The sequence below is a fragment of the Homarus americanus genome, unplaced genomic scaffold (assembly GCF_018991925.1).
Source record: "Homarus americanus isolate GMGI-L3 unplaced genomic scaffold, GMGI_Hamer_2.0 scaffold48016, whole genome shotgun sequence".
In the NCBI taxonomy this organism is placed as follows: Eukaryota; Metazoa; Arthropoda; class Malacostraca; order Decapoda; family Nephropidae; genus Homarus; species Homarus americanus.
This window is the reverse complement of record NW_024755055.1, coordinates 3,165,148-3,220,242: the sequence shown is the minus strand read 5'-3', so window position 1 is coordinate 3,220,242 and position 55,095 is coordinate 3,165,148. Positions and strand designations below refer to the sequence as shown.

Genomic DNA, 55,095 nt, shown 5'->3' with positions numbered 1-55,095 from the left:
AATGTGGCCTGCTGTACCTCCTACTGTTGAGCGGTGTAATGTGGCCTGCTGTACCTCACTACTGTAGGGCAGTTGTGTGTGGCCTGCTGTGCCTCACTACTGTTGGGCGGTGTAATGTGGCCCGCACGCACCTCACTGTAGGCGGTGTAATGTAGCCTGCTGTACCTCCCTACTGTTGGGCGGTTTAATGTGGCCTGCTGCCTAACTACTGTTGGGCAGTGTAATGTGTGGCCCTGCTGTACCTCACTGTAGGCGGTGTAATGTCGGCCTGCTGTACCTCACTACTGTTGGGTGGTGTAATGTGGCCTGCTGTACCTCACTGTAGGCGGTGTGTGTGGCCTGCTGTGTGCCTCCCACTACTGTTGGGCGGTGTGGTGTGACCTGCTGTACCTCACTGTAGAGCGGTGTAATGTGGCCTGCTGTACCTCACACTGTAGGCAGTGTAATGTGACCTACTGTACCTCACTGGGCAGTGTAATGTGGCCTGCTGTACCTCACTACTGTTGGGCAGTGTAATGTGGCCTGCTGTATACCTCACTGTAGGCAGTTATGTGTGGCCTGTACCTCACTGTAGGCAGTGTAATGTAAGCCTGCTGTGTACCTCACACTGTGGGCAGTGTAATGCTGTGCTGTACCTCACTGTGAGCGGTGTAATGTGGCCTGCTGTGTACCTCACTGTAGGCGGTGTAATGTGGCCTGCTGTACCTCACTGTAGGCGGTGTAATGTCGGCCTGCTGTGCCTCACTACTGTTGGGCGTGTGTGTGGCCTGCTGTACCTCACTACTGTAGGGCGGTGTAATGTGGCATAACAGCACACACTCACTACTGTAGGCGGTGTGTGTGACCTGCTGGCCACCTCACTACTGTTGGGCAGTGTAATGTGGCCTGCTGTACCCACCTCCCCACTACTGTGGGGCAGTGTAATGTGGCCTGCTGTACCTCACTACTGTTGGGCGGTGTAATGTGGCTGCTGTACCTCACTGTAGGCGGTGTAATGTGGCCTGCTGTGCCTCACTACTGTTGGGCGGTGTAATGTGTGCTGTACCTCACTACTGTTGGGCAGTGTAATGTGGCCTGCTGTGGCCACCCCTCACTGTAGGCGGTGTAATGTGGCCTGCTGTACCTCACTACTGTTGGGCAGTGTAATGTGGCCTGCTGTACCTAACTACTGTTGGGCAGGTGTAATGTGGCCTGTGTACCTCACTGTAGGCAGTGTAATGTGGCCTGCTGTACCTCACTACTGTTGGGTGGTGTGTGTGTGGCCTGCTGTACCTCACTGTAGGCGGTGTGTGTGTGTGCTGTGCCTCCTACTGTTGGGCAGTGTGATGTGGCCTGCTGTACCTCACTGTAGGCAGTTAATGTGGCCTGCTGTACCTCACTGTAGGCGGTATAATGTGGCCTGCTGTACCTCACTGTAGGCGGTGTGTGGCCTGCTGTACCTCACTACTGTTGGGCAGTGTGATGTGGCCTGCTGTACCTCACTGTAGGCGGTGTGTGTGTGGCCTGCTGTACCCTCACTACTGGTGGGCGGTGTGTGTAGCCTGCTGTACCTCACACTGGGCGGTGTAATGTGGCCTGCTGTACCTCACTGTAGGCGGTGTAATGTGGCCTGCTGTGCCTCCTGTGGGCGGTGTAATGTGGCCTGCTGTACCTCACACTGTGAGCGGTGTAATGTGGCCTGCTGGCCTCACTGTAGGCAGTGTAATGTGGCCTGTGCCTCACACTACTGTTGGGCAGTGTAATGTGGCCTGCTGTGCCTCACTACTGTTGGGCAGTGTAATGTGGCCTGCTGTATGCCTCACTGTAGGCAGTGTAATGTGGCCTACTGTACGCTCCTCCTATGGGCTGGTATCAATGTGGCCTGCTGTACCTCCCCACTACTGTTGGGCGATTATTGATGTGGCCTGCTGTGCACCTCACTGTTGGGCAGTGTAATGTGGCCTGCTGTGCCACCTCACTACTGTAGGGCCGGTGTGTGTGTAAGCCTGCTGTACCTCACTGTAGGCGGTGTAATGTGGCCTGCTGTACCTCACATGAGCGGTGTAATGTGGCCTGCTGTGCCTCTCACTACTGTTGGGCGTGTGATGTGGCCTGCTGTACCTCACTGTTGGGCGGTGTAATGTGGCCTGCTGTGCCTCACTACTGTGGGGCAGTGTAATGTGGCCTGCTGTGTACCTCCCCTGTAGAGCGGTGTAATGTGGCCTGCCATGCCTCACTACTGTTGGGCGGTGTGATGTGGCCTGCTGTGCCTCACTACTGTGGGGCAGTTATGTGTGTGGCCTGCTGTACCTCACTGTAGGCAGTGTAATGTGGCCTGCTGTACCTCCACCACATGGAGTCGGTGTAATGTGGCCTGCTGTACCTCCCCACTACTGTTGGGCGGTGTAATGTGGCCTGCTTTACCTCACTGCAGGCGGTGTAATGTGGCCTGCTGTACCTCACTGTAGGCGGTGTAATGTGGCCTGCTGTGCCTCACTACTGTGGGGCAGTGTGTGTGGCCTGCTGTGCCTCACTACTGTGGGGGCGGTGTGTGTGGCCCTGCTGTACCTCACTACTGTAGGGCAGTGTGTGTGGCCTGCTGTACCTCACTACTGTTGGGCGGTGTAATGTGGCCTGCTGTGCCTCACTACTGTGGGGAGCGGTGTAATGTAGCCTGCTGTGCCTCACTACTGTGGGGCAGTGTAATGTGGCCTGCTGTACCTCACTGTGGGGCGGTGTGTGTGGCCTGCTGTGCACCTCCCTGATAGGGCGGTGTAATGTGGCCCTGCTGTACCTCCCACTACTGTGGGGAGCGGGGGTGTAATGTGGCCTGCTGTACCTCACTACTGTAGGCGGTGTAATGTGGCCTGCTGTACCTCACTACTGTTGGGCGGTGTGTGTGGCCTGCTGTACCTCACACTACTGTAGGGCGGTGTAATGTGGCCTACTGTACCTCACTACTGTGGGGCGGTGTAATGTGGCCCTGCTGTACCTCACTGTAGAGAGCCGTGTAGTATGGCCTGCTGTACCTCACTACTGTTGGGCGGTGTAATGTGGCCTGCTGTACCCTAACTACTGTTGGGCGGTGTAATGTGGCCTGCTGTACCTCACTGTAGGCGGTGTAATGTGGCCTGCTGTGCCTCACTGCTGTTGGGTGGTGTAATGTGGCCTGCTGTACCTCACTGTAGGCAGTGTAATGTGGCCTGCTGTACCTCACACTACTGTTGGGCGGTGTGATGTGGCCTGCTGGCACCTCACTGTAGGCGGTGTAATGTGGCCTGCTGTACCTCACTGTGGGCGGTGTAATGTGGCCTGCTGTACCTCACTGTGGGCGGTGTAATGTGGCCTGCTGTACCTCACTACTGTTGGGCGGTGTGATGTGGCCTGCTGTGCCTCCTGTGGGCAGTGTAATGTCGGCCTGCTGTACCTCACTACTGTTGGGCAGTGTAATGTGGCCTGCTGTGCCTATGGGGCGGTGTAATGTGTCTCTGTTGTACCTCACTGGGCAGTGTAATGTGGCCTGCTGTACCTCACTGTAGGCAGTGTAATGTGGCCTGCTGTACCTCACTGTGGGCAGTGTGTGTGGCCCTGCTGTACCTCACTGTAGGCGGTGTAATTTGGCCTGCTGTACCCCTCACAACAGGCGGTGTGTGTGGCCTGCTGTGCCACCCACTGCTGTTGGGCGATTGTAATGTGGCCTGCTGTGCCTCACACTACTGTTGGGCGGTGTGTGGCCTGCTGTGCCTCACTGCTGGGCGTGTGTGTGGCCTGCTGTGCCTCACTACTGTAGGGCAGTGTAATGCTGACCTGCTGTACCTCACTACTGTTGGGCGGTGTGATGGCCTGCTGTGTACCTCACTGTTGGGCAGTGTAATGTGGCCCTGCTGTACCTCACTACTGTAGGGCGATTGTAATGGCAGCCTGCTGTACCTCACTGTAGGCGGTGTAATGTGGCCTGCATGCCTCACTGTGAGCGTTGTAATGTGGCCTGCTGTACCTCACACTGTTGGGCGGTGTGTGATGTGTGCTGTACCTGCTGTTGGGCGGTGTAATGTGGCCCTGCTGTACCTGCCTCACTACTGTGGGGCAGTGTGTGTAGCCTGCTGTACCTCACTGGCCAGGCAGTGTGTGTGGCCTGCTGTACCTCACTACTGTTGGGCGGTGTGATGTGGCCTGCTGTGCCTCACTACTGTTGGGCAGTGTGATGTGGCCTGCTGTGCCTCACTACTGTAGGGCGGTGTAATGTGGCCTGCTGTACCTCCACTAGGCAGGGTATAATGTGGCCTGCTGTACCTCACTGTAGGCAGTGTAATGTGGCCTGCTGTACCTCACTGTAGGCGGTGTGATGTCAGCCTGCTGTGCCTCACTACTGTAGGAGCGGTGTAATGTGGCCTGCTGTACCTCACACTGCAGGCAGTGTAATGTGGCCTGCTGTACCTCACTACTGTTGGGCGGTGTGATGCTGGCCTGCTGTACCTCACTACTGTTGGGCGGTGTGTGGCCTGCTGTACCTCCTGTAGGCGGTGTGTGTGGCCCTGCTGTACCTCCTGTAGGCAGTGTAATGTGTGGCCTGCTGTACCTCACACTACTGTTGGGCAGTGTAATGCTGGCCACACTGTACCTGCTGTAGGCAGTGTAATGTGGCCTGCTGTACCTCACCTGTTGGGCAGTGTAATGTGGCCTGCTGTGTACCTCACTACTGTTGGGCAGTGTAATGTAGCCTGCTGTACCTCACTACTGTTGGGCGGTGTAATGTGGCCTGCTGTACCTCTCCACATTGCAGCCGGTGTAATGGCTACCACATGCCTCACTACTGTTGGGCGGTGTAATGTGTGGCCTGCTGTACCTCACTACTGTTGGGCGGTGTGATGTGGCCTGCTGTACTGCTACTGTAGGGCAGGTGTAATGTGTGGCCTGCTGTACCTCACTGTAGGCAGTGTAATGTGGCCTGCTGTACCTCACACTACTGTTGGGCGGTGTGTGTGGCCTGCACCTCACAGTAGGCAGTGTATCAGCCTGCTGGCCTCCCGCCTGTTGGGCGGTGTAATGTGTTTGCTGTACCTCACTGAGCGGTGTGTGTGGCCTGCTGTACACACCTCACACTACTGTTGGGCAGTGTGTGTAGCCTGCTGTACCTCACTGTAAAGGGCAGTGTGTGTAGCCTCTGTGCCTCCCTTGGGGCTGGTGTAATGTGGCTGCTGCTGCCTCACTACTGTTGGGGCGGGGTGTGTGTGGCCTGCTGTACCTAACTGTACTGTGGGGCGGTGTAATGTGGCCTGCAGCCGCCTCACTGTAGGCGGTGTAATGTGGCCTGCTGTACCTCACTGTGCATGGGGCGGTGTGTGTGGCCTGTGTACCTCCTGTAGGCGGTGTGTGCAGCCTGCTGTACCTCCCACTACTGGGGCGGTGTACAGTATATGTGGCCCTGCTGTACCTCACTACTGTAGGGCGGTGTACAGTATATGTGGCCTGCTCTATCTCACTGTACGTACTGTATGGGTCTGTGACCGCAAGAAGCGTTAAGTCTCAAAGTCTACAGAATTTCCCTCAACGTGATTATGACTGTGCAGTATACATGTGTAAATTCTTGGAGTATTTCTTTTAGTTATTGTAGCTAGAAACTCTAACACTTGGAGATACAACTGAACAATCTCAGGGTGGAACACATAGTCCCGTATACCTGTACTGCTTTGGCCAATGTGGAATACAGATTTTTTTAAAGTTATTGTACATAGAAAAATTTTTTAATGTCCTTAAAAAATGTATTAAAAGTTCCGATGGCTTTTATATAGAAAATTACTTGTACAGCAATTATAACATTTCCACACAGATTGATAACATTGTTCAACTTAATAAAATCTTGGAAACAGTTTATATCTTGTTATTTTGATGAAATGTGAATTATTATGAGATTGAAGATGAAACCAATGAAGGTGGTTGACACGTTGAGGCTCAAGTTATTAAGTGGCTCAACCTTCTGTATGTAAACAAAAAACAAATAGTTTACCTTGTGTGTTAAAGGCGGAGGTGGCAGTGTTGACGTCACCAGTTTAATTCCTTTTTCTTCCATCATCAAACTCTCTTATGTTTCTTCACTTCGTCTTCCTTGCATCTTGAGGTGAGGTGATGACATAAGGTAAAAACATTACTCCTCTGTGTTGCCCACAGCACAACACCGACACTACCCTGTAAATGTGTGTGTTAGTAGAACTGGACCCTAATATTTTACTGTAATAAGCCTCAGTGTGTCTCAGTACCTGAAGTTGGCACCGTTATAAGTTTCCAGCACTGGCGGGGCAGGTGTTAGTACAGTACAGTATGGCAGGCAGAGAACATCTAGTATCCTCCCCTGACACATCAAGGCTCACGGGTCAACAAATCACAAATGTGTGGTTTATGGACCAGCAATACTCAAATTCAATAATATATCACTAAATATTTAATTATCTGCAACACAATTCACTGTTACTTTACTCAGTTAAGATTCTAAACAAGTAAACTTGCACTTACCTGAAGCCTTTCTTGTTGCGTCGTGTCACTCTGTAAAACAAAACAATGTCAGACGCAGAATAACTATAGTCCCCGAGCAAACTGTTTTATAACCTCGGAAAATTTAGTTGTGATAAGCTGGTAAAAAAAAAGCAACTATCAAACCCACTTTATATTACTGTACTTTCTTACGACTAAACTCAACGAAACGGAACTACATTGGGTGAGACATGAGCTCTGCATAAGGTTAGGTTAGGTTAACAATTATTAGACTGTTGGCTCCCCGTTCTTGTATACATGAACACCTACACAAACCCTCACACACCTACACATACCAATACCATCTCACAGGTATATAATTAACCTCTGACCCCGTGACCACCTGTGAATTAAGGCACTAGGTATGCTAATTAACCCAATCACCATAAGGCATAGGTAATTGTTCACTATCACTATACCTGTACAGATCTAATTAATGCAGAGAAGTTGGTCCTTAACTGGGTATTAAAAATTAGTGGGAAAGTTAAATTAAGAGGAAAATTTAACTTGGGAACCTAAGAGAATCCATTTTTGTGTTGTAACTTAAGTGAATCAGTTAGATACGATCTCACATCACCAGTTAGGAGGAAAATTTAACTGATAACAACGAAATATTTTACAAGGTTTCAGTGTTTCATATTTTTTACACACACACACACACACACACACACACACACACACACACACACACACACACTCTCTCTCTCTTTATCCCACATCAAAATCCCGTGAAAGATCAGATCAGTTGCAATAATAAAAAACAATTTGCAATCATAGAGCGTTGCAAATCAATGACAACTTCAATGCCAGTTTGTTACTGAGGTGTATAATTAATTCTGGATAGATTAAATTTTTGGCAATGTGCACAGGTGAGATTATTTAATTAACCAGGGTGCTGATACCTGTTTAATGGGGAGGGACGAAGGGTGTGGTTGTGGTGGGGGTGTGGTGTGACGTTTATTTCAGGGAGAGAAGGAAGGAAGAGTGGGTATGGTGGAGGGAGGGAGCAAGGGAAGAGGGTGAGATAGAGGGAGAGAAGGAAGGAGGGTATGAGTGAAGGAAGGAGGGTATGGTTGAAGGAGTGAAGGAAGGGAAGTGGGTGTGGTGGAGGGAGGGAGGAAGCGAGCAACGGAAGAGGGTGAGATAGAGGGAGAGAAGGAAGGAGGGTACGGTTGAAGGAGTGAAGGAAGGGAAGTGGGTGTGGTGGAGGGAGGGAGAGAAATAGACAGGCAGATAGAGACCAACCCCACACACACACACTGAACTAATAATCACATTTAATCCTCCATATTCACTAACTATCTGCTCTAAAGTAATTAAGTCACACTAAACCACTAATTAACACACATGCAATTAGTGGAACCCGAGGAAGACGCGAGCAAGATGGCAATATTACCTTCAACGTGGGAATATAGTGTGTGTGTGTGTGTGTGTGTGTGTGTGTGTGTGTGTATGTGTGTGTGTGTGTGTACAGTATATATGCTTTTGTATCTGGACGAAAATTTGGGATGGATGGATGGATGCAGTAGCAGTAATAATATAATAATACTACTACTAATAATAATACAGTAATAATAATAATACAGTAATAATAATAATAATAATAGTAATAGTAATAATATAGTAATAATAACAATAATACAGTAATAATAATCAATAGTATAATTTTTATAAACTAAAACTAAAGGTCACCAACTAAACTGAAGTCAAACCAACAGCGTAATATTGAATTCACACATCGGCCTAAATTTACTGAATAAAATCTCTTATCTATAAGATATTATATAATTTAACTAAATTATAAGTAGAAATATAGAAACTATATGTCGGAGATGAGATGATGAAAGGAAAATGTGATAAAATTGTCGACATAATTGAGGTAAATAATGATGGTTTGCTGTTTAAAGATGGCGGCTGAGTTTATGTGGAGACTGGTAACCTGAGATAATAAAACCAACAAATAACGACTTACTTCACTAATTTACCTCAACCAGTATTACCTTGTGTGAATATAGGTCAGGTTAAGGCAGACATGGAGGGTGAGTGAACAAGAGTAAAGTAATAACGACCACTTGACGTACCTTATCACCACGCTGACACACACGTAATATTGGTTTTATCTTCTCTTCTTCCACTTTTTCTTCCATCACATATTTCTTAAAAACTTCCTGGACGACCTATTTATACTTTTCAGTTGGTCTCACGAACTTAACTGAGGTTATTGTGGATATTTGAGGTGGTTTTGCGGGAGGCCGGGGAGTGAGGCACCTCCTTCAACCATCCCGCCATTATCCCTCATCCGCCTCCTTCACAGAAAACGAGAATAATTCCTTAGAATACTATACTGTATACTAAATTCACTAAATAATACTACATTAACTTAAAAATAAGGTAATTAAGCTTGTATCTTCTGGTAGTTGTGTATACTGTGTTAATTAGTGAGTCAATTATATTAGCGACATAATACGCGCTTTATCTTATACCATCACAGGGTAAACACGTTAATTATTATGCCATGGCTAAACATTTATTCAGTATAATTACACATATAGTGCAGGAATACAAATAATAGTAGATAGATAAATACATGGACAGATACTGTATAGATAAACAATTAGATTTGAATTTGCCCCACACGGGGACTAGTTTATTGGGCACCTTACATCCTGTGCAAGGTGAAGCGTTTACAGCGCCCAACTGGGAAGCATGCGGAGTTCATGCTTGCCTTCATAACTCATGCATTAAGGGCGTAAAAGCCTGATGGGCCATGGGTTTTGTTAGCAAGTTACATAAAGTGACAGAATGAGTGTGGGGGTAAAATTCCCGGTACATTTCATCTGTTTATGGAAAAACGTGGCAGGTCCCTAGTGCCAGGCCTGTCTCTAGGAGGGATATCTGGTCAGGGAGGAAAGAGGTGTTGGTAACGGCTGAGGACCTGTAGGAGGAGGTCATAGGGCAAGTGAGGATGTAGTGAGAGTCGGGTTGGCCACAAAGTTTACAAACAGTGCGGCCAGGCTCAGGGTTGCCAATGTACTCCCATAGGTACCTGTACCCTCGGTGCAGTCTCATGTATATAATCTGTTGAGATCGAGTCAGGGATTGATACTCCTTGTAGTGGAGGTTACAGCGTCATAGTGGCGCTACCCCGTTGTTTCAGGTGTGCCCAATGTTCGTCGAATGCTTCTCGTTGTGCTGCGTGTATGCGAGACAAATAGACTGATAAAGATATTCATTTATGAGGTCAAAGATCAAGTGTCACTCCATTACTAGCCTATACAGTGCCCGAGGATGACCTTGAAAGTCAATTCAGCCATCAAACCCAGAGTGCTAAGGCCATAACCTAGCAACAAGAGGATGAAACCCCCTTGAAGGTTGTCCATAGTCAGAGGTCGAAACTGTGAGGCTTCCTCTGACTCGTCGGAGGCCCCTGGGTCACCTTCCTGCAGGCGATTCAAGAAAAACCATAAACAGAGGAGACTTAGTCACCTGGGTGCCCTGACATACTTACTGTAGGTGAATCAATACAATAGGAACGTTGTATAGTCACCTGACATTCTATTTAAGGTGAATCAATACAATAGGAACGTTGTATAGTCACCTGCCATTCTATTTAAGGTGAATCAATACAATAGGAACGTTGTATAGTTACCTGACATTCTATTTAAGGTGAATCAATACAATAGGAACGTTGTATGGTCACCTGCCATTCTAAGGTGAACATTTTAAAATTTTCGAGTGATTTTTGGTGTTTTTAGGACAAGTAATCTCAATGAGTTTATTAATACCCCATTTTTATTAGACTGGGGCTTTGTTGTACACCATTTAGATACCTGCATTGTCTAGGTACACTCTTTATATACTTGCACTATCCAGGTACACTGTATACCTGCACTGTCTAGGTACATTATTTGTATACTTGCACTATGTACATGCTGAATCAATGTAAATTTGTAGAACACATTTACTGAATATATATATGTTTATCATATCTATCAATTAGCAAGGGAGTGTGTGTGGGTGAGCATAATATTTGGTGCTATTATACGAAAACCTACATAAAACTGTACACACAAAAGTACTAAACGCTAGATAGTGTACCCACCTGCTTGTTCCTACGAGTAATCTTGGCTTGTTTACTCTTAATAATTATATCAGCTAACCACTTCTTGGCTAGACCGGCCTCCGTCAATTTCCTGATGATGGTGTTGAACTTGGCTATGTAAGGGACGTATTTAGGATAGGCCAGACCTATCCCAAAGGGCGCTATGTATTCTCTCATCACGTGTAGGGATGCCTTGCCTCTTCTGTCAGTGTAGTCTACTGATGATGGTGTTGAACTTGGCTATGTAAGGGACGTATTTAGGATAGGCCAGACCTATCCCAAAGGGCGCTATGTATTCTCTCATCACGTGTAGGGATGCCTTGCCTCTTCTGTCAGTGTAGTCTACGGCTATTGTGTAGTCCAGGAAGCCCCTACTCTCTAAGAACGAGTACCTGCCTGTAGAAGATCATTATGTTTACCTGTATAAAGCATTTAGTGTCATCTTACATTTGCCTGTCGTTATATAGCAGGACTAAAAACGTCAATTTGTCTTGTCTCCTATCTTACACACACACACACTCTTTCTCTCTTTGTCTATGTGTCAGTCACTTTACCTCCTCTCCACAACTCACCCTGGACAGTACGTTGAAGTCCCTCACTAGTAGAAGGAACATGCTGGTACCTCTCAGCCAGGAACCTTACATACGGGTCAGCATTCTTCTCCATCACTCTCTTGAGGGTGTACCCGATGCTCCCCACGTCCACATCCTTCTCGTGCAGTTGTCTGTGAGTGTCGATGGGTGGCTGTTCCAGGTGCACCGTCAAGTAGGATACGAGGGATCCCTTGTAAGCCACAGCCAGGATGATAAACGCCATACTCCACAGAAACACGAAGATCCTCAGATGAGATGCTGTGGGGACACGCATCCAGGAGGTATTCATAACACAAGCGTACAGCAGCAAGCAGATGTTGGCACTATGACGGAACCAAGGAACCTCCTGTGCTTGTCCCTCCTTCAGATTGATTATAAACCCAAGCCTCGTTATCCCCACCAACATCAACATCCCCGCCAACACGGAAATAAAAATAGCGACCCAAGTCTCCAAAAGAAAGGGCAAACCCAGAGCCATCCACTGTGGCAGAGGTCCAGGCACGAGGTTCACAAAACACAAGTATTCTATATCATATTCTTGTGACATGTCAATAATGGCGAAGTACTGTTCCATTATATACAGGTCTGCCACCCCTATGTCTGCCTGGCGGTATTGGAGATCTCCCATCAACCCCGTCCAGGAACCATTGTCTTGTTCCCAGCCCCACATCTCCCCATCAGACGGTCTGCTGAAACTTACACTGAAGTTCACTGCCTCGCTCAGGGCCCTCACTACCTGTGTGGGATGTTGATGCTGTTAGTTGAGATGATGCTCCAGGTTACACACATCGAGACCCATTCCCCAACTATGCAACTGATTATTTTCAGCCTTCCGACTGCCATGCTCTTTCAATAAGCCGTTAATTATTATTATTATTAAAAGTATACACACAAACATTCGCAAAAACATACATACACAAAAGTATACACATATGAAGTAAGAAAAAATAATCCGTTTTCCAACTGGTTATATAAATACCAACTTCGTCTTCCAACTAAAAATATAACATCTGTGACCTCAACTTCCAAGAAAATTATTAGTTAAAGGAACTTTAAGTTTATCAAAAGGGGTTAACATCGATGATTCAATATGGAAATATTAGTTAAAGATATGTTAAGTCAGGTCAAGTCAAATTAGTTAAGGTTCGATTAGATCAGGTCAGGTTAGGTTGGATAGTAGGTTGGGTCAGGCCAAGTTAAGATAGGTCAGGCAAGTTAAGTTAGGTCAGGCCAGGCTAGGTAACTGTTAGGGTGTTTAATCTTCAGGTAACCCCTTCCAGAAATCTTACCTCAATATCAACACCATACAGAAGATGTTCCCCATCCTCCTGTTCCTCCATAAAAATCCTGGGAGGGAAGTGAAAGGTCACGACCCTCATCCTGCGGCCGTGGAAGTCCATCAACTTATCAGGGAAAAGGTCCTTCTTGTCCTTGGTCACTAAAAGTCCTGCTCGCCAAGTCAGGAGGGATCGGGGACTAGGGAGGCCGTATGGGGTGTTCGTGAAAACCTTGAGAGTCGATGAACTTACACCAGGGCGCACAAACAGGAGGTTAGACATGGTGTTAATCTCCTCTAGTTTCAAGAACTCTTCAAGTGCCGTTGTCTCGCTCTCAGTGACGATAAGATGTTTACGTGAGAGGAAGTATTTGTCCCAGTCTCTGTTTGTTTGCAGGAAGAGATTCTGTGCATGAGAGATATCCCTAGCGAGCGTTACATACACAGGACAGCGCATCACTGTGTTCAGATCAGTATCCAGGAGAACATTAGATAGATTATGACCTAAGTTGAAGATGATCCATGGTGATCCTCTTGTACTGAGAAAGTGACCCATCATGAAAGATCCATAATCCATTAACGCGCGCTGATCCATGAGATCTGATCCAGAATCTATGTAAATGCCTCCTTGTCTCCCTTCAAGTGTGGGCGTCTCGTGGAATATTACTGTAGTACACCCTTGAAAATATTCGTTCTCTAATTCCTTTATGAACTGAGCCACCAGTTGTGGGAGAGACTCAGGTAATTCAGGGTGGGATTGAGGTAGTTGAGATTGGGATTGAGGGAGTTGCAGAGTCATCGTCAGCCCAATCATCAGCACCAATGACCAGCACAGCTTCCTGATAATGTTAAAATTAATTTTAAGATGGCGTCCTTATTAATAACATAACAAAAATAACTTACAAGTATTTCTCTAATCACAGTTCAGCAATCAGTGCACATTACCTGATTAACACAAAGCATGTTTAATCATGACGCAGTAATAATAACAATACATCGACTAGCTTACATTTTGAGAAGGGGGAGAGTAGGTCCACCTCCCTCAGTGTACCAGATGTCACTACCAACCCAATCTCCTGCACTGCTCTTATATACCCTCATAACCTAAGCTACCACCGAGCCATTATGAACCTCATCAAATGTTATGGTGAACAGTGCTATATCCTTGTCTGTCTGTCTCCATGAAGCTTCTTGGTTTATCCTTGGTCAAGTCAACTAACTCACTGTTTTCTAGTCTGTATACCTGCACTACATATGTACATTGTTGGTATGCCTCTACTCTCACTCTATATATATATTTTACATTAAGTATTATATTTTTTTACCATCATTGTATCACTCTCTCTCTCTCTCTCACAGTAAGACAGAAGCAATCATAAAGTGGTCAGTTTTTCACCACATTTCTTTTCTGGCCTTAATCAACTTTTGAATGTCACCTGATGAAGAAGCCTCTCTCACTTGAATTCTTTTTCTATTTATCTATCTCTTATTGTACGAAACCTTTGAGTATCCAAGTAATGGATTATTAAATAAAATTTCCTCAGTGGAGAGAGAGAGAGAGAGAGAGAGAGAGAGAGAGAGAGAGAGAGAGAGAGAGAGAGAGAGAGAGAGAGAGTAGTCCATCTCCTCTCTGACCTTAACTATGAGGGAGACGCCTCTAGTTGTTTTTAAGACTCGACCTTTATTAAGAAAAACATTAAAATCGTAAGAGAGAATTAACTTTTTGTCTAGACTAGAGGTCGAGGTATAAGACGGCCCTAACTTAACAGAGCCACACAAAGGATCACACTTGGTTCACTCAGTCAATATTGTTAATTTTGTATGTGTATTTTTCTGGCTAAATAAAGGGGTTCAATATCCTTATTAAAGGGTTGTGTAAGTTATGTTTTAGTCTACGGTAAAAATTCATAGAAAATGGCAGGTTTTGTGATATACTGTACCTGTAATTGTTCATAAATGTACATGTACAATTACTATACAGGGTATACACTGAGACACATTTACTGTACATACACACACACACATACACTGCATACATTTGCTATGCATACATACAGGGTATACATACACACATGTACATTTTCAGTACACACATTGGATAACTACCGTACACAGTAGAATAAGTCATAAACGTACTGGGACTCAAAGCTGGTACCCGGTTGTATATACACAAGACAACAGGTAACTCAAAATTGGTACAATGTTGACTGAACATTCTGATTTTAATAGAAATAATCCATGATTCACTAACATATTGCTAACCTAACCTAACCTTTAGTACTATTGTCAATAAGGGTAATGCTTGGTGGTTCATTTCATCTAATCTTAGACACAGTAACTATGCAAATGACTCCTGTGATTTAAGACAAATCAGCCACTCAGCAGCATGTATACCTGTATAGAAACTGTGCTAATGGTTGTATACATACACATAATTCTAAGTAAACCAAATGATTAATATTAATTTTGAACTATTCTTTTGCATCCTTAACAATGATTGGATCACCTCAAGATGAGCCTCCAGCTTATTTGAATCTTTTTCACATTATCATTATATTACTACATTTCAACATCCAAGATCTATAAGTGTGTAACAGAGGTTAGCAACAACACCACACAACACAACACAACACAACACTACACTACACAACACTACACCACACTACATTACACTACACTAAACCACACTACACTACATTACACTACACCACACTACACCACATTACACTACACTAAACCACACTACACTACACCACACTACACTGCACCACACTACACCACACTACACTACACACTACATTACACTACACCACACTACACGATACCACACCACACTACACAACACTACTTCATCAACAAATAAATATTGTAAAAGATATAACTCTTAATATTCATTCTGAAATGGCAGTTAAGGAATCCTTACTCCTATCTCCCTCCTTGTGCAAAAATTAAATACAAGAGACAGTAAACGTCTACAATGGCCACCGTCCCTATAGTTAACTTACATTGATGATGGCCACCGTCCCTATAGTTAACTTACATTGATGATGGCCACCGTCCCTATAGTTAACTTACATAGATGATGGCCACCATCCCTATAGTTAACTTACATAGATGATGGCCACCGTCCCTATAGTTAACTTACATTGATGATGGCCACCGTCCCTATAGTTAACTTACATTGATGATGGCCACCGTCCCTATAGTTAACTTACATAGATGATGGCCACCATCCCTAGTTAACTTCCAATGACGATGGCCACCGTCCCTATACAGTAATTAACTTCCAATGACGATGGCCACCGTCCCTATAATTAACTTCCAATGACGATGGCCACCATCCCTACAGTTAACTTTCACAGACAATGGCCACCGTCCCTACAGCCTAAAAACTGAGTGACTACCAGGGGGTTTTTTTCTTCTGAGAAAGAACATGACAAAAAAAAAGGAAAAAATTATATATACGTACTGTATTTATGTGTGTGGATGTGATTATGCCTCCATCAGCGGCAACACATGACAGTCATTAAGTCTCTCTCAACTTTATTAGCAACAGGCCCCAATATCAGCATTAGTTATCAATTTTATCACGAAACATAATCACAATTTATATACTAATGAACTACAGTCAAAATGGAACCTGAACACTGAGTAGAAATAATCAAAATAATATTCATAAGAAAGTATAATTGATGTTTTTAAATTAACTCTATCTATTTACAAAAGTAAAGCTGTCTAGTGGATAGATTTGACAGTAACACCTCTCTGCTCACACCCCAGAGCCAACTCATTATGTACGGAGATATTAACCTCCCTCACTACGCACAATGATGGCATATAACTAAACCTTAAGACATTGAACAAAAATTTGAGGTATGTTGGCACTGAAGCAGACATCTTTACCAAACAGTAATAAAATATAATTCACGTAATATTTCAATATGAAGTCGTGTATTGTTACAGTTTCCTCCATACTGACTTAAAAAATAATAAAATAAAAAGTTTACATATTTACTACCTAAAAAAATACTAAGAGTTCTACACATTACCAGTTTTCCTACATAAATTAATTCTTGAAATACTATGACTGTACAATCACCAGACATCGTATACTAAGTTACACATTCATAAAGTAATGCATCCCTTCAACTATGATAGATAAAATGACACCTACACATATTGTACTTATATATAATATCACATAAAGGCATCGAGTGGTTTGTGAGAAGAAGATGGAGTTTGTGAGAGGCAACAGGTAATGCTGGACTGGCTCAGGGAAGTGAACATTAATATAGAATGAGAGAGAGACAAGACAGGGAGAGAAAGAGACAGAGAGGAAGAGAGAAAGATACACTAAGTGAGATGGATATTCAAGAAGAAGCAGTGTGTGTGTGTGTGTGTGTGTGTGTGTGTGTAAATAAGTGGAGAGAGAATGATAAATGAGATGAATAAGTGAGAAGATGAGATACAGAAATAGAGAGAATGAGTGAGTCACAATCAAAGAGAACAAATCTTCACTAACGCATAAAACACATGTTTCAAGTAGTGGAATTAGTACAAGTAAAGTTATACCGGTATATATATAGTCTTCAAAGTTGGACCATCAACAGGAGGAAGTCATCTTAAAAAAAAAAAAAAAAAAAAAAAATTCAGCATAATGAAAAAAACTTATAATTAAAAAGACACAAGTTATAGTGTTGTAGAAACAAGTAATACCAGAGTCTGTCTTAAACACCAAACACTGTGGTTCTTGATGGTTATTTTATCAGTCTTCCTCTTGACTCTCAATTTGATTCTGATGCACCACAAAATACCTTAAAGTACAACTAACATCTACGAGTATTTTTTTACAGGCTACGGCTACCACCGAGTTCTGGATCACGTCACTTTAAGGCTAAGTCTCTCGTGGTGGGATCTTTGTCACCACAGGACCGCACGTTACCGACTACCACCGAGGTCTGGATCACGTCACTTTAAGGCTAAGTCTCTCGTGGTGGGATCTTTGTCACCACAGGACCGCACGTTACCCTCACAACTCTCACTAGAATGTCTTGGCTGGACTTGGGTTTTAGCGTCGGCGTCGACACTGCCGTCACCTGGGGCTCTTCGTCTTGTTGATGGCGTGTAACATCTCTCTTGTGCGTTGTGGTTGTTGTTCTCTACGACGGCACTTTCTATTGCTGCCTGTAGAGATATACGTATACATAATATTTTAATACTGGTAATTTATATACAGTATAACGAGGTCAAGGTAAAGTCATGAACTTAAAAGACCATAACATCCATAGTTTGTTTGGTGGAGTGATGGGTAAAGTGTCTATCAGAACTAAGTGAATATTCATTGGCCCTTATTATGACTCCTGAAGATTTTGTCATTATTATTCAAATTTCTTTCACTTCACCATACATAACCTGAGACAATATGTACCTACCTTATCATCATCTCCTTGAGTGACGTCAATACCCTGGTGAGGAAGGTAGCCATTTGGTGACTGTCCATTATTTCTCTGGTGGGGAAGGATGTAGGTGGATGTTTCTCGGTGGATGTGGAGAGACGTGTCTTCGTATTTGGTGGATCTTGTATCATCTACCAAGTTACAGTTCCATTATACAGTACTTGTACATAGTCAGCAATGTGGTAAGTTTCAATTTGTATAATAGGTTAAAATATTTATACACCATTCACTAAATTTAACAACAATACAAACAATGGTAAATTATGTTTAGTATTAATGATGTTTTTATGGGGAGAAAAGTTATACTATATTACTGTTCAAGAAACAAAGTAGTAATAAGAAGCATCTGTTACATTCCATAAATTATAATTCTTAATGATCAAAGTTCAAGTCTTTAATGTTTCTCAATTCTAACAGTCACAAACACAGTTCTGAAACATAATATATGAGGAGCTCCGGACCATAACCTGCTAAGAGCCATATATTGCTGAAACGTGTTATGTATTGCACTGTATTCCCCAACCTCTCCTCTATCCCCTGGGTTAGTCACAGAGCCAGATGGGAACCTGTACATGTGGGTCACAGTCCTCTGAAAAGACTCTTGTATGTCACACATTCCTACGTAAAAATTGTCCTCTACACTGTATGTCTATTTTGGCACTTAACAGATTATGGTCCGTCCGGAGTTCCTCATAAAGCTGAATAACAAGATGAAGTACTGAACACATGAAATATTTAGTTACTGTACCTCTAAATTTAACCAATATACTTCTAACATTTTCTTCTGTTCACTATTTAATACAGTACTGCACTACTTTTAAAACACATCAACCAGTGGAGGAACCAGCCCACTATTCTACCTCTACCCAGGACACTAACCTTATGTACTTTCCTTTTCTTTGAAGATGGCAAGAAGAAGATAAGATAATGTTGTAGTTAAGTCTAAGAGTAACACTTACGTCTACAGTCACTGTCTACAACACATTATTAGGTTAGCATTATACAGTGTTTACTCATCAGGGGATATAAGCTGGGGTGACTAATCTTCACATGGTCTCATCATCTCACATAGTCTTACAGTGCCAGTATATTAACTGTAACACTAAATCTGTGTGTAATATTAATATTATATAATACTCCTGCTTCACAGAACACTGAGACATGAATATTTCCACCCTACACAAACAATTCAATTATGTTGGCTAATATGATCTACTTCCTTAGCCATTTATGCATGGGCCCTCCTCTGAGCTGAATAAAATCATCAGTCCTCAGACAAATACAATATTAAAAGTAGTGCCCCCGTAGTGAAGGGGTTGATGGCATAACGTTTGAGATATGTTAAGAAAATCCTAATGTCTGATAAAGTAAGAGAAAATCATAAATACCTGTTTACTGTACTATCACAGCACCAATAATATCCTAACGGAGGCTAGCCACAATGACCAGAGGGAGAGTGACGTACGTAGCAATAAATCAACTTACCTTCCGAGTGTTTATTCCTGCACGTGTACACCGTTGCAGAAACAATCACAATAAGCAGTAAGAGTCCCAGCACAGCGCCGAGAATAATATACAGATGAACATTGGAGAGGGTTAGGTCGTCATTCTTCACTATAGGCACTATGTCATTCACTACTGCAGGTGCTTCTGTTGTGACTGGAGGAGATCCTGCAGCAGGAATAATACACAAATACTAGTTAATGTTGGACAAATTTTGATGTCAACAAACAACTGGAAATTATTGGAAATATCTGATTCACAGTTATTGACTAAGAGTTCAAATTTTTCCCATCTGATTAAGTTTTGGATTGCCTAAGATGTACCGTTGCCAGTACTTATACCAGGTACTGTACAGTGGTTGGTGCATTATGGGAGAAGTTATCTAGCATTCTTAATCAGACTATTATTGTGAGGATCCTGAGGGCTTCATTATTAAATACATATGTCAACTATTAAATAACAGCTTCTCATAGTTCATATAATAAGAAGATACAGTACAGTACAGTACAGCACAGTACAGTACAGCACAGCACAGTACAGTACACCCACCAGCTACGTTCTTCTTAAAAACGGCTGAAAAGTCGGACGCCCCAGCCAGGTTAAAGCACTGTATCTTGAAGTCATAGGAGACATTAGCCTGAAGGTGTGATATTACAATACTTCTCTCAGCAGCACCCAATATTGTCAGCTGAAAAGAAATTCATCAATAGCAACTAAAAGGTTAATTTATATCATATACTGTACATCTATGTGGTACTGTACTGCATAATTAAGAGTATATACAGAAAAATACAAAGTGAACAGCAATATTTAACATGTGTGAACCAAGGCATTCTTACTGGCACCTGAAAAATACTGTACATTTATCCCAAAGAATTAATATACGTACTGTAATATACTATTTATTTTACATTTTAGTATCATCTGGATCTCAACATGTTACATGGATTTAGGAAATACAGTATAGTATGAACTTTAATGATAATACGTTATTCATATATTTTTATTATTCTTTCATTCATTTATTTATTTTCGTTTAAATATAGTCAAAGCAACACAACCTGGGTCATGTTAAAGTGAAACAATAACAGTCAGGATCACGTCATAGTAATAATGTTATAATTATTGGTAATGGTAATTTGTACCAATATACGTACTGTACAATACTGTAAATTATAATGGTTCTTAATGATATACGTACAGTAGTAACTAAGTAAAAAGTAAATGTTACAAATTTTTAATACAGTACTTAGATAGTAGATGTCTTTTAAGAGAAGAATTAATTTTAAAGAAAGAAAGTGTAGGGTTTCCTTGATGATATTGAGAGGAGGACACAGGGGTGGTCTTAGCAGGTTGGAGTGTATAAAGTTGTACCTCTGGTTTGTCCAAAAATGAAAACAGTTATTTTCAATCTAGTGAATAACTGATTTACATACAGTACAACACAGCAGCAATTATTATTATCCTCAAATTTCAACACCATCAATTTAGCAAACTGGTCATTTGTGTGTTTTGTTTGGTTTACCAAATACCTGTAGGTCCTGTTTACACAACTCTCTTCTGGGCAGTAACCAGACTTTGTGTCTTAGTGGTGGCAGAGGACCCCACAGTGTATAAGAGTGCATCAGTGTTGACAAACAAGATCACAGTAGATGTCTTTTATTGTTACAAGAATGAGTGACTGGTGAGTGTGGTATAGGATGCTGCGCTGTGTACTCATTTTACTGTGAACGATGAAATACTGAACACATGAAATATTTAGTTACCTCCAGATTTAACCAATATACTTCTAACATTTTCTTCTGTTCACTATTTAATACAGTACTGCACTACTTTTAAAACACATCAACCAGTGGAGGAACCAGCCCACTATTCTACCTCTACCCAGGACACTAACCTTATGTACTTTCCTTTTCTTTGAAGATGGCAAGAAGAAGATAAGATAATGTTGTAGTTAAGTCTAAGAGTAACACTTACGTCTACAGTCACTGTCTACAACACATTATTAGGTTAGCATTATACAGTGTTTACTCATCAGGGGATATAAGCTGGGGTGACTAATCTTCACATGGTCTCATCACCTACAGGGATGGATATAACAGTGGTAGCAAGAGGTACTGAGGGTAAACACTAAATAACTGATACATCAATGTATATACCCAGACACTGTGATGCAGCTCCCAAGCATATAACATAAATTTATACCCTTTCTTAACCTTGGGGGGGGGGGGGCTAGCAGTGATTACATGCCATTCAGATGATTCCCAAAGATATGATTGATGATATAAACTAACCTAACCTAATCTAACTTACTCTAACACAATATCAACAAACAATTTAAAGTAACTTAATCTAACCCAACCTAACCTTGGTACTGAGATTAAATATGTACCTTAGTGTAATCTCCAGCCTTTGTTGCCTCACGATAGTTAACATAGAAGCCATCAACAGGTACACCAGGTGATGGGTCATACTGCCACTCCAGCTTGACGGCCGTGGAACCCTGAGGGATTAGTGTGGTTATAGTCGGTGGATAAGCAGGACGCTGCATTATCAGATCTTTCTCCAGCAGGAAACGTTGAGAGTTTGGTCCAAGCTTGTTATCATTGTTGGCGTATACGGCAGCGATGCGGAATCTGAAAAGAGCAGTTTATTAACCCTTAATTGGTGGTTAAGGATTCCCCCATCCCTCCCTTATGCACAAAATTAGAGAGCAGGAAACATAAAATTTTCAAAGGTGATGGCCACCATCCCTACAGCTAACTTCCACAGATAATTCCAGAGATACAAGGACACACCAGACTCAATATAAATGTCTGATTTATGGAAGAACTTAACCATGTGGAAGGGGTCCAGGTTGGCTGCAAGAGTGATGGCCTTCCTAGTGCCAGCCCACACAGGTAGTAAAAGAGTACCCTGTGATGCAGGACCTTTAAGACATTCAATCAAACCTCCTCTCACCCTCACTAACCTGTAAGTGCGACCAGTCTGGAGTCCTGTGACCTCGTAACTGTGAACGTGGGATGGTATGTCATCATCCACGGTCATCCATCGACTCCCTCTATTCCCTCGGCTTCTGACTAACTTGAACTGGATCTGTTAATATAATGACTTAATAGAATAAACATCATCTGTGCAATACTTCTTTCCTTCACTCTGTTCTCCCTCCTTCACTTTACTTTTCCTTTATTAGTGTTGCTCCTTCACCCTCTAGGTACATTATTTGTATACCTGAACTGTTTAAATACTGTACATACTGAATTAATGTAAATTTGTATGATGATTTTGCTTTATATCTATCTATCTATATATGAGGCTGTTGAATGGTCTTATTACAACAGATGAGGAAACAAAACTTTACCTTATAAAAGAGAATAGGTAAGCCAGACGTCTCGGGACCATCCCAAGTCACCATCACCGACTCATCTGAGACCTTCGTCATTCTGGGCTTGGAAGGAGGGACCATGAACCCTGAAACAATAATACTTTACTTATTAAATATTGGTACTATATAACTTGAAATTTTGCTCCCCAGCTTAACGAAACCTCACCTTACGTAACTGAACCCAACCCGTCCCAACCTAACTAACCTAACCATCATCATTACTGTTTAACAGCCATTTTCCATTATAAATGATTTCATTCGTGGTCATAACTACCCCACTGCTCTTAAGGATAACACAATATGAATAAAAGTACTGCATCTCAGAACATTACACAAGATATCATGTTTTGGTATGATTCTAAATTTAGGTTTGATGATCAGTTTTCACAGCCTGTGGTGATGTAGATTCAGGTTTACTCTTCCCAAACTTCAGAGGAGACATTGATTCAAAGACTTCTAAGATTGAGAAAAATTGCCTAAATCAGGTACAGTACAGTACACATAATACCAAACCTTTCTTGTTGGCTTAAGGAAGAGGACCTCAGTATTAACATGAATGAAATAACACCATATATGAGAGTCTATACAGGATATATCTCACCTTTCTTCCCTTTCTTCTTCTCTGTTACTACCGGCTCTTCAACTTTCTCCTCATTTCTTCTCGACGTTCCCCCTTGGCCGGGTACACCACTACGATCGTGGCCTCTTCTCTCCCCACCATTACCACCTACTTTTCCACCATTTCCTCCTCCACCGTCTCGCCTCTGACCGTTGCGCCATCTCTGATTGTCATTTGTTTCACTTGGAACATAATCTGTAATCATAATAAATGTAAGTAAAAAACCTTAGCCCCACAAATAATAATAATAATTCTATATTTCTCAGCCAATGTATTTGTGTAAATGATGTTTCCTCAGCACTAACAGTACTTAAAACAAGTGACACAGTGAGTGCGTTAATACTGGCACCGAGGGTTCGTGGTCTTTAACAAGCGAGCACATTGTTCATATTGAAATATATTCCAGGTATACGTATATTTGTTTTGTGTTTTGTGTTCCTACAATGACTCGTAATACAGTAATTGGTATAGACTTTTATACCTAACGATTATCATTTCTTTTTTATTTACTGTATGTTCAGCACCGAGGAATAAAATGTATTACTTTTTAAGACAGTATAATGAATGAGGATCACCTGAGGATTAGCTCTCAAGCTTATTTCACCTGATGATTAAACTCCTCGTCACTACTTGGAGGGATTAGATTAGGTTAACTTAGGTTTGGGTAAATCAGGTTAGTTTGGGTTAGGGTTATGAATCTTTAGATGAAATAAGTTTGAGAAACTAATCATCAGGTGATCTATAATGACTAAAATGCTTGTCAGGAACTCACTTTATGCCTGAGTACATTCCCTCACCAAGAGTTCCACCTTTACACGTACTATTATTAAGGATAGTGGCTCCTGGTCCAGCAGTAACAGTCTTGGGCACTACACTGATCATGGCCACACTCTGAACAGTCCCCTCCGGGTTGTGGGCAAAACACTGAAAGATCCCAGCATGTTCCTTCGCCACAACATCGATAGTTAAACCATTTTCTGTAAGACAAATACAAGACTTATGGTTAAGATTTTAGAACTAAAGTTACAAGTCCTTCATGAGAATTATTTAGGAAGTGGATCCTCAACTGTATTACATTATCAGAAAGAAATGGACCCTTTCAGATTGAGTAAAAAACGAAAGATTGAAACATGAAGCACCATTACCTCCCTGTATCCCCATCTTGAAGCAACAAAATAATGTTAAGCAGAGTATTTACCTGTAATAAGAATATTGCCATCATTCCTCACCAGTCCTCCATTAAACACCCACATGATCTTGGGCTGAGGGTGACCTGTGGCTTTACACACTAACGACACACCTTTACCTTCTTCCACGTCTTGTGAGTCTGGTGACTGTGTTATACTGGGCACCTCTGTAATACATGTACAGCACATTAATAACTGAAGTATTTAGAAAAGACTACTGTACCCTAAACATTGATGGTACTGTACTTTAATATATGGCAACAGTGTGAATCTCTCATCACTGTTTCCTGGGATTAATTCTTCGCCTGGGACAAATGTGAAAAGAAAGTGTTCATGTATATGAAACTATTACTGGGTAGCATCTGTGTGTGTGTGTGTTTGTGTGTGTGTGTGTGTGTGTGAAACAATCATCATGCAAATAATCAAAATGGCATCAGTGGGATTTTGTGGGTGGACGTTTATTAGTATTCAGGACAAAAAAATTCTTAAAATACTAATACTGTACCATAATTTTAATTCCTCATCAATATTTGTGATTGTCTTGATGTAAGAAAGTTGTCTTCAACAGAACACTACTGCACTGTATGTGGAAGTAGATGGTTTATCAACAACACCTTCCTCGGGTACAACCACAAGAACTTTTAACATTAACAGTGAATTAAAATACAATATTGTACATCAATAATCTCAACACTTTTGAGAATCTAACACATAAATCACAACAAGATTAAAGATTACAGGAAGAAGTGAATGTTGTCTCACCTAACACATCCACAGCAACATCCAGGGTGACCTCCGAGCCGACGCCATTGTTTGCCTGACACAGATACGTTCCTTCGTCTTCAACGGCCAACTGGGAGATGAGCAGCGACCCGTTCTCCTGCTGAGAGCTCCGTGACGGCAGAGTTCCACCGTACTTTGACCACCGGACGACTGGTTCTGGATGACCATTGACTAAGCACAGGAGGGTGAGGTTGGTTCCTGAGGCACAAAAAACATGTAGGAATATAAAAAACAGGTTCAATGTGTTCTGTTATCCTTACTTCTCCTCTCCTCTCTATCTCTTCATCTATGCCTTGTGTTCTCTCTTTCTCTCTCTATCCAGCTATGCCTTATCTCTTTCTCTCTTTATCCATCTATGCCTTACCTTCTGTATCTCTCTATCCATCTATCTTTCTCTCTCTCTCTCTCTCTATTGACTGGCCCACACACTCAACAAAATTATATTACCCATAAGTTTACTCACTGGCTAACAAACCTTGACACATTGAGAGCCAGGAGCGCCCCTCACTACCCATCCCACCCGGCAAATCAGTGGGTGGAGCACAGGTAAGGCTGGACAGGTGTAGGAGATACACCATCACCAATGACACCACATAGCCTCAGGGTGACCACTAGTGTCCGCCCACCACCACTATCACCACTGCCATCAACCTCTGCCTACCTACCTACCACCACCACCACTACCACTATTAATACCTACCTACCACCAACGTCAGCCTCTACCACTATTACCACTATTAGTTTCTGCCAACCTCCACTACTACCACCATTACTACTATTAGTCTTTGCCCACCTACCACCACTACCACTATCACTACCGCCACTACCTAGTACCACCACTACCACCACCACTTCCTATCTCGTTTCACCTCCATGTAGTGAGTAGAGGTGAAGGGCGGGTGAGGCAGGAGCTGAGGTGAAGGGGCTGGTTAGAGGATTGGAAAGAAGAATGATCGGTTAGGTGAGGTAGGCAGTGTTGTGGTGGTGGTAGGTAGTGGTGGTAGGTAGTGGTGGTGGTGGTGGTAGGTACTGGTAGTGGTGGTAGGTGGTGGTGGTAGGTAGTGGTGGTGGGTACTGGTGGTGGTGGTAGGTACTGGTGGTGGTGTGGTAGGTAGGTGGTGGTGGTAGGTAATGGTGGTGGTGGTAGATAGGGTGGTGGGTACTGGTGTGTGGGTGGTGGGTACTGGTGGTGGTGGTAGGTACTGGTGGTGGTGGTAGGTACTGGTGGTGGTGGTGGTGGTAGGCAGTGTTGTGGTAGAGGACACAGGGGACAGCCACCACCACCCACTGGTAGCCTCCAACACAGAAAGATGGTAGGTGAGACAAAGTCCATCACTGCTGTGTGCTGTTGTGGGCGGTGCATGACTCTCTCTCTCTCTCTCTCTCTCTCTCTCTCTCTCTCTCTCTCACTATTCAAGCTGTCATATAAACCATCATCACATCCACACTATCCCATCATGTTTATAAACAATTTACTCTAACACTATCCAGGTGGCATTAAGGGGTGTAATTAACTCCTATCCACTGGTATATACAAACTATTCCTGACATCCTCTATCCCAGACCACTTATCCTTGCCTCTATACTATCCCACGACCTGCTGTAACCCCACACACACCTGGCTACATCTATCAAGCTTGCTGGTCACACACTTCACCTCCCCCCCCTCCTCTCTACCCTTCCCCATCATCCTCTTCCTAACACTCCTCCAACTCTTCCTCCTCCTCTTCTTCATAACCCTCCCTATCCACCTGTGTGTGTGTGTGTACATCATTATGCAGAGGGTGTAAGCCGCCATGCAATTCAGTAATGATTACCTACCTGCCATGACCACACTGCTAATGACACAGGTATTGAAAGCTAGACAGCTGTTAAGGGGTAGACAGCTGTTAAGGGGTAGACAGCTGTTAAGGGGTAGACAGCTGTTAAGGGGTAGACAGCTGTTAAGGGGTAGACAGCTGTTATGGGGTAGACAGCTGTTAAGGGGTAGACAGCTGTTATGGGGTAGACAGCTGTTGGGGAGTAACAGCTGTTATAGGGGTGGAGCAGCTGTTATGGGAATGAACAGCTGTTATGGGGTAGACAGCTGTTAAGGGGTAGACAGCTGTTATGGGGTAGACAGCTGTTAAGGGGTAGACAGCTGTTATGGGGTAGACAGCTGTTAAGGGGTAGACAGCTGTTAAGGGGTAGACAGCTGTTATGGGGTAGACAGCTGTTAAGGGGTAGACAGCTGTTATGGGGTAGACAGCTGTTAAGGGGTAGACAACTGTTATGAGGTAGACAGCTGTTAAGGGGATGACAGCTGTTAAGGGGTACACAGCTGTTAGAACAGAACAGCTGTTATGGGGTAGACAGCTGTTAGGGGTGGAGCAGCTGTTATGGGAGTAGACAGCTGTTAAAGGGGTAGACCTTCTTCATAGGGTAGACAGCTGTTATGGGTGAACCCAGCTGTTAAAGGGGTGAACAACTGTTGCATGAGGTGAACCCAGCTGTTAGGGTAGACAGCTGTTGAGGGATAGACAGCCTGTTAAGGTACACAGCTGTTAGAGTCAGGAGCAGCTGTTATGGGTGGAGCAGCTGTTAGGGGTGGAGCAACTGTTATAGAGTGGAGCAGCTGTTAGGGGTAGACAGCTGTTAAGGGGTAGACAACTGTTATGAGGTAGACAGCTGTTAAGGGATAGACAGCTGTTAAGGGGTAGACAGCTGTTAAGGGGTAGACAACTGTTATGAGGTAGACAGCTGTTAAGGGATAGACAGCTGTTAAGGGGTAGACAGCTGTTATGAGGAAGACAGCTGTTAAGGGATAGACAGCTGTTAAGGGGTAGACAGCTGTTATGAGGAAGACAGCTGTTAAGGGATAGACAGCTGTTAAGGGGTAGACAACTGTTATGAGGTAGACAGCTGTTAAGGGATAGACCTTCTGTTAGGGTGAACAACTGTTATGAGGAAGACAGCTGTTAAAGGTAGACAACTGTTAAGGGGTAGACAACTGTTATAGAGGTAGACAGCTGTTAAAGGATGAACAGCTGGTAAAGGGGTGGAACTGGCTATTTATGAAGACAGCTGTTAAGGGGTAGACAGCTGTTTAAGGGTGAACAGCTGTTAAGGGGTGAACCCAGCTGTTATGAGAATGGGCTGTTAGGGATATAGACAACTGTTAAGAGATGACAAGCTGTTAAGGAGTGAACAACTGTCTGTAGAATTGGAGCAACTGTTAAGGATAAACTTAAACATTAAGGGGTGAACAACTGTATAGGAAGACAGCTGGTAAAAGGGATGAGCAGCTGTTAAGGGGGTAGACAAGTGTTATGAGGAGAGGAGCAGCTGTTAAGGGATAGACAGCTGTTAGGGAGTGAACAGCTGTTAAGGGGTAGACAGCACTGTTATGAGGTAGACAGCTGTTAAGGGGTAGACAGCTAGCTTTGTTGGGGGTAGACAACTGTTATGAGAAGACGAACATTAAGGGATAGACAGCTGTTAAGAGTGACAAGCTGTTATGAGGAAGACAGCTGTTAAGGGATAGACAGCTGTTAAGGAAGAACAGCTGTTAAGGGGTAGACAACTGTTATGAGGTAGACAGCTGTTAGGGGGACAGCGCTGTTAAGGGTAGACAGCAGCTGTTAAGGGATAGACAGCTGTTAAGGGAGTGGAACAACTGTTATGAGGGAAGACAGCTGTTAAGGGATAGACAGCTGTTAAGGGGTGAAACAACTGTTATAGGTAGACAGCTGTTAAGGGGTGGGCTAGACAGCTGTTATGAGGAAGACAGCTGTTAAGGGATAGACAGCTGTTAAGGGGTAGACAACTGTTATGAGGTAGACAGCTGTTAAGGGATAGACAGCTGTTAAGGGGTAGACAGCTGTTAAGGGGTAGACAACTGTTATGAGGTAGACAGCTGTTAAGGGGTAGACAGCTGTTAAGGGGTAGACAGCTGTTATGAGGAAGACAGCTGTTAAGGAATAGACAGCTGTTAAGGGGTAGACAAGTGTTAAGGGGTAGACAGCTGTTAAGGGGTAGACAAGTGTTAAGGGGTAGACAGCTGTTAAGGGGTAGACAGCTGTTAAGGGGTAGACAGCTGTTAAGGGGTAGACAACTGTTAAGGGATAAACAGGAGTTAAGGAGTAGAAAAAAGTGTTTAAAGGTAAAGACTGTCCTAATGAGCCCTGCCTAACCTAACCTAACCTAACCCAACCTCACCTTCCCCAACCCAACCTCACCAAACCCAACCTCACCTAACATCTCCCTGCACTTAACAACGTCTCTACTTGACCAAAGTTATAACCAGCCTCATTATTCATACATAAATTGGGTTCTCAGCCCAGGGTCACAAATATTGATCATGCTATAAAGGGTATGATAAAATAGCATCCTGTTAGGGTATCCTGTAGGGGTATCCTGTTGGGGCATCCTCTTGGGGTATCATGTAGGGGTATGATTTTCTTAAGGAGGGTTGTATTTATGATAAGGCTCTTGTGGGTAGCTATGTGTGTGTGTGTGTGTGTGTGTGTGTGTGTGTGTGTGTGTGTAAAGGTATTCTTGTGCGTGGGTACCTGTAATCTATACCTGTACTTACCTTGATACCTCTAAATAACCTTCAAATTTCTGTTAACAATGAAACGTGTGGTGTGGTGTGGCGTGGCGTGGTGTGGAGTGGCGTGGTATGGTATGTCGAGACGTGAACCAGAGACACCATCACCACAGGACCACAATAAAAAAAACCCACATTCCTCCCTGAAGTTAAAAAGTCTCACTAGTGTCACAAGACTCGAACCAACGTACCTGACATCCCCTCATAACACCCCCCCCCACCACACACACTCTTAGGGTATAAAGTATATCAACGGCCTCAGATCCGCAACTTCCTCTATTACGTCTACTCGGATTAGGAGGAGCTTCATGCACACAGGCACTAGTCTCTCTCTCTCTCTCTCTCTCTCTCTCTCTCTCTCTCTCTTCTCGACCTCCACGCATGAGACTTACCTCCCTATATTGATTCAGGACTCGTCTATCACACACACACACACACACACCTCAGGGTAAGGGTAGTTAATGAAGGTCCTACCCTAGATGATACCTAATCAGGGCTAATTAAGGTGAAGGTCCCATTAGCAAGGGGATCAGGTAGGTAATGTATTATGGTTCGAGGGTCTGGCAGTATGGGTCGTGTCGCTACCTTAATACACCTGTAGGTTAATTAAGGGGTTGAGAGAGAGAGAGAGACCCAGTACCTACCAGTGTGCCCAGTATAGATGGTACGAAGGGTGATGAAGGAAGGCTGGGCAGCGGGGGTCTGGTCACTCCTGGGCACCACCTTCAGGATAGTACGGGTGTTGAGGGCAGTTTTCTCCTCCAGCAGGGTGTTGTGGGCGATGCAGCTGTACTCCCCGGCCGCCCACACGCCCACGTCATGAATGAGCAGGTCTCCATGGGGCGTGAGATGGTATGCTGTAATGCCCCAAGGTGAGAGGGCATGAAGAGGGATATTTAGTACAGTATTATGATAACTTGTTCTAAGTTAATAATAACAGTGGGCTACTATGACTGCACTACTATTACTACTACTACTACTACTACTACGCTCAATTACTACTACTACACACACACACCTGTACTCTGGGAGACATCAAGGCGCTGGTCATCCTTGAAGAAAGTGATGGTCGCCTCTGGTACAGAAGTAGGTGCCCCACACTCCACCCTGGCTGATCCTCCCTCCACCACTTCCAGCTCCACCAGAGGGGCGCCGCCCTTAGGATATGGCTCCAGGACCGCCGCCACCAGCCGTCCAGGTAGGGAGGTCAAAGCGATGGCACCAAACCACGCGACACACTGTAGATGAATTAAATCATTACTTTACTATCATGGTTGTGTCTAAGATAGGACCCAGACAAGACACATAAACAAACATGATACAGCTAAACACAGACACCCACCCACCTGGTACAGCCCCAGTTGGTTCTGGTACTCTGCCTCCCGAGGATTAAGATTCACCACCAACACACTACCGTCCTCCGTCTGCTGTACATCAAAGGGTAGTGACCGGTGATGTTCTTCTTCTTCTTCTTCTTCTTCTTCTTCTTCGTCGTCATCATCGTCGTCAGCTACAGCAGGAGCCAGGAGGAAGTGGTGGTTGTACTGCCAGGATATCTTCTCCGCCGTGACGTTGGTGGCACAGGGGAGTCGCACTTGGCCTCCCCTCACCGCGTATATCTCTGTCGCTGGCCACTGCTTGAACCCAATGCCGAATTCAGCTGTTGGGAGGAAACAAGAATGATGGTTTTGTTAATATGGGTCGTTTAGTGGGGGTCGTCTTGTGGAGGGTCGTCTTGTGGAGGGTCGTCTAGTGGGGGTCGTCTTGTGGAGGGTCGTCTAGTGGAGGGTCGTCTAGTGGAGGGTCGTCTAGTGGGGGGTCGTTTAATAGGGAAAGAGTCGTCATTGATGGAACAACCACTACCATCACTACGACTAACATACCATCATCACCACCACCACCACCACACAACCAGCACTACCACCAATACCACACTAACCCGGGTACCAGGTGGACCGGTCCAGCAGGCTCCCGGTACTATAATACTAAGATGTATATGGAAAGTGTACCCGTCTGAGCTATTGTTGCCGACCACACCCCTCCCTCCCCTCTCCTCCCCTCCCTTTCCATCCTCACCTCCTTCCCTTCCATCCTTTACCTCTCCGCTCTCATTTCCTCACCTCCCCTTCGCCTCTCCCTTCTTCCCTCTTATCAACTTCTTCACCTCCTCCCCTCTCCTCTTCCCTCAAAGGGCCATAAAGATAAATAGAAAGACAATTAAAGAAATGGAAACGGAAGAAGAAGAAGAAGAAGAAGAAGAAGAAGAAGAATGGATCACTTTGGACATAGAGTTGAAATCACCACTTAACTGTCAGTACAAATTAGCCCATTACACACACACACACACACACACACACACACACACACACAGTGGGCGTGTTCAGGGTCGCCCGGTACTGTCGGGCACCGAGCCACACTATGGTCCTCACAGCTCCCAGGACAGAGACCATGTTAGGTGTGGCCCCAGGACCCTCAAGGTAAACTGTCTATCCATCTATCTATTCATCTATCTGTCTGTCTATCTATCTATCCATCTATCTATCCATCTATCTATCTATCTATCAGTAGCTGTATTTTATTTATGAGTAAATGTGAGTTTGTATATAAGTAACGTTATTAATGGTTTTTATGGCGATAAGTCAAGGAACACACACACACACACACACACACACACACACACACACACACACCTAACCCTGGAAGCAGTATTACGCCAAACAAGGAAGCACTATTAATATTCAGTATTTCTGGGACCTTTCCTACCACTACTACTACTACCACCAGTACCACTATTACTATCACTACCACCAGTACCACTATTACTATCACTACCACCAGTACCACTATTACTATCACTACCACTAGTACCACTATTACTATCACTACCACCTGTTCTAACCTAAGCAAACCTGACCTAACCTAAACCCAACCCAACCAAAACCCAACCTAACATAACCCAACCAAAAATAAACCAAATCCCAACCTAACATAACCCAACCAAACATAACCAAAACCCAACCTAACTTAACCACACCAAAGTCCGTGTGTGTGTGTGTGTCGTGTTTGCAGGCAGTAAACGTAACTTCGACCGCCCGGGGAGTGTCTGGGTGAAACTGGGAGTGTTTATATGTGGTCAAGAGGCTGGTTGAGTGACCTCTCGTTAAGATTCCAGAGGTCACACAAGTCGAGGTCAGGTTAGGTGAAGATTAGACACCCGAGTTTATTTCACTTAACCTAACCAAATCTAACATAACAAACAAACAAACACAGACAGACAGACAAACACAATAACAAGTCAATAAATGAGAGAGAGAGAGAGAGAGAGAGAGAGAGAGAGAGAGAGAGAGAGAGAGATCCTTCCTGTAGCAGGGAGGTAACACACAGATGACCTACCTGCTGTAGTCGCGCCCATCACCACCACCAGCAGTAGGGAGAGGGCGTGTAGGGGGGGTGGTACTGTGGTCCTCTGGCTGCTACAGTAACACATGATAGTGGCGGTACCTGCAACACATTAAACACCTCACTCATAATAACATTTTCTTTCATTAAATACAAAAACGAGTATACTGTATATAAAACATGGCCGATATTTTCCTCTTGTTTTTTCTCCATGTAATCCGTTAAATGGAGGGTTCACATCTATGGAACCCTCTATATAACGGACTTTCCTTTCTAAATAGTCCGTTAAATAGAGGGTTCACATCTATGGAACCCTCTATATAACGGACTTTCCTTTCTAAATAGTCCGTTAAATAGAGGGTTCACATCTATGGAACCCTCCATATAACGGACTTTCCACTTCAAACAGTCCGTTAAATAGAGGGAGGGTTCACTGTCATATTTGTCCTTAATGAAATACAATGACACAAAAGCTTAAATAAACGACGACTAACTTCATGAATCAAAGCTTAAAACACGTCATCAGCTTAAATAGATATTATCATCAAGCTTCGACACAACACAAAGCTTAAAAAACAGGCATCATCCCTTCCCTCCCCCACCACGACACAACCCCTCCCCCTCACTACCAACATCCAGGTGGGCGTGTCTGTTTTGCGTACTTTCATGACGTCACATCCGGTCTCCCCCCCGAGTAACAGATGTAAACAAACATGTCCTCTTGGCCTTATGTTTGTGATTTAATAATAATTGTTTGTTGTTCAGTGTATATAGTGTGGTGAAAGATGTATGGGGGTTAGTGTGTGTGTTGTTACGACCGTGTCGTATTTTTCTATTTTTTTTTATATAACATGCTTCCATGTTGCTCCATATTATTCCTGTAATGATGTGTTATATTACTATTATATAATCTGGTCACCTTACCCTGTGCTGTTAAGGTTTTACCTGTTATTATTTGTTCAAGCCCATCTTATTTCTTCATTTAGTATTGTAATAAGCATTCTTTGTTGCTCTAACGACCATCTGCATCGTTAAACGACCCACCGGCGGGAAAAGGCCCTATACAGTATATAGTGGTCCACCAACTGAAGGCAGTTCAGTCCTCTTGTCATACAGTTCACATCCTTTGAGTGCCATCCATCACCTGTTATTATACTTCATTTATTTGTGTTGTTCCTGTCGTCACCAATGTGGTATATCTATGTGAGTACCTATTTATGTCTCTATTTATGTCCATCAGTATTTGCTTAGTTACATTTAAGTAATTCAGTGTTGTTTCACGTTAGTTAATTTCGGTGTTAGTTTTTATATGTTTATGCAGTGTTAACGTAATCCAATGCTTTATTTTTATTCTTTTGATGTTTCGATGTTTAGTATCATTTGTGTCTTAAAAGTTTCGATGGTGAATCAATTTGTTGTGACAGCCTACGAGGCTCTTTATTGTGTTAATATTTAATTAATTAAATTTTTTAAGGTTAAATTAATTTATTTTTATCCCCTTTTAATTTACTTCACTTTTTTTTTGTTACGCCCAGAACCTGGATATTTAAGAGACGGCGTAACAGTGTGTGTCCTCCACGCACCTCAATATTGCCCACCAAGGTTATGTCACCTGATGATTAAACACACTAACCTAACCTACCATACCCTAACGCTATCCTAACTTAAGTTAACCTAACCCTAAAACTAAAACACCCTAACCTAAACTAACCTATCCTAACGTTAACCAAACCTACCGGAACCTAACAGTAACCTAACACTTGCCTTCTCCATGTTTAACCAGCAGGTGATATAAGCTGGGGGGGCCAGTCTTCAGGTGCTATGTCTCTCCTACAATACATTCTTGAGGTCCAAAGTTAAGACGCCTAATTTTGTCCATTAAAAAAAAAGACAAGTCAGAGGGGCGCCAGTGTGTGTGTGTGTTGTAGGTAGGACACGGTACAGGATGGTGTAGGCTGGGCAGGGCGGTGCAGGATGTGTGGATGTATCTTGTGCCTTCAACACAGTCACTCGCTGTGTCCTGTCCGTCCCAGCAGGAAGGGGGAGGAGGAGGAGGGGAGGAGGGTAGGGGAGGGAACCAGGAATCTCATGCAGGGGAGTCGAGCGTAAAGTAAGGGAGGGTAGGTGAGGGCGAGTGACCTACCCAGTACCCCCTCCCAGGAACCTGTATATAATTAACGTGGTTTTAGGTAAAGGTGTTGTCATGTCACCCCACAACACACCTGTCTCAACTACCACCATCTTAACCCAACCACACCACCACAACTACCTCCCAATCACAACTACCCAACGACCTCAACCACTGCCATCACTACCACCATCACCACCTGTAACACGACCCCCTGATACGACCACGCCATTGTCAGCACCCAGCACGACCCTATGATAAAAACAACAACTTACTAGGACCAGGGAGGGAGAGGCCACGGGATTAGGGTCTTAATCACCCAGGGCATAAGAGTCAATTAGCCTTGGTCCTAACTTAAGTAATCCCACGGGTCACTGGAGACTGAGGGAGGGAGAGGGTGGGAGGGAGGTCTACCACCACACCAACACCCACTTTGGAGGTCTACCACCACACCAACACCCACTTTGGAGGTCTACCACCACACCAACACCCACTTTGGAGGTCTACCACCACACCAACACCCACTTTGGAGGTCTACCACCACACCAACACCCACTTTGGAGGTCTACCACCACACCAACACCCACTTTGGAGGTCTACCACCACACCAACACCCACTTTGGAGAGATGCCAACACAGTGTTCATCTTCCCCCACTTTGTAAACAAATACCAATATATACGGAGTAACTATGTGTGGCATGTTAAGCCCTTGTTCCCCTCCGCCACCAACAACAGCTGAGGCAGATATTTTTACTGGGAAACAAATATGTGTTGACGGTGAGCTGTGACGCCCCCCGTGCTGCTGCTGTTATTGACGACGATGTTGCTGTGATAATCCTCCTCCTCCTACTGCTGCTGTTAACGCTGTATTTAATGCTGTTATCGCTGTAGCTGTATCCTACTGTACTATAAACGAAATCCAATTACAAAAGGCAGTACAATACAGACGGACCTGTGTGCGTGTGTTCTCCTGCCGGGGCCTCGTCAGTTGCGTCCTTCCAGGGGTTATTAGGAGTTTTCTCCCTCTCTGTGTCAGCCCCAAAATCAGGGTCAAGCTAACTTTATCCATTAGCTTTTAAACAGTTGTAAATTTAGGGGTCACACACACACACACACACACGAAGAAGAAGAGAAGGAGTGACGTACCCTGACAGCTCCCGTGGGATATAGTCGGCCCTCCTTCAGTAACTCAACCACACCTCTGTCTCTCTACGCCCACACCTCTACCTATTCCTCTATCCACACTACTACGCCCACCTCCCACCCGCACCGTCACCTCCAACCCCCGCCCACATTACCAAGATCAGACAAGCGGGAGGCGATAGAAAGACGTGTCAACAAATAGGATCGAGGTTAAGATGGAATTCGATCCTCTGTGTGGCATCCGATCCCCCAACCCACCCACTGCAGCCTCCCCCACCCTTGTGCCACCAGAGGTCGCATGATTGATACAAATTCAGTAGTAAATCCTGTTTCGGGTTTGAGATTTAAGTGTAATAATAATAATAATAATAATAATAATAATTTCATACATAAAACCCATTGTGAGAGAGGAGTGTGGACCTCCAGGCAGGTGTGGTCCTCGAACACAGGTGTGGTCCTCGAAGCAGGTGTAGACCTCGAGGCAGGTTGAGGACAAGACAAAATGACCGAGGAGGAACATGGAGGAATGTCAAGTCATGATAAATAAAAAAATATCACAAAACAGGATAAACTGGAAGAGAAACCACGAGATGAAACTGTGGGCAAGGTTAAGTGAGAGAGGCTGGTACTGTAGGGGGATGTTTGTACCGGTAATATATAACCTGACCAAGAGAAACGACCAAAACACAACGATAAAACACATGATACTAGAGAGAGAGGCAACAGGTGGATTACTTTTACTTGGTGTGGTCCCATTACTCTTTCCCCTGGGCTACAACTTCCGTCCACCATTGGGGTGGCCACAACAGCGGTTCACCACCAACTGAGTTCACTAAAAGCCGCCCCGGGGCCACCCACGCCCACCCTCTTCTTACCTGGGCCACCCGCCGTTCACCACCCCACACGCCCACAACCTTCCAGGAACGCCATCTCTCTCTCTCTCTCTCTCTCTCGGAATACGAAACAGATAATGTGATCACCCCTAATACCCATCAAAACTGGGGTCCATTAGGGCCTGGACCCATTAAAACATTTTACACTCCAAGAGATGTCTCAAACTACATCAATTGGAGAGAGAGAGAGAGAGAGAGAGAGATGCAGGTGTCTCTCGTCCATGTCAAGAGATAACATGAACTAACCCAGACGCTGCACTCACCAGGCGTCACTACCACACAAACCAATCAACAGTCACGGGCAAGTCACCATTCCTGGTTACTTAAAACACCTAGTCACCAATAACAGGTCACCATTCCTTTTAAAACAATAATGGTGACACTGTCTCCAAAATCACCAATGTTAAATCACCATTCTAATCACCAATTTTAAGTCACCTTTCCTTTAAAGCATCAGGTGACTGAAACTCCCTGAAGTCACCATTGATAATTCACCATAACCTAAAACCCAATGGGACTTTAAATTACCTAAAGTCACCATTTTTAAGTCACCTTCACCAAGTCGTTCATAGACTCGTGAGAGAAACACAAGACTGAATTAGTACGGCGTACAACCTATGAGGAAGTGGGGGGAGGGAGAGGGAGAGTGGGGTGAGGAGAGATTGGTGGGGAGAGAAAGCGAGAGGGGAGGAAGTGGATAAGATAGGGAGGGGGAGATATGACGGAAGGAGGGAGAGGTAAAGAGGGGAGAGTAGAGGAGGTGAATGAGTCAGGGAGAGGGAGTGAGAAAGGGAAGGGAAGAAGGGGCGGAAGACACCCGAGAAGAGTAATATGAGAGTGGTGTGTGTGTGCGTGTGTGTGTGTGTGTGTGTGTGCGTGCACGAACCCATCCAAAACTTTCTACTGTCAACACGTACACGCACTTTACCTGTTTATCACACCTGTCACCTGGAATGACAGTTTATGACAGGTACAGACACGTGAGATAGCTGTCATAATCCACCCAAGCCTCACCTGTCGACAGAAACGACAGTGAATTTTCTTCCATCTATCTATCCCAGGAAACCATCTCCTTAAACACGAAAAATGATAAAATAATACAATTCACTACAAGACATCGTAACCCTGATCTACCACAATATTTTTTATACCAAGGTCGTGTTGTTGGAGGGTGGGGAGGCTACGTTATTCTGTCTGTCTGTTTATCCTCCTCACGCCATTGTTATATATGTGGGACAAAATTAGTTAGTTTTATTTTATTTTCTCAAAGATCTCTCTCTCTCTCTCTCTCTCCCCCTCTGCCTAATGCTATTCTTTCCTCACCACCCCCCCTACCTCCGTCACCCACCACCCCCTCTACCTCCGTCACCCACCACCCCCTCTACCTCCGTCACCCACTACCCTTTCTACCTCCGTCACCCACCACCCCTCTACCTCTCCTCCGTCACCCACCACCCCTCTAACTGTCACCCACTACCCTTCTACTCCGTCACCCACCACCCCTCTACCTGTCACCCTCTACCTGTCACCCACCCACCCCTCTACCTGTCACCCACCTCCGTCACCCACCACCCTCTACCTACCCCTCTACCACCCCTCTACCTGTCACGTGTCACCTACCTCTTCTGTCACCCACCAATTTCTACAGGGTCAAACCTCCATCACCCACCACCCCCTCTACCTCTCCCTCCCCCAAAGTCAATTACAGGTGAGGGTCAGTTATCATGCCAGACGGGTCGTAATTATGACGTATACACAGGACAATAACACTCAGTAATAAGCGGTTAGCGCTAACACACACCTCTGGGGGTCACCTGTCCACCTCCACCGTTTTTCAAGGATCGTACGTTCATTTTTTCCTCGTAAGTGCAAGTGTAAGAACGTATCTGACCGACTGACTTGTGGTTCAACTTACAAAGGTCTGAAATGGCTGAAAGAATTACACTTGAGATTCTGCCTTAAGTTCTCCACGATTGTTTGTGTTGATAAATATATACCTCTTGTGTGTCTAGGTCGATTAACTAGACACGTTCACTTAACACTGAGACTCTATACGTTCACTTAACACTGAGACTCTACACGTTCACTTAACACTGAGACTACACGTTCACTTAACACTGAGACTACACGTTCACTTAACACTGAGACTACACGTTCACTTAACACCAGTTAGGAGACAAGAATATCGTAAAGAGGGACTCGGGAGGAACACACATTATCGGACTCGGTAATTTGACGCTGAATTACATTTGATTATCACAGTACAGTACAGTACAGTAGGTCCGCAGTATTGGCTACAATTAACTTAGCTGAATCACCTTACTGAAAGATATTCACGGCTGACTGTACGACTTTTGTGCCTAGGGAGGTGGTGGAGCCCCGTGGAGCCCCAGGGAGGGTGGTGGAACTTCAGGGAGGGTGGTGGAGCCCCAGGGAAGGTAGTGGAGCCCATGGGAGAGTGGGAAGGTGAGGTTAGGTTAGGTTAGGTTAGGTTAGGTTTTAGAACAATGCGTCGTAATTCACTTAAGGGTTTTGGTAGTGAAGATGACGTATCGTTGAGGACAAAAACCCCAAGAAGGTAATAATGGTTGGGGGCAGTCAGGTGAGACGAGAGCGGTCAACTGGGCCCTGTCCTGGTAGGCCCCAACCTAATCACACCTAACCTGCTGACATGACCTAACCTGCTTTAACCTGCTGACATGACCTAACCTTACCTTACCCAACCTAACTTAACCTAACCTACTCTGACATGACTTAACCTTACGGTGGAGGAGAAAGCCAGTGATGGTGAAAAAGGCTGGTGGTGTAGAAGAATGTTGGAGGAGGCTGGTGGTGGAGGAGTGGAGGAGGCTGGAGGCTGGTGGTGGAGGGGTGGAGGAGGCTGGTGGTGGAGGGATGGAGGAGGCTGGTGGTGGAGGGATGGAGGACAGAGATGGAGTACAGTAATTGTTTTCCCGTCATAATAACGGGTTACACTTCCGCCCCTATACGGTGACACAACGAGTGGGTGGCCCAGTCCAGGTCCTGAGGGCAAGTGGTAAGGGGCAGGTGAGAGAGAAGCAGGGGGCAAGTGGTAGAGGCAGGGAGGGAAGCAGGTGAAAGGAGCAGCAGGGCAGGGGGCAAGTGGTAGGAGGAACTGGAGGAAGAGGGCAGGTGGGCAAGGGGCAGGTAGATGGAAGGAGGGGAAATTGGCATATGGAGGGGAGGGAAAGGCGACAGATGGTAAGGGAAGCTTCAAGGGGGGAGGAAAGGGGGGGTGGAGATATGGATGGAGGGAAGGAAGGAAGAATGGAGGGATAGGAGTCGGAAGAAGGCAGAGGGAGAGAGGAGGGATAGGAAGTAGGAAGAGCAAGGGTGGATAGGAAGGGGAGAGAAGGAAGAGAGGGAGGGAGGGTAGCCTAACCTCTTGTAAATAGCCTATAATTACGGTAGGCTACACACGTGGTGAGAGAGAGAGAGAGAGAGAGAGAGAGAGAGAGAGATCTTAATCGCCACACTTCACCCCTCTCCCCACTCAATCTTCAATCTCAACCATCCACGTGATTGGCCGATCAAACATAACTACTCGATCGTGATTGGCCGATCAGACATTACTACACGACCGTGACATCAGTAATTGGTTCGAACCGGGGAACTGAAGGTGTAACCCATCACAATCACACACCTACGCCAGCAGAGATGGACTGAGAAATTAAAGATAATTGGCAACCTTTTCACCCCTCGAGGACGATGACTTAACCCCTTGAGTACGAGGTATCATCCCCTTGCACAGGATGACAAGGGGGTGCCCAATAAACTAATCCCCTCGGGGGCAATATATATATATATATATATATATATATATATATATATATATATATATATATATATATATATATATATATCCCCCTTGAGTAACGTGTGTGTGTGTGTGTGTGTTTGGTGGATCACGAGGAGACATAATACAATATAAAGTATTGTGGTGGGTGGGAGTTTAGGACCCCAAAGTTAGGTTAAGTTAGGTTAGATTTTGACCGCGCACCCGTGTGATCATCTTGTTGGTGTTATCATGTTATCTCATAACAGTGTCATCAGTCTGTTATCACTGCACGTTATTGTTTAGTTATCTTGTGGTGGATGTTGTAAGTCACCTGTTGCCTCCCACCTAACCTCACCCTAGGGGCCTCAGTTGCAAGGTTGGGGTGAACACTAAACACAACATTATTATTCTCCTCCTAATCCACATTTTATCAAGAAGCGCTCAACACACTGACCCTCTCGGCTCTCACTGATCATCACCATGACCCTCTCGGCTCTCTCTGATCATCACCATGACCCTCTCGGCTCTCTCTGATCATCACCATGACCCTCTCGGCTCTCTCTGATCATCACCATGACCCTCTCGGCTCTCTCATCACCATGACCCTCTCGGCTCTATCATCACCATGACCCTCTCGGCTCTCTCTCCCATGACCTCTCGGCTCTGACTCTGATCATCACCACAGGATCTCACCATGACCCTCTCGGCTCTCTCTGATCATCACCATTCTCGGCTCACCATGACCCTCTCTCTCTCTCCCCAGATCATCACCTCGGCTCTCTCTAATCGTCACCATCGGCTCTCTCTGATCATCACCATGACCTTCTCGGCTCTCTCTGATCATCACCATGACCCTCTCGGCTCTCTCTGATGTTACAAATGTTATCTCTGTCTCTCATTATCTCTCTCCCGTTATCACTATTTACGTTACTTTCCTCCTTATATATCACATCATCTTTATTTAATTAACTTTTTCGTATGGGTACCTGACTCTGCCGTTTGGTAAGTGAAGGCGGTCGAGTACAGTGCCTAGATCCAACGCCCCAAAGTTATTAGTAATGAGGTAAGTGCATTGGCGCTGTTCCCGTGTGGCCAGGACACTCCTTCGCTACTACTATTATTACCATTATTATTATCACAATCCCCGTTAACGCCTCAACAGGAGGAACTTCACAACAGCCCAACACATCAGTTCCGTTAATAGCGTCAGCCCGTTTGGAGGAGGCAGAGCTGACATCATTACCCAGCCGCTGACGGACACACCTAGCTAAGACTGTCAGCCACACTCATTATCTACCTCACACCTGCTGCTTCGAGGCCCGCTGACAGCTCCTGACAGTCAGCACCTCTACCATGGGGAGGGGGGAAGGGAGTAGAGACCACCAGCTAACATTTACAGCGTCAGCTCCATATAAATGCCTTCGTATGTCTACCTACAGCTCTCCAAACGTTTAAGAGCTGACAGATTCAACTTGTATCTGGTCATGGCTGATGTGCTCTCACCGGTGATCCAAAAGTTAATATCTAGTGAAGGTAAAGTCAGTGTAGTGTCGTGCCCTTGTTTCACCTGGGCAGCTGCTGACCTTACCTGGGGCATCACTGTATACCTGAAGGCTTGTGGCTATTACCGCCGGGCTTTTATCAGTACCCGATATATTGTAATAACCTGTCAGTGTTGTGAACTGTTGTAGTAACCTGGTAGTATTTGAACTAGTCAACACACAAGGAAACATCTCACCTGACATTGCCAACATCTGATGACCTTACCAACACTGACAACTTTACCAACTCTTGACAACAAAACTAACCTAACTTCACCCTCCAAATAGTGTTAGGGTGGTTAATTTTCAGGTGAAATAAGCTGGGGTGGAGATTCTTCAGGTGAGCCAATTAACCTGTGGGTCTCACCTGTGTATCATTCTACTGATGGTTAAGGAAAGTATAAATCTATAATGTGGAAATGTATCGATGTATATCATAGTGTATAGTGATGAGACTGATGACAGACGGTGTATATCTACTGTACTGTAGGTGACATCCACGCGCCGAAGTATATGATGTCAGTTTAGAGGTGTGTATGATGACAGTATATTAGATGTGTATTAAGACGGTGTATATAATGAAATAGACAATTTATGAGATAACTATTGGGGGTTGACTCACCGCAGTCAGTGTGTGATCCTGAGAGATACTGACGAATAATGTGAGAGGCGGTACACAGCTCCCTGATGCTGCTGCCCCATATACCCTCCCTCCCTCTCCCTCACCACACTATCAACACTCCCTCACTCTCTCTAATGAACTTATTTCCCTACCACCACCACTAATACTACAAGCTCTTCTCAGTACAAGGATTGGAAGCCATGTTTAAGAGTCATCCCAATCTATGAACTAATCAGATTGGTTAAGTAAGGGATACTCCTCCTAGCTACGGGTCAACCCTCACCTCAAACGATTCATTATACTAATATTTCTTCATATTTTACCGGAGGAGGATTTCTAATGCGGTGTTTTCTTCATCTATGTCAAATATAGTTCGCTGTGGGGTATTCTGAGTGTCTTGGTGTATGACAACGTCCATTTGTATTCAAGGGTCAGAGCTAGACGAGGCACATCCTCCCACCCACGACTCACAATAGCAAACTAACGTCTCGGAGAAATATTCACTGTTTGGATCTGACAATAGATCGTACAGATGCCAATGTAAACAAATCAATCTTTTCTCTTTATGGAATACAAAACGGTTTTAATTAATCGTACGCTATTTATATATAATATATTTTCAATATATCTCAAAAGTAGTTTTATAAATGAAAGATAGTGTTAGAATTTAAAGAGAAAGGTACAATGACTCATACGTCCGACAGTGGTGTGACGACAGACCTGGCGGCACCAAGTCTGCGCAAGAAAGATGCGCCTCTCTCAGATACACTCGTGTGAGGGTACCAAATCGGGGTTTCTTAACAGCATTAATTCATTGACTAAGACGTGAATTACAACCTGCCAACTACACTAAGCTGTAAATAGAGGCATAAATGAAGCGAACGACACGATAAAAACAGTGAGAGAGGGTGAGGAGGAGTAATAAGTAAAAGAGGATTTAAGAAAAGGTCATAATAAAGATGGGTGTTGAGGAGGCGGAACCAGATACAAAAGGAATGCCGAGATTTTCAACTATCTCGGCTACTCTTGTGTCAACACATGTAAAGTGACCTGACATTTAAATCTTTCTCTTAAATACCAACTTTAATGCTTCCTCAACATGTGGTTGAGCTCGAGGCATTGGCGATTGTATTTAGATATATAGTAAAATTGTCGTACAAGTTAACAGTGATTCAGCATGTATATATACGATGCAGGAGACAATATACGAGTACAGAGACAGTGCTGCAGGTATACAAACAATGTAAATGGGTTGCAGTGCAGGTACCACGCACCATCAACACAACAGACCATAACTACAAGCTCACCAAGTTATCAGACAGAACGAGTATAAGGAAACAATTCTCAGAGGCTGGTGGAATCAAAAACTGTACAGAACTGGGTTTCAAAATAACCCTTGACAAAATTATCAAGAACGGAGGGATCCTACACTGGCCACCTCTAGTGAGTGGCCATTGGGTATACAATGCACATAAACAGTGCAGGTATGCAATGTACATAGTGCAGGTAAATAGAAAATGTGTATAGCCTGTGTAAACATTGGTCACGAGGTCCTGTACACACACACGGGGTCTCGTACACACACACGGGGTCTAGTACACACACACGGGGTCTAGTACACACACACGGGGTCTAGTACACACACGCACGGGGTCTAGTACACACACGGGGTCCAGTATACACACGGGGATCTAGTACACACGCACGGGGTCTAGTACACACACACACGGGGTCTAGTACACACACGCACGGGGTCTAGTACACACACGCACGGGGTCTAGTACACACGCACGGGGTCTAGTACACACACGGAGATCTAGTACACACGCACGGGGTCTAGTACACACACGCGGTCTAGTACACACACACGGTCTAGTATACACACATGGGGTCTCGTACACACGGGGTCTGCGTGATTGAATGCTCATTATCTTTTGTCAATCAGCTGAGCCACGCCCACACCGCCCGCCAGGATGACTCTACCACATGACCCATCACCCACAGGCCGAACCAAGACCTCCGCCCCCACGCCCACTCCCTACCACCACCACCCTCCAATAATACGGTGGTGTTGCTCTCACACCTTACTCAAACACCGCTGAACACATGAAGGCAGGTTGTGTTGACAGAGCGGGCCGAGTCAACGTAGCCTTTGCCTTGTGTCAACACCGGGCACACAGTGGGCGTGGGCGTCACTCTCCGGGGCACCGAGAGGCTCCTACCCGATGCCCACCTGTTATAAATGCCCACCAGGGATGCCATTGTTAAAATGTTTTTATTATTTTTTTAACATAATCTCGCTCAATTTAACCGGTCCTAAACTAACTTAACCAAATCTATACTAATTTAACTTATCCCAAACTAACCTACACTACTAACTAAATCTAATCTAATTCAACCTAACCTGACTTTATCCTAATCTTCACCTATCATTACTTAGGCTAACCAAATTGATTCGGTACCAGTAATGGGTTATGTTCGATTAGGTCAGGTTAGGCTAAATTAGGTTGAAAGGTTGGAAATAGTTAGATCAGGTTAGGTGAGGTTAGTTAGCCAGAATACAATACCTAAGAGTGAAGTTGCCCTCTAACGGGTTAAGGTCAAGATATGTTATGATATGTTATGATAGAATATGTTATGTTATGATGTTATGATAGAATGTTATGTTTGGAAAGGTAAGGGTTTTTTTTGGACACTCCCCTACATCCTTGTGTAAGGTGAAGCGCAGAAGCGTTTACAGCGCCCAACAGGGAAGCATGCTGAGTTCATGCTTGCCTTTATGTCTCATGAGTTAAGGGCGTAGAAGAAAGGTTGAGGAAAGTTAGGATAGAATAGGGAGGGAGGCGTCAGAAGGCCACTGTGATGACCCCGGCTGGCGGGATGTGGCCTTAATGTATACAACCCCTCACATTGCTCACCAGGGAGGGAAGGTGGGAGGAAGGAAGGAAGGGTGTGAGGAGGGGGGATGAGAGGGAGGGAGCAGCGTGTTGATCCTCCACTTCAGCCGTCGAGGATGAGTGCTGCTTCACCCATATTAAGGTGAGAGAGGCGCTACAAGCTCACCTGTTGATACACACCCTCACCCACCCTCCCCCTCACCCTTATATTCACCTTCCTCTTATTCCCTCACGGTGAGGGGTGAAGACCTCACCCCTCATCCTCTCCCTCACTTAACATAACCTAACTAAACCAATAAACCCGAGGACTGATTGATAAGTACGTAGTCGTATCAGGTAGGTATCATGCAGGTCTCAGGCAGGTATCAGGTAGGTATCATGCAGGTCTCAGGCAGGTATCAGATAAGTAAACACAAGCTCAACTCCCGCGCATGTGCAGCCTCGCGCCAACCACAACATAAACACACCGAGAATCTATTGCCTGTGTACGACCCAGGTGGAGGTGCATTGTGGGAGAAGGAAATACTACGACTACTACTACTCATAATAATCTGTTGAAAAGGGCAATTAAGTATTATTATTATTATTAGTAGTAGTAGTATCATCACTACCGGTATAATCATCATAAACATTGCTACGTAACTGTGTGTGTGTGCTACAAATAAGAGGGGATGAGGGGTGCCCGGTGTTACGGTGGCCACAAGATGGTTGGCCACTTGTGTGAATCATAGTAATGGCCACACAAGTAGATAATGGGAGGTAATGCATGGTGATGGTGGCCGAGCGGTGTTGTGGGGATCACGTGCCTGGCCACCCCCCCCCCCTTACTGGAGAGAGATATATATACACACACACATATATATATATATATATATATATATATATATATATATATATATATATATATATATATATATATATATATATATATGTTACGACCGTGTCGTATTTTTCTATTTTTTTTATATAACATGCTTCCATGTTGCTCCATATTATTCCTGTAATGATGTGTTATATTACTATTATATAATCTAGTCACCTTACCCTGTGCTGTTAAGGTTTTACCTGTTATTATTTGTTCAAGCCCATCTTATTTCTTCATTTAGTATTGTAACAAGCATTCTTTGTTGCTCTAACGACCATCTGCATCGTTAAACGACCCACCGGCGGGAAAAGGCCCTATACAGTATATAGTGGTCCACCAACTGAAGGCAGTTCAGTCCTCTTGTCATACAGTTCACATCCTTTGAGTGCCATCCGTCACCTGTTATTATACTTCATTTATTTGTGTTGTTCCTGTCGTCACCAATGTGGTATATCTATGTGAGTACCTATTTATGTCTCTATTTATGTTCATCAGTATTTGCTAAGTTACATTTAAGTAATTCAGTGTTGTTTCACGTTAGTTAATTTCGGTGTTAGTTTTTATATGTTTATGCAGTGTTAACGTAATCCAATGCTTTATTTTTATTCTTTTGATGTTTCGATGTTTAGTATCATTTGTGTCTTAAAAGTTTCGATGGTGAATCAATTTGTTGTGACAGCCTACGAGGCTCTTTATTGTGTTAATATTTAATTAATTAACTTCTTAAAGGTTTACTTTATTTATTTTTATTCCCTTTTAATTTACTTCACTTTTTTGTTTGGTTACGCCTAGAACCTGGATATTTAAGTAAATTAAGAGACGGCGTAACAATATATATATATATATATATATATATATATATATATATATATATATATATATATATATATATATATATATATATATATATACAATCAGCAATGTGTGTACAGTACAATACACACGGTATAGCTGTGATGGTGGTAGATGTTGGTTGGTAGATCAATAAGTAGACAATTACTTTAAACGGGATGAGGGCGACCAACCAACACACACACGCAGCTTAGGTCTTCTCAATAGTGTTATGAGGTGAAGGCGATAGAATGATCACCCGCCCCCTTGTATACAGTGTGTGCGCGCGCGCGCTATAGAAATAATATCAGTAAATTGTCCGAGGAAGGTCTAAAACCTTTCAGTGGTTGACAGGTGGCAGTGAGGCTACCATTGCCCGGGTCGGGCCGTGGCTGTACAGTCACCCCTCAACAGGAATGAGCCACTGAACGCTAACCTTCACTACTGGTCGCCAGCTTTAAATTTCCGAAAGAATTGGTGGAACAATTTGGGGATTTCATTCAACTGATCTTTTTCTAACTATATGTATTTATCTATATCATCGTTGCTATATATTTGTATCTAGAAATGTCTTCCCAAGGTCCATTATTATCCTTCCATATCTCTTAAACGCTCATTCCCTCTCTTCAAATATTCTCCCCCTCCCTCACATCCTGGTCAAGATACCATACGTGTCCATTGATTTTTTTTTAATAATTTATCCTGTATTAGTTTCGGCGCACGACATCTATAATGACCAGTTAAACGGCTTCGTGTGAGGCTACAGCCCTGTCGATGGGGAGGGTGGGGAAGGGAGGGAGAGGCGTGAGGAGGGACAGTATGTACATTACGTTCAGTCTACCGTCATGTGTACACCTCAGTCTACCGCCATGTGTACGCCAACTAGACAGTGTGTCCAGGTAAGAGTTTCACACACAAGGTTTCACCGCTCGAGTTACATTGTGGTTGTCCTTATAGTGATGCTGAGGGCCGCCGTGTTAATCTCAGCAGGAGAGAGAGAGAGAGAGAGAGAGAGAGAGAGAGAGAGAGATTACCAAACATAGCAAGTTTTCTCTTAGAGCTACCCCCCGATTCCTGTACTGTACTTAAAACTGGCAGGTGATCATGGGCGTGGTGGACTGTGAAGGCCTTATAAACAATCGTATACTATCTAGCGACTGCAGTACTGACCTACTCAGCAGTAACCCCCCCTATACTATAGCTCACTACTAGCAGCTGACCGTTAACAAACTCCAAAAGGAAAATTGTATTTATCTTTTTTCACTAAATTACTATTATTATTACTTACCTTAACCATCCTGGGTGTGTGAGGTAAGATGACACGACGCTTGTACACTCTTACCAGCCAAAACACTCAATATAATACCACCACAAAACTAACAATACGAGGACCACCACACTCGTACTCCAGCCACCGCGTGTCTCATCTCTGACTCCCGCTTCGTCATACGAGATCCTAAATTACATATTTTTTAACTTTGATATAAAAATTAGTAAACGTTATTTTTCGATAATAATATATATATATATATATATATATATATATATATATATATATATATATATATATATATATATATGAAAATTATCTAGAATAATACACATACACACACATAATATATATCTTGATAAAATCACACAGGGAAAACAATGTGTGATTTTATTAAGATTTAACAATGGTTTCCCTAAGAGATTTACAGACACTTATATTGGCAAAACCCTTAATAGGTTTTTTAGTCCCACACAGCCTCAAATCCACACTGTCCCTAAATATTCTATCTATCTCACCATCCCGTACACAGGACCACTCGGTTTCACCCTTAGAAATAAACTTAAGAAGCTTTTCAATTAATTCTATCCACAAATTTCTCTTGACTAATCTTTAAATACCAGAGTTCAATTAAAATATTTGTTAAAATTAGACACCATACCCACACACCTGCAATCCCCAGTTGTTTATCAATTTACGTGTGCTAGCTGTAGGGCAGCATATATACAGTAGGTAAAACTAAGACATTTGATTAACTCGCATCCATGAACACTTGGGCCGTTCCGTTCGAACACAACCACCACATTCAGCTATTGGTAACCACGCCCGCCGACAAGACCACCCGTTTTCGCCGTCTGATTTCTCAGTTTTTGGCAAGAGCAACTGTGATACAGACCACCTCATTATGGAGGCATTACACCAGTACAAAGAAAAGCCGTCGCTTTGTGATATGGCCTCTAGTGAATTGTTATGCTTTTCCACATTAAGGCTCGTCTGAATTAACGTAATACCCCCCTGTACATTTTATTTCATACATTTTATTTCCTGACTTTAGCTTTGTAAGTAGGTCTCTCGTTATTTTTGTCGGTGTTGAAGTGGATTGCTCTTTTTTAAATTTTTGAAGTTTATCGTATGGTAAATTTTCGTATAAGATTTATATTATCCACGTTTTCATTGTGGATCTATATATATATATATATATATATATATATATATATATATATATATATATATATATATATATATATATATGTGAAAAACTAATGTGAACTTCCATGAAGATTTTGCTGAATAAAATTAATACATAACCACGCTGTTAATATAACTCACAGGTATAAACTCCAGGTACAGTTCCCGCCAAATTTCATGATGGCGTCCATTGTTAATAGAGCGGTAAATGTTGTCCTGTTATATTATAATTATATAACGTATTTAAACATGTATACCGTCCTGTGTATAGGAAGTGCATTTTAGTTTCCAATTGGTCACAAAAAAAAAAATCTGGCATATTTTTCATCTATTAATCAGATAACTTATTTGAAGACTAGCCCCCAGCTTATTTCATCTTAAGATTAACCACTATAACTCAAACATTACCTAATGCTTACCAAAACTTACCAAGCTTTTTCTAACCTAACCCCTCCCCAGGTATCATTAGGGTGTTTAATCATCAGGTGAAACAAGCTGGGGTGGGCTAGACTTTAGGTGAACCACAAAACCGTCAGATTAATACAATATATCAGATATCTATTATTCTTATGAGAAGCAAGTTACATTCATCATTAAATATATCATATTCTAGTACAGTATCTCAAACTATTTCCTTCTGAATAACAAAAATCAAAAAGGAATATGGTCACTGCACCAGATGTTGTTACATTCACTTCTTAAAATACTGCACAGTTCCTGGATCACCTGAAGATTACCTCCAAACTCATTTCATCTTATGATTAATCACCGCAACACTAACCTAACTCTGCAAGTAGCACTACTGTCTTTAATAGATCAGGTGAAATAAAATGGGGGGCTAATGTTCAGGTGACCCAACTATCTAAGTGAGAGGTTCGCGCAGTTTCTCACCAGGTGCTGTACCTCCCGAGTCACCAGACCCTCGACCTGTACCCACATCACTGAGACACTGCATATTGAATGGCACTGTACTACATTAACACTAATTCAATATAGAATGGCAGTGTTAAAACATATTTGGTGCTTGGAGAAGCTACAGTACTGTATAACATTATATTTACATCACCTCATGAATTTAATCTGTTGAAATTAGGACAGTATATTCTGTATTGATTTTCGCCAACCCTCAATGTACCTTCTGAAAACCTTCCTGTGTACCCCAGGGGTTTCATGAACCCGTTTGAAAACCCCTAAGTCTAAGGATTCGGCTAAAACCTGAATCCTATCCTGGTTCCATATGATGACATGTTTGTACTTTTTTGTTTTGGCAATTTTGGTAGTGTGTGATTGTTCTGCCAGTGTACAGTACAGTATGTTGGTTCCAGGTTGTAATGTCTTTTGACTTTGTGAGATTTTCCTTTATATTATTCAGTGTCAAGTATACTGTGTATGTATTCTGATCAATGAATGTTTATACATGTACAGTACAATATACTGCACATGTATGAATTCTCACCTAACACAACCAAATAAAAATCTGGTGGTGTGGTTGTCTGAAGCTATGGCGTTGAGCCCGGTCCAGTCCAGTACACAGACCGACTTAACACGGTTTTCATTTTGTGTGACAGTTGTCAGTCCTCCTCTTGTGTTAAATCAAGGTTGTTCTGCACTGTGTCAATATTGGGGGCAGGAATAAAAGTCATCCTCCCTAGACAAAAGATATAATGCCTGTTCATATTTAAATAAAATAAAAATAAAAAACGTTACATTTCAATAAACCTAACATGAGCTAGTCAAACTTTATATTAAATTACCATATAAGGGGATGAGACTTGACACCATGATGTTTCTTTGTGTGTAAAGCTGATGTTAGTGTTTGTCTATGGGCGTAAAAGTCAATTGTCATGCCAAGTTGAACCGCTGAACTTAAACACAACCAAAATATCTCTTTCTGGGGTAACTAATATCCTCCCCTAAATCACGATTATTTTTTCTTTTTCAATGTATCAGAATCAGATCAGGAGTTCAAAATTGATACGATCCTCATTTTTATACAAACACAATACTGTATAAACCTTTGGCTCACAGACAGATACAGGGGTTCAAAAACATTATAATGCCAAGTTCAAATCCCTCAATATGAACCCTTAACACAAGCCTCTGTATAAAAATGCACATACAAACTAGTATACAACATAATACTAAAGCAGTGTCTGATGGGACAAGTTGTATTACTCATACACAAACAGTCGGAGTGGTAAACATACATGCAAAGTTTGAAGAGAAAAAATCAACGAAGGTGATTTTTAAATAAAGTGAGATTCATAGCTGAGTCTCCTATAAGTAAACCACTCAAGAATTCTGATAGACTCATGATAAACAGAAATAGATTAAGTTTATGCATGAGACAATTTGCATTTTATTTGCAAGTGAGGACTCTCTCTATTTAAATTCTATATAGCGATCTCGATGGAGTTCAAAAAATATTTCCTCAGTGTATATACATCACCAAGTGTGGTGTGTAGATTACGTCTATGTATGGAACTGATAAAGGAGCCAAGACAAGAACCTCATTTCACCAAAGAGTAACAGCCACTGTTATCATCAGATGTATCTAACTTAACCTCCAATATACTAATGTAAAATTTTCATGGTAATATAAAATGAAAATACAGTATTAAGATAATTATCTATGTAAAAATATAATATTCACATTTACCTTTCAATATAAAACCTATCCTCACCTTAAAGATATACTGTATAGGGCATCCATATTTTATCTTACCCATTTCAAAGCCCAATCTCAAATATATCATAGAAGTGATGCACAGTGTAAATCTACTAACTAGAAAAAAATACTGTTGAGTTGTTGGTCACATACAGTATAATAAAACTGGCTCCTCTACCTATAATGTTTTGGAAGTTATTAATATTTAAAGCTGGTCTGACAATTTATGGACATCCTGTATAAGAAATTCAGTACAGTACAGGGAAGTCATCAATCCAGTGAACTATTTCCCCATACCAATAAAAATAATCGGCCCAACTCCAGAAATGGAATACAAATGCACCAGTCGTACACAGTACTGTAACCTTATATATGGAAACCATCTTAAATATTAATTTACACTGACACTACAGTACAGTATTTCTATATAAATGACCACTTACACTTTTGAAAACAATACTAGAGTCTAATATTAGGGCATTGGTAATATAGATGGTCAACATTTTATATAATGTCCACTTCCAGACATCCTCCAGGACCTCAGCCTTTAGAAAGTCTCAATACCATACTGGGGGAGAGGTTTTTGTTATGGGATGTAAAAAACTATACAATCTTGCCTTACAGATTTCCACGGTGATCATTTGAATGTTACCATCACAACAGTCTTCACTTGTTGATGTACGAGGCTCCCACAATGTTCTGAGAGACCTCGCACATCGACGAGTGAGGACGATGTTGTTGTTACAATACAAACATTCACACAATCCTCCCTAAAACTCTATAAGGCAGCGTAGACATTTTTCAAGACACCCTATAGTACTTAAATTTAAGTCTTGGAATTACTGAAGGAAAATTAAGACCCCAAGTACCTGTATGATATTCTTCACCAACAAACAATTTCTAGATAAACACCCATGACAACATCTGTCTATACACAATAAAGGAGCACATGAATAATGGCACCCCTGATTATTTGACCTGCTGATGAAACGCCTTCACACTTCACTACCTGGGAGATTGAGTTAGGTTGGATATCATGCCAAGTGGTCATGGGGTGCTAATCCTCATGTAATCTAAATAAAAATCTTACGCTTTTCCTATATATTTGTTCTAATAAATTTCATAGTTTATTTAACCAGTAATAAAATACACATAACTATATTGTTTGTGCTTCATTGTTTCATGTAGTTTATCACATGATTGTTTACTAATTACTGATCACATCACTATTTTCTCTTCAAATGGCAGCTAGCATGGAATACACAGCACCTTGTATCAACCACCAAATACATCCTCAACAAGATACCATCCCAGAATACACTAAAAATACCCCAATAGAATCGGTGATCTTTTGAATACAATAACTTTACAGTTTATTCACCTGATGATTTAATACCCTAATGCAATCTGAGGGGGTTTGGTTAGGTTAGCATTTTGGTGGTTAATCATAAGGTGAAATAAGCTAGGTGGCAAATTTTCAGGAGTTCCACTAATGGTTTTAATATATCTTTCATTTGTTATGCTCATTCTTGTGTGGTGTGGGATGGGCAGTCTGGATTACCACTACCTTCTACCCTGTACTCCCAGCTCTTTCACTTACCCTCATCTGTGTTCCCTAATAAACTTACTCCCAGTTGGTCAAAGATTATATACATCGAGTCAAGTCTTCTATTATAAACAACTTAAAATTCCTTTTCATGATTCTCCAGGTCAGTAACCTATGTTCTCACTTAACCTTGTTCAGTACAGTACTCTCCAACAGCGTAACGGAGCCCATACTTGTCTACAGTGTATAACATAGTCAATACATGCCCAGTGCTTGTCAACAGTGTGTAACAGAGCCCATACATG

At 43.3% G+C, this 55,095-nt stretch overlaps 3 protein-coding genes across 3 annotated transcripts; all 3 read right to left on the bottom strand.

The window, feature by feature from the left end:
* Positions 1-9,611: 9,611 nt before the first annotated feature.
* Positions 9,612-10,816, bottom strand: LOC121856262. The gene is made up of 2 exons (XM_042351667.1): positions 10,610-10,816; positions 9,612-9,947 (listed from the first exon to the last, which is right to left on the bottom strand). The coding sequence occupies exons 1-2, from the start codon at positions 10,784-10,786 to the stop codon at positions 9,774-9,776; spliced, it is 351 nt and encodes a 116-aa protein (XP_042207601.1). The 5' UTR covers positions 10,787-10,816; the 3' UTR covers positions 9,612-9,773.
* LOC121856204 (glutamate receptor ionotropic, delta-2-like) lies at positions 10,815-14,007 on the bottom strand. Its single transcript, XM_042351550.1, has 4 exons — positions 13,488-14,007; positions 12,492-13,317; positions 11,182-11,938; positions 10,815-11,005 (listed from the first exon to the last, which is right to left on the bottom strand). The coding sequence occupies exons 1-4, from the start codon at positions 13,577-13,579 to the stop codon at positions 10,815-10,817; spliced, it is 1,866 nt and encodes a 621-aa protein (XP_042207484.1). The 5' UTR covers positions 13,580-14,007.
* A 1,924-nt stretch (positions 14,008-15,931) lies between these two features.
* On the bottom strand, positions 15,932-43,616 carry LOC121856260 (interference hedgehog-like). Its single transcript, XM_042351656.1, has 16 exons — positions 43,526-43,616; positions 33,393-33,500; positions 31,346-31,659; positions 31,018-31,237; positions 30,644-30,856; positions 25,391-25,609; positions 24,640-24,795; positions 24,263-24,418; positions 23,424-23,636; positions 22,799-22,908; positions 22,409-22,533; positions 21,830-22,073; positions 19,987-20,125; positions 19,420-19,605; positions 17,911-18,065; positions 15,932-17,662 (listed from the first exon to the last, which is right to left on the bottom strand). The coding sequence occupies exons 2-16, from the start codon at positions 33,484-33,486 to the stop codon at positions 17,447-17,449; spliced, it is 2,760 nt and encodes a 919-aa protein (XP_042207590.1). The 5' UTR covers positions 33,487-33,500; positions 43,526-43,616; the 3' UTR covers positions 15,932-17,446.
* Between the last annotated feature and the right edge of the window lie 11,479 nt (positions 43,617-55,095).

Excerpts from the sequence above, each read along its gene's own strand:
- LOC121856204 (XM_042351550.1), bottom strand. The coding sequence starts at position 13,579 with ATGAGGGTATATAAGAGCAGTGCAGGAGATTGGGTTGGTAGTGACATC. Across the intron at positions 13,318-13,487 it reads ACTCTCCCCCTTCTCAAAAT|GAAGCTGTGCTGGTCATTGG; the intron begins GTAAGCTAGTCG and ends TAACATTATCAG. Across the intron at positions 11,939-12,491 it reads TGTATGGTGTTGATATTGAG|GTAGTGAGGGCCCTGAGCGA; the intron begins GTAAGATTTCTG and ends CATCCCACACAG.
- LOC121856262 (XM_042351667.1), bottom strand. The coding sequence starts at position 10,786 with ATGAGAGAATACATAGCGCCCTTTGGGATAGGTCTGGCCTATCCTAAA. Across the intron at positions 9,948-10,609 it reads TTACTCGTAGGAACAAGCAG|GAAGGTGACCCAGGGGCCTC; the intron begins GTGGGTACACTA and ends AATCGCCTGCAG.
- LOC121856260 (XM_042351656.1), bottom strand. The coding sequence starts at position 33,486 with ATGTGTTACTGTAGCAGCCAGAGGACCACAGTACCACCCCCCCTACAC. Across the intron at positions 25,610-30,643 it reads CATCTATACTGGGCACACTG|GAACCAACCTCACCCTCCTG; the intron begins GTAGGTACTGGG and ends TTTGTGCCTCAG. Across the intron at positions 19,606-19,986 it reads TTTTAAGAAGAACGTAGCTG|GATCTCCTCCAGTCACAACA; the intron begins GTGGGTGTACTG and ends TTCCTGCTGCAG.